The following is a 55,699-nucleotide window of genomic DNA, read 5'->3' as shown; positions in this document are numbered from 1 at the left end:
TAGGAAGTACTTGAGGTCAGATTCAAATCCAAAATTCACATTCCATATTTCAACCACTATGTTGCACAAGTTCTGGCAGATCTTATCAAGCTGAAAAGGCTTTCAGAACTGGCCAGGCAGTAGACTGTTATCTAAGAATTGACTAGCTGAGAGTAAACATCTCATCAACAAAGAGATGAACACCACATGATGAATATCAGTGGCCAAAGTAACTCATTAAATTGTCTCATGAGATATGGAAGATTCGGGATTGGAGATATCTATGTCCTAATAATATCCTCTCTCTCTCTCACATATAACTAGATCTCCGTATCTTCTATTTCTATAATCTATTTCTATTAATATTTCTACTTTTATCAGCATCATGCCCTTACCCTGTGGCCCCCAATCCTTTTTTTTTCCCATGGGGATGAGAGTAAAGTTAATATTGGTGGCAGAGGGGCGGCTAGGTGGCATTGGGGCGACTAGGTGGCACAGTGGCACTGGCCCTGGAGTCAGGAGTACCTGGGTTCAAATCCAGTTTCAGACACTTAATAATTACCTAGCTGTGTGGCCTTGGGCAAGCCACTTAACCCCATTGCCTTGCAAAATCTAAAAAAAAAAATAATGGTGGCAGAGAATCAGACCCAAAGTCACAGAATGTGTCAAATCCCTAAAAGTCAATCCTGAGAATTTGTGTAATTTTTTTTTTCTGGATGATAAATCACATGATTTGAAAATCCTACCCATTTTCTTTTTCCACTGAAGAACCTCTGGATTTCTCTTATGCTCTTTCTTATTCTATCTTGTGTTTCTTTTTTTAGTGCTGTACTCTCTCTCTTGAATTGTAAACTTCTTGTGAGATGGACTGTATCAGCTCTGATTTTTGTACCCTATGCTAGTCAGGCTGACAGTGGATAGAGCACTGGGCTGTAAGTCAGGAAGATCCTAGTTCAAATGTGGCCCCAAGTGTGACCCAGGGCAAGTCACTTAAACTGTTTACCTCAGTTTTCTAGTCTGTAGCTCCTATCTCCCAGGGTTATTGTGAGGAACAAATAAAATAATCCTTATACAGTACTTAATCCAGTACTTGATGTGTAGTAAGCACTATACAAATGCTATTATTATTAGGGCTGGTGATTTTAAGGTATCTAGACACACTAAGGTAATCTAATTGCAGGGTAAACTGAGAGCAGACAAGTTGAGTGACTGTCCTCACTCATTCACAGTCATCCCTAGGTTTCCTGTGTGACTTGGCCCTTTCACTGGGAGGTGAAGTTGCCAAGTAGGTGAACTTCAGGAGAGCAGCTCTGTCTAGGTAGCTGACTCCTAGATGACTGGCAGATCTGAGAGCCTGAATTCTAAGTGCACCAGTTTTAGGATTAGCAGCTATAACTAATCACAGTGGAAGTTCTTTTGGGAGCTAGAGGCTGCACACATGGCTATTTCCCATCACTCTGGGTACTTCTCCCTTCAGCTCCCATCTTCTTCTTCAGGCTGGAGGGACTAATCTTCTCAGTTTGCATCATATCTATAGCCTATCACTGGGCTATCCATATTATAGGTGCTTAATAAATGTGGAGTTGAATTTATGGTATTGGGGGAGATAGCAAAGGTTCTAACCAGTCCTAGGAAATAGAGGAATTTGTCAAGTTATCAACAAGAATTTTACTAAATGCCAGTGATGTGCCAGCATTATACTAAGTACACAGGGCATGGGGGAGGGAAGAAAATGCTGCCTTCTCAGCATTCATGACTTAATGGGGGAGACAACATGCAAAATATGTATAGGATCAATTGGAGATGACCTCAGGGGGAAGGCCCTAGCATTAAGGAAGACCAGGAAATGACTCTAGTTGAAGAAAATCAAGACGCAGAACAGAGGGAATTTAAGGACCCTTCTTTACTGCTGTTCGTCTAAAAGAATGCAATAGGGATTTAAATTTTTTTTAGCATTTTTGATAACTGCATTTGAATATAATTGGTTTCCTTTTTAATTTTCACTATTTTATGTATTTAAAAATATTATTCTGGGAAGAAATCAATAGGCTTCATCAGACTGACAAAGGGGTCCATGACACTTTAAGATCAGTAAGGCTAGTTTCAGTCAAATAACTGGGCAAGAATAAGTGATAAGGCAGGTATATGTTCCTTAGGTCCAGTAGCTAGTAGGAACACAAGATTTATCCTTAACATCTCTTAAACTAATTTTCTAAACATTCATTTGTATGATAAGGGATGTATTTGTGTGTGTGTGTGTGTGTGTGTGTGTGTAAGAGAGAGACCATTTTTGATATTTGTGCACACAGATGAAAAAGGGTGCTGTTTGTGTCCTAGGTAACTGTTTTGTTCTGTTTGGTAAAACTCCCAACTATTTCCAGGTCATCGAACAGCTGGCTAACCTGAACTAGAGCTCAGTGTTAGTCCCACGTAAGGGAAAGTGGAACATTTCTGAGGTGTGAGGATGCAGAGTAACAAATCTCCCTGACTAGGATGATAGAATGGCATTTCCTGACCCTGACCAAGGGCAACATCCTACTCCCATGGCCCCAGCACCCTGAAGCCAGGTCATCTTTGCCAGAGAAACAAAAATGGGGATGAATCCTGAGACTTGTCACTCCTTCCTCTGGCTCTGGAAGGGGGTCTGTAAAGGGCACTGAGGATAGCCATTATTCCCAATAATTCTCTATTTCCATGGAAGTATTATAACTAGGAGTTCTATCCCCCCTGGGGCAAATTGTTTAATGAAGGAGTATAGATGATGGGGAAGTGTGGGGAAATCCATCCTCTAAAACTTAGGATTTCTCTTGGTTAAGTAATACCACTTACCAAATCTTCATCCTCATCTAGTGCTTTATCTCAAGATACTTTCTGGCTCTGTTACTCTCTTCCTTTGTCGCTTCTGGACCTCCAGTTCTACTTTTACATTTCCTTTTATCCTAAACATCTTGATTGTATCATCTCTGATTCAGAAAACTGGCTCCTCTCAGTAAATCCCTGATCACTCTTTGCAGTACTGAATGTGACTTCTTCATATTTCTGATTTTATAGATCAGGGTGGAGAGAATATTCCTTGCCCTTCACTGCTACTTTTAGACCCTGTGTATAATACCAGCATTTAGCAACTTCTCCATGGAAGTTCACGCTTCCTCCATCTGTCATTCTATCTATATCCTGGTTGCTGTTACTTATCAGTCCTTGTGCATTTTTTCTTATGTTCGGCCCCTGGTTCAGTCTTGCACTTCAACCCATACTCTCATATATGGGAACTTTCCATTTCTGTTGTTCTTCTCAGTACCCTGCCCTTCCCCCTCTAAGGAACTGATACTCAAACTACCTTTTCTCAGGACATCTCATCTCCACCTACTATTTGTTCCTTGGATGATGGAGAGCTTTGCTGCCGTTCTCTTTGGAAAGCATTTGGCTAAGAGTAACCCTTTCATTTCTCCCCACTCCTTATCCCCCAAGGAAATCCAGCCCCTATTCCAGGAGACCCTTGGGCCCTGAAATATACCCCATGTACATCTCCAACTTGTCCTTCTCTTCTAATCTCCACTAGCCCTCTCAGGTATGCCTTCCTTCTTCCACTGATTCAAGCCAATGGAAGACCTCAATAATCTGTAACCTGCAATGCATGACCTTCCTCTCCCCCTGGATACCAGTGCATAGTTTACTTATAGCAAAAAGTATAAAATACCTTTATGAGGCCAGGTTCCATAGTGTCTTCTCCTGATGGAATGCAAGCTCCTTTAGAAAAAGGTCTGGGTGATTTTTCTGAAGAAGTGTGGGGAAGGGGAGGGTATCTTTTTTCCACTGCCAAGCAGAGTGCCACTACATAAAACTTGGAAGTATAATATAGGGGCTGGGGCATTGTGTATAAAATGTGCTTGGGGAGCTAAATTTTTATGTACCCTGGAGTTGGACATAACTGTTTATTATAGGTTCTAGGGAATCCAACGATATATTTAGCCAGTTTTACCAAAGCAATCCATTAATCTTAATGGGTATCTAAATAGTTAATTTAGTATTTGAAAGATGAGAAATGGAAAAATTCTCCAGCAACTGCAAAACTATATATTGTGTCCCAGGCAACTGTTTTATTTAGTTTGGGGAAGTGCCAGAGCCATTTCCAGGTTACCAAACAGCTAACCTGAGCCAGAGATCCCAGGGAGCTCCAGTTTAAAGCCAGTCCACCTGTGTAAGCAAAAGCCTGGGATACCTATTGGTAAAATTGTCTGGACATGCAGTATTGAATTTAGTTTAGGAAAAGCATCTGTTTAAGTGACCTATTGGACTGGTCAGAGATCTTAGTGCTATCCCCCAAAGGGTGACTAAATGTAAGAGTGTAGCCTTCATCTTCTATAGAGGCCCCAGAGAAGTAGAGCTACAGATGAATGGGGAGGTGGCAAACAAGGAAAAGACACAAGAAGGATAACAGGATGGATTCATTTTCCAAGTGGGAGAAGGCAAAAGCTCATTGTTCATACATGATGATGGAACATAATTTACTATGTCTTCTAACCCAGGGCTACCGCAAACTTATATTCAGAATATGAAACTTAAGTCCATAATATTGATGATGACTTCCGTAACAAATGAAAAAAGTCATGAATGTATAAAAAGATACTATGTCATCTCAAAATGGTGTTTGGAAGAATACATTTTGGGGGATAGTCAGAATTCTCATATTCTATATAAAGCCAATTTTATTGAAAGACCATTTTATTTTTCTGATAGGGGTTTATATAGGTAGAAGACTTATGGATTCTTGTAGTGTTGGCAGGGTCAGAAATCATAAGAATGGCCTGTTTCTTAGGATAAGAAAATATTTTTCAAAATATACTGTTAATCTCTTCTCATGCTTTTAACACAAATTTGACTCAAATCAGTGATGAATGGATGTACCTAAAACAAAAAATGTAAAAGACTGCCTTTTCTTCCAAAATGAAGACAGAGACAGAGGCTGTTTATCTGTAATTGGATTCCATTTAACAATGAAATATTCAGTTGATTAGGGAAAGGATAATAACTTTGTATAAATGTAATCATGTTGTTGTTTTTATTATCTTAATAGTTGCACCAAATTCATCCCAAATGCCACCAAATCAGTGGAAATTTCCTTTAGACTAGACCATTTCAAGTTCATTTGCTGATCCAGTGTTCTTCCAGGTTCTGATGCTTAGTGGACTGATGGATTCATGGCTGCTGCTTAGATATTAAACAGTTGTAGGCTTTTTTTAGGAAATTATCCTGCTGTACTTCATCTTATTTCTTGATTCCACATTTTTCATACTGCATTTTGAACTTTAAAGTTCCTCCCTTAAAATTCATGGTTTTAGGTCCCTGATCCAAGATCCTGGATTATCAGATCTTAACCTAGTGGGGTTATTGTTTGTTGTATTTTTAAGTATTTTGATAAATATTTTTAATATAAGTGATTTCTTCTGTATCCTATTTATTTTATGCATTTAAAAATTATTCTGATGAGTTGAAAAAAGATTAAGAACTCTCTTAGATCTGAATTATTAGTAATATTTCTTTGAGCCATCACCTGAACCCAGGACTTCTGGAAGGTCAGTTTTCTTTCTATTACAATAAATTGACTTAAAGCAGTGATGTCAGACAAATAGAAATGGATCCTTGCAAGCTGCAAATTGACTTAGAAAACCACAAATTAATGTTACTTATATTATATTTTTATTCATTTTGTCAGACATTTCCCAATTGCATTTTAATCTGATTCTGTTGGGTCTTATTGCTGCTGCCTGAATTTGACATATCTGCTTTAGAAATGTGAATTTTCATAATTGGTGAAGAGCCAGATATCCCCAGGCAGAAGTAGTGATGTATACATTCATTCAAATCACTCCAGGGTCTTAGGATAGGTAATGATTTTCAACATACAGGACTCTGGTATTCTTACATGTGCCCAAAGGTGAATTCTCAGGGACAGGAGAATACCAACTGGTCCCTAATAATGACTTGTGAATGGTTCCCTCCTCTCTCTTAAAAGAAAGAATCTTGTCAACTAAGTTTGGTTTTCTGACCGGTGAGTAAAAGATTAGGTTGTTAAAAGCCTCCAGAAGGAAACTCCATGTAGGTGGAGTCAATTTAAATGTAAGTTCTCTTGACTTTCTATGTAAGAAAGAATTCTTCTGAGAGAATGTGTGGAATAGTGGACAGACAGCTAGCCTTGGAACCAGTGAGATCTGGTTTTTAAGCCATGTTTCTTAACATGTAACAGACAATTCATTTATTCTCTCTAGGTAATTCTCTAAGATGAGGAAGAATGTATAGAGGAAAGTAGTGGTTATGCTTCTGTATGAAAGGATATAAGTTCAATTCTGGCCTTTGAAATTGTTAGTGATGTTAGACAAATCACTTAACTTCCTGGATCTCCATTTCCTTATCTGTAAAATGAGTCAAACTGAACTACATAGCCTCCCAGAGCCCTTCCAAGATCTAGGTACAACTGAACTTAAAAAATGCTCAGGGAAATGGGGGGCAGCAGTTAGGTGCAGAGTAGATAGAATAGTAGGCTTAGAATCAGGCACTTGCTAGTTGTATGACCCTGGGCAAGTCACTAAGGCCTACTTTCCCCAGTTCCTCATTTGTAAATGAGCTAGAGAAGGAATTGGTAAAACTCCAGTAACTTTGCCAAGAAAAACCTCACAAAGGGGTCCTGAAGAATTGAATATGACTGTAATAACTCAGCAACAAATGAATGGAAGGAGTTCCTACACCAAAGAAATTTCATTTCCAAACAAAAAAAAAATTCTTCATTTCCTTCTTGGTTTTGAGTTTTATCATTATAAAAAGAATAAGAAGCATATGAAGAAAGGAAATAGTCAGTTCTGTGATTTAAGATAGTCTGACCCTATTGCTAAATAAAAACTGAAAGTGGAGTTACTAAACTGAGATTTGACTTTGCTAATTCTCATTGTTTTAAGTAATGAATAAACACTTGGATACAGGTAGTACTGTTTTTTAAAGCATGGACTAGCCTCTTTTTAAATGTCTTTCAGTGAAGAATGGTGTACAGAATGCTGTTAGTAATGGAATGTTTAAGAGCCAGAAGAGACTTTTAGTTCAGTCTCCTCAGTTTAAAGATAATAAACTTGTGGTCCAGAGACACTGTTATTTGCTCAGGGTCATTGAACTAGTTGTGTGGCATTTTTAAAGTCAGACATTCAAATGGGACAGTCCCAGCTATCAGATCATTATTGAGGCAGGAATTGTAAGCAGGTGCAATGGGAAAGGCTAGAAGCCTGTTCCCTGCAGCTTCCACGGATGCCAGGGTGGTTGGACTTCATTGACCTCTTTGCTCTCTTGTTAGCAACTTGAAACACCTGTGCAGGCAGCAAGACCTGTGCCCCAATTCCTCCTTTGTGATTAAAGGCCAGGCCAATTCTTGAGAACCTGGGGGCAAAAAGCATTCATCAACTATTCCATTTCCTCTGCCCCTCTCCACTCCATTTCAGTTTTTAAATATGATATTCTAGAGACAGAAAATCTCTCTTGGTTAAAAAAAAAATCAACACCTGCACAAGGCTGTTTTTCATTGAAGTGTTTAATAGACTTTAACAATGGAAGCAATTCAAGTCTGACAAGTTGGCATCTGGGCCATTGCTGTTTTGGCTGATGTTGCAACCATAACCTCCCACAAGTCATCCATCCATGCATGGGTATGGCTATCCGAGACAAACTACAGGGCCAGTTTGGACCATGATCTGAGACAGTACAATCTTTCTTGTTCCAGGGAATAGAGAGTGGGGCATGTGTTTTGACATCTGGATTTCTCTCCTGTCATTTCCACTGTTCTTATTATAGGGAAGCATCTCGTGACAGGTGGTTTTCATTTCTGAATCATAATCGCAAACTCCTCCTTTGTTCAAAGGGCTGTTCAGTTTCATAGACCAAAAAAAAAGTGCTGTGAAACTTGGGAAGGTCAAGAATGAAGGAAAAGGATTCCTTGGCTTCATTTTCACCTATGTGTTAATTTGAACCCTTATTGGGTATAAGCCTGGGTTAGGTTGAGTTTCTTTGAATCATAGTTGATTATCCACAAACAGGATATGAGATGTGTATATGAATCTCTCAGGGGCAACTACAGAAGGGACATTATCTCTCATTAGACATGACTGAAATATGCCCAAGAAACTGTCCCCATGGAGTATACTGTAACATCTAAAATAGGAAAACTCTCTTCATGATCCTCTCCCTCCCTCCCAAGTAATGAAAGTATATTTACTTTTCATAGCAAGCCTTTGACCTATATATTATCTCATGTTGCTTAGGGGATTGGAGTGGGGGGAATATATGTTCCTGTATTGGGAAGCTATCTTTCCTTAAATGTCTAAGTTATTATTATTTTAAAAAATTTTCACACCTGGAAGACATTTAAAAGCCAATTGTGTGTATTCTGTTGCTCTTTCCCTCTTTTTCTTCTGAACTAATCACTTCTCACATACCCAGAAAAGCTGACTTGGTGATCTCCCTTAATTTTGTTGCAGTTCAGCAGAGTAGTTGCCCTGCTTGAGATATGCTATCAGCTATCCTTAACAAGTTTCTAGGATGCCATTTAAGTCAAGCACTTGCAAACAAACAGACATACATTAAAAATCCACTATCAGGGAGCTCTGGGAGTACATCTAGACTCAAAAAGAAGCTAGCATTTGCTAGATGAATGAGACAGAAAATTGATATACTTTTTGTTTCATTGTTATTGTTGCTGCTGTTTCTCATCAAAGACACTCAGTGACTGTCATTTTAAATCAAGAAAGAGGAAATGGAGAGGAAAAAAAATTCAAAGAATTTTTTCTTCCAGCAATTTGTTGACTCCATCACAGATCTTTTTGAGGTTGGGTCGGCACTCTCCATCCAGGCTGTAGAGGGCAGAGAGGAATTCCACATCTGCAAAGCTATTGAAAACATGGTTGATGCGTCCATGGGTCCTGGCAGTCAGGTGCCTCCCTACCAGCTCATGCACCAAATCTTTACACTCATTCAGGAGCTGGGAAAGCACATTCTTATCAAAAGTATACTCTACCTCATAGAAGCTCACGATGGTCATAGCTGTCTGATTTAGCTTCTTTCTGAGTTTCTCTACGATCTCCATCTCTTCTTGGTTGAACTGATTGTTTCGGTAGAGGATTCCAATTTTGATAGCCACTTTAATTAAGTCTTTCATGATCTTGTGGGCTTCTTTCTTGTTGTGAGTGTGTTCTTTGGTGACTTTGTAGAGTTCATCAAAGATCTCACTGCTGGTGTCATCAATAAGCATATTGGCCACGGTTTTACTAGCTAATTTGCTCAGTATTTTCTTTTGTGCTTGAAGGGCAAGGTTCTTTGAGCTAAATAAGTCAGGGCCTACAAAGAAAAAGAAAAAATTAAATTAGACTAAGATGTCTCTACAATAATAATAATTATTATTATAATTATAATAATAATTATTATTATATACATACACACACACTAACCCAACTTTTTGTTTCCAGCAATAATGCTACTTTGATATAGTGAAGGTTGGTGGGTTAGGATGTTTCTTAAAAAATAAAAATCCCTCCCTTTATTACTTAATACTTCCCAAGCAAATTCTAGTCTCCAGTCAATCCAGTCTTTTCACTGTCCCTCACATATGCTATCTCTCTGAGCTTCCCAAACTTTGCTCATACTGCTTTTCACTCCAATCATACTTGGAATATTCTTTCCCCTCTGCCTACCCAACTGCTAACCTTTAAGGTTCAGCTCACATCCTACCTCCTCCACCTAAACCTTTCTGGGTTTCTCCAACATATAATGAAGTTCCATGACCTTCAGTTGAGCTCACAATATTTTTGAGTTTGATACATAATTGTTCAACTATTTTATCCTTATTTCTCTACATAGATTAAACCTTTAGATGCAGGGATCATTTCTTTACTACTTTTATGTATCCAGAATCTGGATATGTGTCCAGAGCTGGATACAAACAAATATTCAGTAAATATTTGTTGACTGAATTTTAAATTTTCAATGATTTAGAATCTGGTCATTGGCCTCTAATAGTACCTGGACACAGTATGTGCTTAATAAATGCTTGAGTCCTTCCGGTGATCAGGAGTATCTAAATCACTGAAAATCACTTATGAGGATTAGGGTAATATCATGTCCTTATCATCAAGTATTATTGTTATTGAACATGAATCAATTTGTTCTTGGTAATTCAGAAGGTATTTTGGGATCTTGCAATGCTTTCAGAGTCCCTGTTTGAAAATCAATTTTCAATTTAATTGGACTCAAATATTTGCTGAGAGCCTATGAAGATAAAGAGCTGTAGAGAAGCAAAGATGAGGAAGGTACAATCCTGGTCTTTAAAGAACTTAACCTTTTTTGGGGAGAGATGATACATGTACATATAACTATTGACACAAAGTAGAAAGAAATAAGAGAAGAATGAAGTTTTGTAGTTCAGTACATTAGAGAGTAGATGTGCAGAAGTGGCAGTTAAAGGAGGAATTAATTTTACAAGTGAGGAAACTTGAGGTCCAGAGAGGTGACTGGCTCAAGGTTACACAGTGGTCATGGTGGGGAGAGAATCCAGGTCTCTTGACTCCCAGCTCTTTTGACTAAACCTTGTGGTTTCTAACTTTTACTCTTTTATTCAAATAAGATTTTTACAGTATCACCATGGTATACTGTAGTCTTTCCTTCCTATCAAAATATCAGATTAGACTTAGAAAGGGCTTTATAGGTCATCAAGTCCAACCTCCTCATTTTACAGTCAAGTCTCAGAAAAGTCAAGCAACTTGCTCAGGGTCACACAATTTTTAAGTGCCCAAGGTGGGATTAGAACTAAGATCCAACTAATGCTAAGTCCAGTATTATATCTGCTCTGCTACTCTTATTTGGCAATAAACCTGTGTTCTGGAGACAGCGTCCCATTTTTTTGTCTTTGATCACATTTCTACAATGTCAATTATGTCTATCTTTACTTGCTATTAATGTCTAAAAAGAGGAAGGTAAGTATTTTAGCTCTGCTTTTTTACTGCTTCCCACTTCTGTTCCACATGGGGGAAGACAGAAGGAGAAGAAGGGGTTTCGTTAGCTTCAGTGTGACTATTTTGTTGGCTCCATGACTACTTGCCAAATCACCACCTGACTATTTGAATGAGGGTGTTTAAAAATCTCCTGTTTGTGCTCTTTCATGATCACTTTCACTACATTTTTAAAGTTTAAAAACTGTTCTTCCACTTTAAAAACAAAACTGCTCACAGTCTGGCATCCATTTTCATTCATTCCTACATCATCAAGCAGCTGGCTTCCTATGATTCAATTTATAACACGTTCCTTTGTACCTCTGTCTCTTCCAAACATTTAGGCTCCAGAGCTCTGTCTGCATCTTAGGTCATGAGTATGAAGCTAATTAGATTTTAGGACACCACCTGAGTGACCTAGATGTTAAATTTCCTAGTGTACTGTCTCCAGAAATTTCATTTAACATTGGTCCTCCCATTATGCCCCTTGATCACGGGCTCCATCCCTCTAACCCTCACTCTGAAGTTTGCTACCTTTGTATTTAAGCAGGCAAGTCACGATGTGTCTTTTACTATCATTCAAGATCTAGCTAGCTGTCTTCCACACCTAATTATTGATTTTCTAACTTGGTTCTGTCTGCCCTTTGTGTGCCCTTCCCTTGAAGTCTGCTGGAGAAGAGACTATCTTGCATTGCCTCTAAGGTCTTCCTGTCCTACCTCAGCCACTCTTGTTTGTGGAGGGGAAAAAAATTCATTCTCCTTAGGTTATTTTGTGTAGGTGAGAGAACACAACACCTGAGGGACATATATTTATACTTGGGTACCTTAACCCAGCCTGTTCCAGTTCTATTCCTGGACTAGGTTTGTCCTTGAATTCTCAGTTTGAAGTTAATTGTGACATTTGATTGCCTAATTCTGTATATTAATTAACTCAAAATCACTAGGACATAGATTTCAGTTATACTAAATTTCTATAAAATTAATTCTCATTAACTACAGCTCTGCCTAAAAACTGATTGTTCTCTTCCTCTACCCCTCCCCTCTCTCCTCTCCACTCCACAAGTTGTTCTTTGTACCTCTGGAGCTGTCTCTGTTCAGACTACAGATCTTTCTTCCTCATTTATCCCTTCCTTAGGTCTTCTGACTCACCCAGATGAGTGCCTGTCCAGGCTTCCAGACATAGACTCAATAAACACTCAAGTACAACTCAAACACAAATCCATCAGTACCCTTATCAGTATATACTTCCTCTCAAACACTCAGAGCCACAATCCCTCCTCAGTCATGAAATCTTCTTTCTGAAGAGTTTATCAATTTTGCTGTTCTGAAATCTCTGGAATGGGGATGCAATTGACTCCCACAATGACTTTTCTAAGTATTAGAAAATACAAGAAAACTGCATTGATAAATGAGAACCAGCTTCAGGAATTATTCATTATCCTTGATGCTTTTGGAGTGGGCAAGGAAGGTGGAGGGAGAAGTAGACAGCATGATATATGGATAAAGTATTAGAGGAGGCTAGGTGGTGCAATGGATAGAGCACTGGCCCTGGAGTCAGAAGTACCTGAGTTCAAATCTGGCCTCAGACACTTAGTCTGACACTCAGACACCTAGCTGTGTGGCCTTGGGCAAGTCATTCTAACCCCATTGTCTTGCAAAAAAAAAAACTTAAAATTTTTTTTTTTTTTAAGTATCAGATGAGGAGCCAGGAGATCTAGCTTCCATTCCTGGCTGACTAGCAATTTGACCTGGGGAATATAGCAAATAATAATAGCTCACATTTATACTTTGTTAATTTTGTAGTACTTTCCTCACAATGACTCTGTAAGGAAGTTAGAACAAATACTGTCTCCATTTTATTTTATAGTTGGGAAAATTGAGGCTTAGGGAGACTAAGTTGTTTTTCCATGTTTACTGAATTTGTCCAGGCAGTTATGTGGCACAGTGAATCGAGCACTGATCTTGGAGTCAGAAGGATGGGAATTCAAATCTGGTCTCAGACACTTGACATTTACTAGATGTGTGACCTTGGGCAAGTCACTTAACCCTGACTGTCTTATATCCATGGCCATCTCCAGTCATCTTGATTCATATCTGGCCTCTGGACCCAGATGGCTCTGGAGGAGAAAGTTAAGCTGGTGACTTAGCACAGCACTCCTTCCCTAACTCAAATCCAATTCATATGCTTGTCATGGCATCACCTCCCTGATGTTGTGATCTTCTTCAAGAATGAAGGACAGGGGCGGCTAGGTGGTGCAGTGGATAGAACACCGGCCCTGGAGTCAGGAGTACCTGGGTTCAAATCCAGCCTCAGACATTTAATAATTACCTAGCTGTGTGGCTTTGAGCAAGTCACTTAACCCCATTTGCCTTGCAAAAAACCTAAAAAAAAAAGAGTGAAGGACAAACATCACTAAATTTGCCATCTAGCTATGAAAACTGGATTTGAGATAATATCAATATATATTGAACCAGCATTGTTCAGTAACTAATAAATTGGAGGGCAGAAAGCAAATGGTTTACTTGGTTAAGATTGGACAAGGAGTGAATAAGGATAAGATGGCAAAGACAGAAAACAATATATTGGTGAATTAGATATAGGATCTGGGCTCAGTTGGGAAGAAAGAGAAGATTTAGAGTAGAGATAATAAAGCATGCTTGGGGCCTGTGAACTTGTTTTTTTTTTAATTTGATAACTGCATTTCAGTATACCTGGTTTTTAAAAACATTATCAGATAAGGGATTCATAGACTTCACTAAAATGTCAAAGGGTTCCATGACACAAAAAAATAAAAGTAAGAACCCTTTCTCTAAAGGTTTTCTGTGAAGTCAAAGTATAGTTTTTTTGAAGACTAGAAGAAGGGGGGGGAGAGAGAGAGAGAGAGAGAGAGAGAGAGAGAGAGAGAGAGAGAGAGAGAGAGAACCAAACAGAGACATAGACAGAGAGACAGAGAGTGTGTTACGAAGTTATAATGAGAGAAAGGATTTTCAGAGTTCTGGGTCACAGAGGTATAAGAGTAATGAATGAATGATGAATGAGTGATTGAATCTAGAGTAAGACCATCTCATTGGGTGATTATAGGGGAGTGAATAGGTCTGACTGAAGAGGCTGGTGAAGTATGAAGGTAAAGTGTTCAAGGGGACATCCATTTATATACTGAAGCCCCCAAGTATAAATGTGGGGGGTAGAGATGGAGAGGATCATTACAAGATAAGTGCTGAACTCTATGAGGAAGGAATGAAAAGAACCTAAGAGTAGGTAGATAACACTTTGCACTTATTAGCTATGTGACCTTGGGCAAGTCATTTAACTCTGATTGTCCCCCCCCACCCCCATCTCCAGTAGTCCTGATTCACATCTAGTCACTGGGCCCAGATGCCTCCAGAGGAGAAAATGAGGCTGGTGACTTAGCACAGCATCCCCACACTCAAATCCAATTCACATGCTTGTCACATCACTTCCTTGATGGCATGTCATCTTCAAAAATGAAGGACAAATTATCTTTAACAAGGAACTAGCCAGGGTGACATATATATATATATAACTCTTAAAGGAGGAGAGATAGATGAATCATGGTTGCAGATAATCTAGAAGTAGCAGAGTGGAATAATGTATTAAGTAATACCCTGTATTGGAGAAAGTTAGCCAGGGGATGAAGTGTCCTAGGGAAATTTGGTTTCTCTCTGAGAAACAAAAAATGAAAAATCTGCAAGAAAAAGAGGGTCTAGAATCAAAGGAAATTTATTAATGCTAAAATAAGGGTATTTCTCAGGGTAAGATAGAAGTAAAAGGAGGGCTGATGAGAACTAAAACAAGAATGTGGAGAGTGGTAACAGGGAAGACGGAGACTTTTCCATTGCAGTTGGTGACTAAATTATAAGACTCAAGAAAGGAAGAATTGGGAGGTTGCTAGCAATAGCACAGGGCAAGGACCAGTTGAATGGACCCCCACACTTAAGTTTCTGTGATGGAGTATAAAGTGTCTGTTCTTTCTCTAAGCACCGGAGAAGAAGAGACTGTATCAATAGGGAGATCAAGTCAGACATCAAACAATTAATCAACAGCATTTATTAAGCACAAATGCCAGGTGATGCATGAGAATATAAATACAACGAATGAACCAATTTCTACATACAATGAACTTATATTATGAGTGAGACAACAAGGAAATATAAATATATAATTAAAATAAAGAAAATAATTTACCTCAAGGTAACTTGGGAAAAGAAGGCATTAGCAAATGAAGTGAGGAGGGGGGTTAAGCAAAGACTTTCAGTAGAAAGTGATACTTGAGCTGCATCTTAAAGGAGAAAAGAGATTCTATGAGGTAATGGAAAGTGAAAGTGAGGAGTGCATTCCTGTCATGTAGGATAGCCAGTGCAAAGCAACCTTTATTGCTCCAGTTCTGCTTTTAGACTGGACTTGTGCTTAACACTGAGAATACAAACAAAAACATAAGATAGTCCTTGTGTTAACTATATTCTAAAGATCAATGAGAATAACTGGCAAAGAAATTTTTAAATTACCCATGGGAACAAATGAAGTCATCGAGAGAACACATTTAGAGAGATTAGTGACCCTGGATAGACCCTTAGGGAACACCTACAGATTTGGGGCTGGGTGTGGGAGGGGGTGATATGATGATAAATTATCACAACACACTGAGGAGGAGGGTCATAAGAATGTCATGAAAGCCCAGAGAAGAGAGTGGTTGGTCAATAGTGTCAAGTGCAGCAGGAAGGTTGAGGATAAGAACTGAGAAAACATTAGATTTGGCAAATTGAAAGATCATTGGTAATTTTGAAGAGAGCAATTTCAGTTAAGTGGTGAGGCCAGAAGCCAGATTGTACTGGGTTGAAAAGGTAGTGAGAAGAGAGGAAATGAAGACAGTTGTAATACCTAGTGATCCAAAAAGTGTAGCCTCACAGTCCTTAAGCTAACAGGTGGGCATGATACACACTCAAATCAGTCTTTGGATAGTCTGAAGTTCCAGTGGTATAGGAGCTCTACATCTTTGGCTTAGGACCTATGGTGATTCAGTTCAGTACAAGGAAGGACGAACCTAGTAATTAGAGCTGCCTTGAGCAGGCATGCTCTTTGTAATTGGAGGTCACCAAATGATGGTTAGATGATCACTTTCTTGGAATATTATACAGGAGATCTGTATTCCAAGTGGAGCCCTAGCATACTGAGACTCAGGATCAGAGAGATGTTGTCTTTTGATATTATACCTTTAAAAGGATCACAAAGATTATAAAGGCTTTCCTGAAGACAGGGAATCTTTAGAACTTTAATAGACATTCTGGGGATGTAGTTTCAGTTTATTCAGGAGAAATAATTTTGTTTGGTATTTCTGATGTTGAGTAAAATGTGAATTCTAAAGAATCAAAGGGAAAAATCATTCAAAGAGGGAATGTAGACATCCAAGAAAACCTATTACCTTCTGAATGCATCCTGGCCAAGGGGAAGTAAAGTATCCTAACCTGTAGGGAGAGAAGCTTACTTAACCAGAGCCCTTCCCAGTGGATGGCAGAATAAGAGGTGTCCTCACACCCTATACCAAGATAAGATCCAAATGGATACAGGATTTAGACATAAAAAACAATATTATAAGCAAATTAGAAGATCAAGGAGTAGTTTACCTGTTGGATCTATGGAAAGGGAAGCAGTTTATAACCAAGGAAGAGATGGAGAACATCACTAAAAACAAACTAGATGATTTTGATTACATTAAATTAAAAAGCTTTTGCACAGACAAAACCACTGTAACCAAGATCAAAAGAAATGTAGTAAACTGGGAAACAATCTTTACAACTAGTATTTCTGACAAAGGACTCATTTCTAAAATATACAGAGAACTGAGTCAAATTTTTTTTTTAAAAAACAAGCCATTCCCCAATTGACAAATGGGCAAAGGATATGCAAAGGCAATTTACCGATGAGGAGAACAAAGCAATCCATAGTCATATGAAAAATTGCTCTAAATCATTACTTATTAGAGAAATGCGAATTAAAGCTTCTCTGAGGTACCACCTCACACCTTTCAGACTGGCCAATATGACCAGAAAGGACAATGATCAATGTTGGAAGGATTGTGGGAAATCTGGGACACTAATACATTGTTGGTGAAGCTGTGAACTCATCCAACCTTTCTGGAGAGAAATCTGGAATTACACCCAAAGGGCAACAAAAATGTGCATCCCCTTTGATCCAGCAATACCATTACTGCATCTGTATCCTGAAGTGATGATGAAAAAGGGTAAAAACATCATTTGTACAAAAATATTCATAGCAGCCCTGTTTGTGGTGGCAAAGAAATGGAAATCAAGTAAATGTCCTTCAATTGGGGAATGGTTTAACAAACTGGTATATGTATGCCATGTAACACTATTGTTTCATTAGAAACCAGGTGGGATGGGAATTCAGGGAAGCCTGGAGGGATTTGCATGAACTGATGCTGAGTGAGATGAGCAGAACCAGAAAAACACTGTACACCCTAACAGCAACATGGGGGTGATGATCAACCTTGATGGACTTGCTCATTCCATCAGTGCAGCAGTCAGGGACAATTTGGGGTTGTCTGCAATGGAGAATACCATCTGTATACAGAGAAAGAATTGTGGGGTTTGAACAAAGACCAAAGACTATTACCTTTAATTTAGAAAAAAAATTGTATCTTATTATGTAATCTTGCTATCTCTTATACTTTATTTTTCTTCCTTAAGGATATGATTTCTCTCTTATCACACTTAATTTAGATCAATGTATACCATGGAAACAACGTAAAGACTGGCAAATTGCCTTCTGTGGGGGGTTGGGGGGAGGGAAGCAAGATTAGGGGAAAAATTGTAAAACTCAAAATAAATAAAATCTTTCAAAGGAAAAAGAAATAAGAAGTGCCCTTGAAGACAGAACCTCAGTTGAAGGATACAAGTAGGGCTTAGTAAGTCCTTAATAAGGCAGGAAGTACTTTATCCCTTTTCTACAAGGAGGGGCTTACTAACTACAGCATTTCCCAGAAAGGAAGAGATTGAAGCAGAGAGAACCCGAGGGGATAATAGCACGATGATTGTCACCAGAAGATATTACAGTTCTGCATCAGAAGCATGAGTTGCCATATGTATGCTCCATATGGTGCATGTTCTATGAATGATCCCTATTTACAACTGCTCTTCCCATTAAGGGGGATATATAGATGATATAGATATAGATAGATAGATGATATAGATATAGATAGATATAGATATAGATATTATATATATGGGAAAATAAGTTCCAAGTTATTTAGAAGTTCTATAATCATTTTAATTTTTTGATGCTATTTCTTTAATTGCTTTTAACCATGTCTTATGGCTGATTAGGAAAAATAAATACTTGAATTGGGGGGGGCTCATAAATTAAGATTTTGAAAGGATTCTTGATGATTGATGGGTTAGAAGATCCTGGAAATTATAATTCTAGTTTCTTCAATTAAATCTCATATGGTATGATTATGAGGTCCTTTATCATCCTAGTTACCTTCTTTCTGATCTATCAATTTCAAACCTAAAAAGTTACACTAAAAAATGATCATAATACTGCAGATATGGTTTGAACAAGGAGAATGACTACTGCAAGACCACTACCTTTCTCATTCTTGATGTTTTGCTTCTCTCTCTCTCTCTCTTTTTTTTTTTAAGGTTTTTTTTGCAAGGCAAATGGGGTTAAGTGGCTTGCCCAAGGCCACACAGCTCGGTAATTATTAAGTGTCTGAGACCAGATTTGAACCCAGATACTCCTAACTCCAGGGCCAGTGCTTTATCCACTACGCCACCTAGCCGCCCCTGTTTTGCTTTTCTTAATGTAGCCTAAGATTGCTCTGACTTTGCAGGCCACTATATCACACACCTTTAACTCATATTAAGTTTGTAGTCCACTAAATTCCCCACAATTTCAGGTGAATTACTATGTAGCCAAGCTTCCACCATCTTGTACTTGTCAAGTTGATCTTTTTACATTTAGCTTACTAAATTTCATCATAAATCTGGAAAGTATAATTTTATATTGGTTATGTGGACCATGGGAATTTTCTATGATCATTTTCTATGACTATAAGATTGGGCTGATCTATTGATCTGAATTGGGGGGGGAGGAATTTCTGCTCAGAGACTTCCCCACAATAATGAAGTCACAGGTCTGCATCCTCCTCTGCTCCTCAGTACCTCCCTCTCCTATCAACCAAATCATCTCATTAGTTTTGGCTGAATGAGTAAGCTGGGGACAAGTAGATAGAGTCCTGAACTCAGAGTTAAGAAGATCTGAGTTCAAGCCAGCCTCAGACACTCAAAAAGTCTATGACCCTGGGCAAATTATTTCATCTCTGTTTGCCTCAGTTTCCTCAACTGTAAAATGGGGATAGTAACAATGCCTATTTCACAGGGTTGTTGTGAGGAGTTTAGCACAGTTTATCCTTCCTCCCTCTCTCCTTCTTTCCCTCCCTTCCTTCCTTCCTCCCTCCCTCCCTTCTTTACTTCCTTCCTTCCTCCTGATAATCCAATGTGTTATCTATCCCTCTCTGTGTTGCATCATCTGCAAATTTGATAAACATTCCATGCATTTATCCAAGTCACTGACAAAAATGTTAATAGCATAGGATGAGGCATTCTACTAGAAACCTTCTTCCAAGGTAACTTGGAACAACCATTAATGACTATTTCTTTAGGTCTAGATTTCCACACTCAGAGATCCTGGGATGAAATCACAGATGAGGATCCTTCTCCCCACAAAACAACAATAACAACAAAATAAATTAACCTCTCATTTGGTTGGTGGATCCAACCAAATCCACCCATATATAATGCTCTAGACTAGAAGTGTCAATATGCAAGCATCAATGGGCCTGAACCAGATTAAAATGCAATTGGGAAATAATTAACAAAATAAAAAATATAACAGTTTTATAATTTAAACCTAAGTTAACTTGTAGCCCGTGTGCATTAGTATAACACCACATCTCTTCATCTTTTTACACAAAGATGAAAGACTTTGTCAAATGCTTCCTTAAAAATCCAGGCAAAACAGAGTTATAATATTCCTTTTATCTACTAGTTTAGTAACTTTGTCAGAAAGAAAATAAAGTTGGCCTGGCATAACTGTTTGTGATCACAATTCCCTTTTCTGAATGTTCACAAACTAAATCTTTTATAATCTAGAATTTTTCCTGGAAAGAAAGTCAAGTTCATTAGTTTATGGTTAAATCTTTCCTTTTTTGCAAGTCAGGAATGTACAGTTTTTTTAATCCTTCAGCACTTCTTGTAACCTTAATGATCTTCCAAAATCAATGATGGTAGCTCAAAAATCACATCTGCCAGTTATTTTAGTAATCAAGTTTCAGAGACCAGTGTTTCTTCTCCTTGTCATATAAGTTTAGTCTTTTCTAGAAGGTAAAAAAGATGTCTCCAAAACCTGGTTGACTGGGGGGGGGGGGGGCTAAAGCCCACATCCCTAGCTGTTAAGGCCAATAGAAATAGCTTTCTGTTCACAAGTGCAAGGCAGTAAGAATATAAAAAGAGCTGATGGTCATTTGGACTTGAACTAGTCCAATAAGTCACCACCTCCTGTTCTGTTGACTCATTTCAGATGGAGGCAGAGAGGGTCTACCTGAGTTGAATGCTATACTATATCTTCATGAGGTACCTTTTCTATGTCTTGGCTAAGAAAATTTCCTTTTGTTTCTTGTTGAATGACCCACAATGACTCTACACTTCAAGGGAGCAGGCTGAGTTAGGGTCTACACCAAAAAAATAGAGTTTATATTGCTTCCTCTGCCTCCCTTCTCTTCCAACTAAATTATCCTGATTTGGCCTAATGATGCAGGTGGCACAATGGCTAGAGGTGATTGATTTGGAATAAGGAAGACCTTAATGCAAACCTTGCCTTAGACTCATTATTATTATTATTATTATTATTATTATTATTATTATTATTATTATTATTAGACTTAACTCTGTCTGCCTCAGGTTGCTCATAACACGTACCTTCCAGGGTTGTTGTGAGGAAAGAATGAGATAGTATTTATAAAATTCTTTGCAACCCTTAAAGTGAAATACATATATATATATATATATATATATATAGTTTATTATTATTATATTCTGCAACTATCTTCAGTATTAATCTCTTCTTAATTTTTATTCTATTCACTACTAAGATCATTCTTAGCAGAAAAAAGAAGCAAAATAGAGTTTAACAGCTCAGATCTTTGTCATGAGTTATCATTCCATCTACTTAAGCAGTAATCCTATCCCTTCCTTAATATACTCTTGTTCCCTCCAACATAAATTATGAAACCCTTTTTGTTATTCTCCTGTCTCATCTCATTTTTTTAGAACTTTTGACACATTTCTCAAAGAACTATGTCAAACTTTTGTACCTTTACTCATCCTTTTTTTATCTTTTGTTTATATGTATATATATATATATATATATGTCTATCTGTGTGTGTGTGTGTGTGTGTGTATGTATACACACACACACACACACACACACACATCCCTTATACTGACTTCTCCTTTCCTTTCTCTTTGAAATAGTTTTTTCCCTGCGGTTTCATAATTTGATTCTTGAGCTGACTTCCTCAGTGAAATTTTAGTTCAGGAGAGTTTACCTATTCTTTTTTTTTTTTTGGTGATAGAAAAGCTTAGGATTTTTAATTTCACAAACCTGCACAATATCCCTGGAGGGATATTAAGCTTCTAGAGAACAGGCTGAATAACAAAGGTCTAGGCAGAGTGCCTGAGGGAAAGAGAGAAAGGAAAACAGCCATAAGAGATGGCTAGGCTTAGACTTGAGTGAGTCTGGCCACATGGAGCAGAGGTCCTAGTTCTCCAGCTTCAGAGGCTGGGGAGCACTTTTACCTATTCTTTAAACATTGAAATCTGTTCTCCCGAAATCTAGTGGGAGACTATTCCCAATTCCCTTTCAAGTACATATGTTTCCTTCAACATTTGGTTCAAATATATTTTTCTCCTGAAGGATAGAAGTAGCATCCTGTGTCTCCTCCCTGTCCCCCCCCCCCAAAAAAAAATCAAAATCCCCTTCTCTTGTAATGGAATTCAATGCAAATTAACCTTAATAAAAGAATAAAAAAAAATCAAACACTTGATCAGGGCTTTCTGGTCTACCATTAAATCTTCCTTAAAAGCGAAGACTGGGGCGGCTAGGTGGTGCAGTAGATAGAGCACCGGCCCTGGAGTCAGGAGTACCTGAGTTGAAATCCCACCTCAGACACTTAATAATTACCAAGCTGTGTGGCCTTGGGCAAGCCGCTTAACCCTGTTTGCCTTGCAAAAAACATTAAAAAAAAAAAAAGCAAAGACTGTATCCTACCTTTCTCCTCTTTTGAAGTTCACACTCCAACTGTCTAGTGCATATAAACATCTCTCTAAGGACAAAATCTTTTCTTCTCAGAAATTTTACCAAGCACTCAAACAATCAAGAGAAAGCTCTTTTTTCCTGACTCTGAACTCTTTCTCCTTTGCCCCAAACTGATGGTGCTTGTTCGAGTATGATCACCTAGTATGCTTATCAACCCACATTACAAACCGCTAATTCCAAATGCAATTCAGCAGTGGCTCACCTCTATAGCCTGTCCATTCATTTGCCTTCCCACTCTTATGACATTTCAGGACCCAGAGAGGCAGTCAAAACATTTTTGATTCTTTGAAGTGTCCTACCTCCTTTGTGATAACTCCTATAGGATTCCTTACTTTAGTACTGTCTAAAAATCCTGTCTCAGTTGATTGTCAACAAATTCTAGATATTGTATTAGTAGTAGGAATAGAAATTTGTTAATGCACCACTTTGGTAAATGGATTAATTCAACAAAAATGCCAAAGTAGTTTGCTTTTAAAAGTCTCTTACATATGGATTCTGGATATGAAATTTTAAACAGTAAACTGGAACAATGCCTGTCTAATACAAAAGAGAAACAAAACATCTTTCAAAATACAATATATACTTGTAGACACAGAAGACTTATTGATACTGAAAGACTATATTATTTTCTAATTTTAGACCATTACATAAGTGGAGAGGTAATGATGGCAAAGTCAGTAAATAGCCTTCCTTTGACTAAGAAAAATCTGAATTCCAGATCTTCCAGTGTTACACACTATCTATACTATGACCACAGATAAATCATTTAATTCTTGAAGGCAGGAAACTACTTCCCAAGACAAGTCACAGAATAGTTACCCAATTTGAATCAGTGTAGATGTTTCCACACTCAGAGGTCCTGGGATGAAATCACAGGTGAGGATCCTTCTCCTCACAAAACAACAACAAAATAAATTAACCTCTCATTTTAGTTAATTTTACTAGAAGAAAGGATAAATTATTAGCTATTGCCATTTTCCTGAGCTGAACAAATGAAGAGGAAGCCAGAAGGTGCTTCTGGATGAGAGACAATTGAGCAGACGGCATTATGTATTACTGGATGTTCCATTTAATGCTTCTTATTGAAATTTGGAATTTATGATGACATTTTTGGATCTCAATCAATCTGAATTCCAAAGAGCAGGAAAGGGATGAATGTGTAATATGTTGTTTATAGCACCTATTACGTATCCTCTAGTAATTCATTTTCTTCATTGACAGGAAATACAAATTACAGTTTTGAAGGGGCAAAGTCATAATCTGAATGCCCATGGATTTCTCATTCATATTGTCCAGCATGGTGGAGGGACAAGTGATAAGGGCCTTTGCCTGTGACCTGTGTCTGTGAAATGGGAAGCAGAAAATTTGAAGTAGAAGCCGTCGGCTATTTGTATTACCAGAGTAATTATAGAATCCCTTCAATTTAGTTTCTAGACCTTGCTGGGAGCCCTACACCATAGGCACAATGAAGGAAGCTTAAAGAAGAGAGATAGTGGGCTCAGGCCTAAGGCTTTTCAAATTTCTCAGGAAATAAATCTCGGTCTCTGATTTATTCTAATTGTATACATCAATCATGTAGAATTCACAAGGTGTTAATACTGGAAGAGCTCCTAGAAACGACCCAGCACAACTGTCTCATTTTACAAATGAGACCACTGAGGTTAGGAGAGATCAGTGGCAGAACTGGAACTAGAAGTTTTCCTATTCTTAAAGATTAGGATCACTTGAAGGGTTCTAAGCCGAAGAGAGTGAGTAGATTTGTTTTGCTTGGCCCCAGAGGGCAGAACCAGGCATAGAGAGCTGCAAAGATGCAGATTTGAGATCAAAGAGCAAAGGTTCTTATCCTGGATCCAGACCTCCAGGGGATCTAGGGATAGATTTCAGAGGAGGGAAGTAGATCAATGAAGGGAGAGGGGGGAAAAACCACATATTTATTTCAAAATAATTGGTTTCCTTTGTAATCCTATGTAATTTTTTTTGTCTTTAAAAAATATTATTCTGAGAAGGGGCCCACCCATTGACTTTACCAGAGTGCCAAAGTGGTCTATGACATAAAAAATTTTTTTAAGACTTCTGGATTAGGTATAGCTAAAAAACTGAATGGCCTGCTCTGGCTCATTGTGAGTTCACTCTGATTAGAGATCATCTCATATATTTGGAACTAAAAGGGTCTTCAGAGCTCATCTAGACCAGTGTTTTCAAACTCAAATAGAAACTGCGGACCATACTAATCTATACATAAGGATCCTTGCAGTCACATACTGATTTAGTTTTAAAAAGTAATATCATCTATGCTTTATTATATTTTATTTTTTATATTGAATATTTCCCAGTTATATTTTAATCTGGGTCTGAACAAACTTAGGAATGTTGTGGGCTGCATGTTTCTCACCTCTGATTTAGACCACTTCTCTTCTTCTACAACAAGGAAATTAAGACCTAAGGAGGTTCAACCGACTTGCCCAAGAAAATGCAAATCATCAGTATCAGAGGCTCTGGCCCCTAGAGCCTCCTCTAGACTGGGAGTTCCGTCCAAAACCGTACTTGGCTGCCACAGTTGTAGGGACCCAAGCCAGGCCTGCCACTCCCTCCAATACCCTGTCTACCTCTTCTACTTGCCTGGCTAACCCCTCCAGCTCTGCTGGTGTTGGTATTGCTGACTACAGAAATGCATCTGAACCCAGGTCTTCTCACTTTTTCCACTATATCACTCTGCCTGCCTTTCCTTCCTTATGGCAACAGAAATAGGAAAATAGAGACTGAACGTAAAAGATTATAGACCTAAACTCTAAAGCTAACTCTAACTCTAAAGCTAATGTTGAGGTTTGTCTAAAGTCACCCGGTTGCTTAACAGTAAAGCCAAGACAAGTTTTGCTGCTTCCCTGGCCTTCCCATTTCCATTCTGTCTTATCCTGCCTACTCTTCTGCTCCAGCTTCCTAAGTTTTGACAACCCACCCCTTGCCTCTGGTCCCAGACCTCCTTATTTCTGTCTAAGCAGAAAGGGAACCAGGACAAGATAAGGATGGGTGTCAAGAATTAGCAGAGCAAGAGCAGAATCCAGTTGCTTGACTCTCATCGGTTCGGGGAACCCAATCTGCTTCCTTCTTTCTATTAAAAATACGTTTCCCTTGTACTTATAGGCACAGACTTCGAGAACCAGAGATTCAAGTATATAGATTCCCTAGGGCTGTACTTTAGAAAGCCACAGGTATCAATTTGACTCTCCTAGTCTGTAAATACAAGCTGTTACCATTGCTGGCAAATTCTTACAAGAGAAACTCACTACACTGTTTTCCTGGAGGGGCTAAAAAAGAATTTGGTAGAACAAGCATATTTTACTGATGAAAATATAACCCAGAAGCTAGGGGCTGTCTCCGTGGCTTTTCAGCAACTGTTAAAAATTTGGATACAATTGAAATATGGATTTTTTTTTTCCTTGAGTGAGAACTGAGTTACAAAATGCTGGTTTGTATTAGGGTGTGTCTAGCACTTTTTGTGCTGCCAAGCTGGTCCTTTTTTTTTTTTTAAACAGTCCACACACTAGTAGATTTTCCATTAACAGGCTCAAATTTATTCTCAGACTATGATGCTGGAGAAACCCAAGAAGTGCTTTACATTTTCCTAAAGAGGCCTCAGGATTTATACCATGCAGCTGCCTAAAAAGAGCATTTCATGTACAGTTTTTTAAAAGGTATTTTAATTTAGCATACTTCAATATATGTGTGGAAAGGACTTTAATTTGCCTTAAGAAGTCTCTTTAATTGGGTTGTTGAGGGAAACATGTTTTCTAGGATCTTCATCATTTTCACTTCTATCCTGGTACAGAAAACAGACCAAACACCCACCTACACAAGTATTTTTACATAAAGGGGAAGAGAAGGCAAAAGACTGAAAAATCAAATAACATCAGTGAAGTGGTGCCTTTACAGAGATTTGCAAGGAAATTCAAATAGGAGCTAATAGACTCTACAAAAAATAATTAATGATTGAATGGGCAAAGAGTATGTGAAAAGTAATGACAATGGTTTTCCTAATGCATCAGTGAGCAGGTGCTAGGCTTTTTCATTTTTTTAATGGGAATGAAAAGTACAAGGAGAAAAAATACAACATATAAAGCAAATCACAGTGAGATCTATATGGGGGAGAGGTATCAGTTATGATCAAAATGGTTGTAGTGCAGTAGAAAGAACATTGGCTTTGGAATTAAATGACTCTGGGTTCAAATCCTACCTGTGCCATTTACTAAGCTACTTCCATCAGGTCTCAGTTTCATCATATGTAAAATGAGGGTGTTGGCCTAGATGGCCTCTGAGGTACTTTCTAGTTCTATACCAGGGGTTTCCTAACCTAAGGTTTGTGAAACTTTTTTCATTTAAAAATTTTTTTGATAGCTACATTCAGAAGTGTGCTGGAGTCAGCTGTGTCATCTAGGAGCCTATTATTAAATTTTCAGTTGACAATTTACACATCAGAAATCAGTGACTACTACAAATCAAGGTTGATCATAGCTCCACTAGACTGCCAAAGGGTTAATGACACAAAAAAGGTTAAGAATCATTGTTCTAGATCTATGCTTTTATCTGCTTTTTGATTGTGCTCACCCTCACCTTCCACTTACCTTCAATGCTAATCCTTCACTACTCCAGGTAAGTCACCCTCTTCACTAGCCTTACATGTGCCAATTTCATCCTTCTGTCCATCCATCCATTGTCTACGTAAATAAAATACTATGCTTGAGTTGAAGAATGTATGAAACTTAGAAACTCTGCCACTGCCTTGAAGGAATGTATAGTTTAGTAGGGGAGAGAACATAGTAGAATGGAAAGAACATTCTGAATTAGTTTAGTTGGGAAACCATCCTTTTGGAACAATCAAATAGAGAAAATGAATTTGCTACAAGAAAGAATGTATAGAAAGAGGGTCAATGATAAAATGGCAGAGAATACAAATTATTAAGGATTGAAGAAAGGATGAGAAGGTATAGTTAAGAGAACCAAGAGATATATTATTTCTGATGACAAGAGACTATCCAGCAGTCCCTGCCAGTTCTAAATCCTAAAACCTCAAGACATAAAGATAACTAAGATATAAAATATCACATGAGGCATATACACAACAAAGTGTAATTGAGATCTGAAAGGAAAAGTCATTATTATCCTGGGATCAAGGAAGGCTTCAAGGAGATAGTGTGTGGGTTGAGCTTTAAAGAATGGGTAAGAATTCAACAGGTGAAGAGGGGGAGGAGAACATTTCAGGCATAAGAGTGAACAAAAGCATTAAGGTAGCAGGGCATAGAACATCACTGAAGATGAATCATACCACCTACATCTCTTACCAAATTGGTGATGGACTTAAAAATTCAGAGTAAGCTATAAATTTGGGGGCATGGCCAATGTGGGAATTTGTTTTATGGACCAGGTGTGTTTGTTGTGAGGGGTCTTTTTGTTTGTTTGGCTTTGTGTTTGTTTTTATTGTTGCAGTGGGAGGGAGAGATAAAGAGAGGAAGCTATCCTTTATACCACCACTATCTTGAAAGGAGGAAAAGAGGGCAAGAAGCTATTTTAAGTGCAGGCAAGTGGTAATGAGAGAGGGTCAGTAGTGAGAGTACGGAGATGGGAGAGATGCTATGGAGGTAGAATCCCCTTTTGACTATGAGAAGGAAGAGTTAAAGGTAACTTCAAAGTTTCTAAAAGGGAGAAAGTGCCTTTGACAAAGAGTAAAGTTAGAAGAGGTTAAAGAGGAAAGAGTTTTGTTTTGGATATGTTGAGGTCGAATTGCTAATGGCATATCCAGGTAGCAATAAACTGAAGATGGTTCAGAGTTTGGAGCTCTGAAGGGAGGCCAAGGTTAGAGATTGAGATATTTAGCTCAATTAAAATTAAACTCTTTGAAGGTCAGGATTCTTTTGTATTTGTCTCTATGTCTAGTACCTAGCACTGTACCTTGCACTTAATATGCAGACATGTAATAAATGTCTGTGGTTTTGAAAATTTAATTTGGAAGACATCATTACAGAAACAATTGAATGAGAGTAAATGAGTTTACCATGGTGGAGAATATAGTGAAAGGTCAAAGACAGAATGATAAAGATACATACTTTGAAGAAGGAATGATAAGAGGTTTAAAAACAACCAAGAAAAATATGGTTTCTGATGACAGTAGAATATGGACAGAAAAATGGTGGGTTAAATTCCACAAAGTCAAGGAAGATTATGTTCAAATCCTGGATCTGACACAAGCTAACTGATTGACTTTTCTCTAATTCTCAGTTTTCTCATCCTCCAAAATGAATAGATTTGATTATTATGGCTTCTAAGGTACCTCCTGCTTCCAAACCCACGACTTCAGCTGACAACAGACAATAATCAATTAATGATTTAAAGATGATGGTATAGTTAGATTGTACAAAAAAGAGACAGAGGTTTGGAGCTGGCCTAGGAAGTTAAGGGAAGACACTGATTTAGTTTGACTTAACTATATTATCTGCAAACAGACATGGTATTCCAGAAAGTTTTCCTTGATTGAGCATCAATGTTTCTTTTCTCTACCTATCACAACATTGTCTTATACCATTAGGTAGTTTCGTATGTGTTTGCTTTCTCTCCCCTTTGTTTGCAAGCTTAGTGGGGGCAAGAATCATATTTTTCCTTCTGTAATTTCCACAGTGATATGCACATAGGAAATTTTCAAGGGATGCAAGCTGAATGAATTGAAAACTCCTTTTGCCTTGCTCTCCCCTTTGAATTTGCCTTTGAAAATCAAGATTTACATATTTAAGCAAATATATAATGTAGAAAGAAAAAAATGACCTAATTCTAGCTTTATTTTTCTCCCTGGAAAACATCCATCAAAGTTGTTGTTTAAAAAATACTAACATGGTGTTAAAAGTCTTCCTAGATTGTCTTCCTAGCCCCCAAAATTCTGTGGGAAATTTTGATGCAGACAAAGAACTCTTCTACCTGCCTAATCAGATCATCCATTCACAGGATGACTGCTGAGCCTTACATCAGAGTAGAAAAGTTGCTCCAAACCCTGGCCTCTTCAGGATCATTTAATTAGCTAGATGGAACCAAGCATTCTTTATATCAAAATGAGCTATCTAAACTCTAAGAGAAATAGAGCTGGGAGTGGTGGGTGGAGGAAAATCAACACAGGGTTGGAAAAAGTGGTTAAGGCTTTAGGGAAGAGACAGAACTAATCATAGAATCATAAATCTAGACATGGAAGGGCTTTTTAGAAGATAACTGGTCTAACACTCTCATTTTATGGATGAGAAAAATGAGGCTCAGAGAGACTGCAACTTGCCTGAGGTCACACAGCCAGCGAACCTGGATTTGATCTCAGGTCCTCTGACTCTTAAATGCAGCAAAGTTTTTACTATGCCACAAAGACTTGGTTTAGACTTTGAATAATGGGGAGGAGGGAGAAAAGGAGAGCATATAGGCTAGGGGCAAAAATTAACAAAAGTAGAAAAGATGATGGCATACTTAAGGATGAGACAAACTTGGCTAGAACTAGGCCATTAATATCTCAGGTTAGGATTTTGGAGAGACACAGAGTAAGGAAGAAAATATCCAGACTGGAGAAAAGCATGAACAAGGCAATAAAGGTGTTTATTCTCTATCTAAATCACAAATCTAAATGATTCACCAGCAATCACCACAACTCTCCCACCTTCTCTAGGCTAGGATTTCTTAATGCAGGGTCTCAAAAACAGTCTAAAGATTTTGATATCTATATCTCCATATAATACCTATATCAATATAATAATCTATATCAATATTTTATTTTATGCACTTTAAAACATTATTCTGAGAAGAGATCAAAGGGGTCCATGTCATAAGAAAGGTTAAAATCCCTGCCTTAGACTTGGTCAACTTTACTTAACTTTGTATATGTCCCCTCTACCAAAACCTCCCTACCTGCTCTCTCACGCACATTTTTGCTTAATATCCACCCAATTTCTTCACTTAGATTTTCAGTCCATCACTCAGTATCTCCCATCATTCCTCACTCATTCACCACACTAAAACTAGACCCCAACTAAGATTCTTTGGTCAATTATGTGAATGAACATTGCCTTCTCAGAAATTCTAAATTCTCTTACCTTCCTAACTTTTTAGGGAATAATGATGCCCCATCATCTCCACTGATTGCTTTTCTTTTCTTCATAACATTCCAGAAGGAAAAGGTAGAGCTAGTCATAGTCCATCACAGATTCAAGGTCTCTAGTTTCTATTTGATCCAAACTGTTCTCAGTCTTCTTTGTATTTTCAATCAGTTGACCAATTTTATTTTTATTAAGCCACTATCCACTTGGTATCATGATACAGAGGCAAAAAAATCCCCTCCCACTATGGAGTATTCATTCTATTAGGGAAATATATATATATATATAAAAAACATATGCTTGAAAAATCAAAATAACTTAAAACAGCATTAAGTCTTTGGGAAATCCTGTATTTAGAAATTATGTCAAAGTTCTCAAGAATGGGGAGGCACTAGCATCTGGCAAGATTAGGAAAGAATTCCAGTAAGAGGTATCACTTGGATTGAGCTTGGAAGGATATGATGGATTCTAAGGAGCAGAGGTGAAGAGAAATATGGGAGTCAGTCTGTGCAAAGGAATGGAGATAATCAAAAGCACATACTGTTACTAAACCCCTATGACATTTTATTGAGCACCAATTCTTTATGTGGTGAGTGTTGGGGATACAAAACCAAAAGGGAAACAATACCTGCTGACAAGCTGAGTGATATGTGAAGAATTCTAATTAGATGGTCTTTGAGCATGTAAGTTGGAGTAATGTATGGAAAAGACTGGAAAGTAAGCTGATCTTGAGTGTGAAGAATTTTCTGTCCCTAATGGTATTCACCATGAAGGTTATTCTAGACTTTTTCTCTCATTAAATTTCCCATTTCTCTCTCTCTCTTTCTCTCTCTCTCTGTAAATTTTATGTCTCTGGGCTTCAGTTTCTCCACTTTAGAAACGGGAAAACAATGCCCTCCTTCTGGGATTGTTGTGGAGAGAATGCTTTGTAAACCTTAGGGTGTTATGGAAGTATGTGGGCTGATCACCCCCCACCTCCAAGTCTCAGAGATGGCTTTACCTCCTACCAGAATTGAGATCATCTGGCCAGACATCTCAGCTGTACTTCATATTTTTTCCTAACTGCCTACAAGACACCTCCACCTCAGATGTTTTGCTATCACAAGAAGCCTAACACAACTGAGATGGATTTTTATCATTCCCCGTGGCTGTCAGAAGTACTGTCATCCTCTCAGGCTTGAAATCTTCAAATTCACCTTTGGCTCTTCCATTTCCTTCATGCCCTGCATTCAATTTGTCACTGTAGCCTGTCATCTAGTCCTTTGAAATCTGCCTTTTTTTTCCCCATCCTACTGCTATCTCTGTGGCTCAGGCCCTCATCATCTCATGCTTGGATTATTGCAACAGTTTCCCAGCTGAGCTTGTCTTCCGTCTGTCCTCCACTCCTCTGCACTACTGCCAAACTAGTTTTCCTTAAACACTTCCACTGTGGTCCTTCCCTGCTCAGGAACACCAAGTGGATTCTTTGTTTCTGGCACATCAAATCCAAAGTCCTCTACCAGGGTTTCAATTTCCTAGCTTTATTATACATGACTCCTCTTTTCTGGTACAGTTAAACTGCCCTTCTTGCTCATTCAATTTCCTTCCTTTGGACCTTTGTACAAAGGCTGTCCATTTGCCTAGAATGGGGTAGCTACATAGCACTGTGGATTAAACACTGGACCAGAGTTCAAGAAGTCAAATCCATCCTCAGATACTTACTAGTTGTGTGACCTTGAGGAAGGCACTTGACTCTCCTACCTCAGTTTCCTCATCTGTAAAATGATCTGGAGAAAGAACTGGCAAACCAGTCCAGTATCTTTGACAAGAAAACCCCAAACGGGAACACAGAGTTGGACACAACTGAAAAATGACTGAAAAAGGCTGTTATCTCAGATGTGTTAGTTTTTCTCCCCAAAAGAAGATTTAAAAAACAACATTTAATTGATGCATTTGTCTTTACCACAGTTATTTCTAGGAAGAAGAAAAAAACCTTCCTCTCTTCTCCAGAAAAGAGAAAATATGACAATTAAGCAAAGCCAACTGATATTGTTACTGCATCTGACATTCTGCCCTAGCAGTCTCTCTCCTTACCACCATAGTGAGATATGCACATTTCATTTTCTATTTTTGGTAATTTCATTGGTTTTCCATTTACTCAGTTTGACTTTCACAAGTTATTTCTTCACCTTCATTCTTGTAGTCATTGAACATATTTAGTGTTTTCTGGGATCTGAATCAGTTTATAAAAATGTCCCATGTTTCTCTGGTTACTTTCACAACTAGCTCTAAAGTGTCTTCATCACATCCCTGAAAAAATTATTTGCTGAATAATATTTCTTTTGAATAAAATTTAGTACAGCTTCAGTGGAAGAGACATTTACTAAATATTTCCTAAAATGAATGAGTTGAGAGCTGAAAAGGCTCTTAAAAATATGCTGATTAAACTGCCTCATTTCACATCAAATAAAATTGAGGCCTAGAGCTTAGTAATGTGTCTGAGGTCACAGAGGCAGTTAAATAGAAGAGCCAGAATTCAAACCCAGGTTCTATGATTCCAAATCTACATGATATTGCCTTCAGTTCACTGATCACGTCACTTTTTTGGGGGTTCTGTGACCTAACAGCCATTACAAATTCATTGTGAAGTAGTTCTATACAGATGAGCAACAGTTCTGCAACCTATAATTTTAGATTATTTCTGAAGGCATAATGGACTTGCCTAAGGTCACAAAATTATGAAGTGACTAAGGTAGGTAGGATTTGAAACCTGGTCTCCTTGACTAAATATAGCTTACAATCCTCTAAGTCAATCCTATACCCTCTAATAAACACGGACAAAGATGTGGAGCTTTTCCTTATTTTTAGTGGGTCACATGGCCAAATTTAGAGTAATAGCCTGAGGTGGAGTGGGGGTAGGAATAGCAGTCATTGCTATATCAATTCTGCTCCCTAACTTGGCCAAAGACAGAGCCTCAGCATTAAAGTTTTCTATGCACTGATTTTCAGTGTATAAAAATGCTCATCTCAGCCACTGCACAGCAGGAAAGAGGACAGTGCCAATGGGTCATACATTTGACTGCCTGAAAAATCTTGGAGGGAGAGTTTGAGGGGACACTCTTCTTCCCTTAGATAGGGGTGGGGTACATTAAGGCATCCTTCTGAGCCAGAAAAGGAGCATTGAAATCATTAATATTGATTCCCCAGTATCTGCTCTGGAAAAATTCTCAATCACCTCAAAGCTAAAAATCTCTAGCATGTCTGAGAGGTTAATGGTGGGTTTGCTGGTGGAAAGACTGCCAAGTTGGGTCTCTGGAAGGAATCCAGTGTTCCATAAACGTTGGCTTTTTCCTAATCATGGAAGCTATAAAACTTCAGGAATATACTAAAGTGCTCTAAAAGAAGCAGAATAACAGACACAGGGAAACAGAGCTCTGCATTTGAAGATTTGAGCTCTAATCACTTCACCTCTGAGCCTCAGTTTCCACATCTGTACAATGAAGGGGTTGGACTTGATGGCCTCTTATATTCCCTTTAGCTTGAATGTTACAACCTTGGGGAAAATCATGTTTCCTGAAGGCTTAATGACATTTAAGAAAAATGAAAATTTAAGTCTCTCCTCCTTCCCAAAGTTGCAGGGTTTTCCAGGACATAAAATTTGTATGAAAGATATTGGGGATAGAAGATGCTCAGAGAAGAGGGACCTAGGAACTGAGTTAGGGAACTAGAGATGCATTGATTCACCTTTGCCAATATTCAGAGAAGAGTCAAAGAATGCTCCCCCTCCTTTTTCTGCAGAGGTGGTTACTATAGTTGTGCACACTTCGTTGCACACTTTTTCTTCTCTTACCCACCCCACCCCCTTGTTACAAGGTCTGATAGTTGGAGGAATTGAGGGAGGGTTGTAATCAGAAATGAAGGTGATGTTCAAACAAGATAGCTCTTCCCCTCAAAATAGACTAATAAGGAAGCTAGCTAACAATAATTAACATGGTCCCGAAAGGGATGGATTATGGATTATGGATTCAAGTAAGATGGTTTTAACAGTCAAATCTTAAAGCTAAGTCTATGTGCTGGGCACTGAGCTACCCAGTGAGGATGCAAAGAGGCAAAGGAAAGTTCCTGCCCTCAAGGAATGAGATTTACAATCAAGTTTTACAAGATAACTTGAAATTTTGTTACAAAATGCTCTATTGCAAGTACCGGGGATATTTAAGCCAAAGAAGAGACAGCTTGGAAGAGGATATGATTACTATCTTCACAAATAAGTGAGGGATTATCATGTGAAAAAAGAATTAGATTATTTTTTAACAGCTCCAGAAGACCAGTTGGCAGAAGTTGTTTTTACTTAATATATACAAAAAATTTTTAAATGCCATTAGAGTTGTTCAAAAGTAGAACAGAATACTTTAGGAGGGTTTTTAGTTCCTTGTCACAGTCTTCCAGCTCTCAGATTCTATACCTTTGTTTCACTTGTGAGATAAAGTATGTTCTCAATGACTGTGGACAATTCAAGCAAATAATTAATATGATTGACAGAAGAAATGTAACTCCAGTCCTCAAAAATGAGTTTGCTAATTAAAGACTGGTAGTTTTTCAGGGACTTCTTGACAGAATCATTATTCATAGATATTGCTGCTTTAGTGAGAAGGAAGTGAGGGTGGGGACTAGAGGCAGAGGACAGTGGATACTTGAAATCTGCTTCTTTCCCTCATCTAGTATATAAATTATTCTAGACTACTCTTCCTCTTTCCCTTTCCAGTTCCTTCATCTTGTTTCTCTCCCCTCCTGTTTGATTTTCTGACACATCCCACTTTCTTCTTCTCCTCCAACCTGTTCTACCAAAAGGCCACAGTATTACATGGACTGGGGAATACAGGAATGCTTAGGGTTTGTTGATGTAGTCACAGGATTGTAGAGCTGGGTGGAGCCTTAGGCACTACCTGATCCACTCTCTCTCTTCACCTTTTTCATAGAAGAAGAAGAAGAAACAAATTTGCCCAAGTTCATACAAATAGTAAGAATAGCTACAATTCAAGCCCAGGTTCTGAGCCTGGTGCTTTTTTCCACTTTTCCTTTGACTGAAAGAACACCTCCTTCTACCTTCTCCCAGATCCATATACATCCCTATTGTATAGATCCACACATAGATATACCATAGAATAAGGTGTGACTATGAAAGTAATGAGATAGATTCCTGAAGTTAAATACGAGGATGGGTCTCAATTTATGGTCATGCCTCATTCAGAGATGTATAAATAAATACACACAGGAATACAAATATAGATCAAACACATAGGCAAGTAGCAGGGAAGTCTCCTGTTCCATTCCACCTGTCACATGTCGGGGTTCAGAGTCACACTAGGCGGTTGTTATTAGCACCCTCTCTCTCCTGTTTTATACCTCTGGATGCTAGTGTAACTTTAGTTTGAACCAGTCAAGGGCAGTTTGTAACAGGAGCTGGGACCTCAAGACACCTGCTACAGTAGCACCTTCTATCAGAGTGAGAGTTCGAGGTTTGGTGTTGGGAGCGATCTTTGGCTACCCCGGGTCCACTGGTGTGGGTTCTCTGGTTGCCAGCGGTTCCTTCCTGTCCACATCGATCAATGACCCCTGGAGGGGGTCCCTATCTCCCAGTCCCCAGGGCCGGAAGATCTTTACAAATAACCTTACAGATTCCTCACCCTCAAAAGAATACGTGGGAAGACCAGGTGAGAGAGAGCACGATTTAGTGAGTTCGAGCGGGGGTGAATGGTCATGGAGATGGGAAGAAGAGCGAACTGATTTAAAAGACTGAGTTGGTGTTTGGATATGGACTGTGGACAGGTCAGCAGATCACCGGGCAGATGCTCTTTACCTCCTAATTCACCCCGTTCAGAACCTTGGCAGGGGGGAATGGCTAACAATCCATCCTCAACCTTTCCGTGGTTCAGTCAATGTTAAAAAAGAAGAAGCCGCCGGAGTTCCCCTCCTCCCCTCCTGCGCCCCCCACAGCGTCCACTTCTCTCTCCACATCTTCCTCTTCCCCCGAGAGTGCTCACTTATTCCTTCTGGGGCAGAAGCTTTGGGAACTAGAGGGGAAATTTTCTCTAATGTCTAAAAACCCAGAATCCTCCCGACATTGGGTTTCTCGTCTTGTGGGTTTCCAGAGAATTGGGAAAACTCCACCTTTCCTCTTTCCTGGCTTCGGCCCTGGGTCACCTGCTCGGCTCGTCCCCAGCCCTTCTGCCCGGGGGCTCTTGAAGGCAGCACCTGGGCACAGAATTCAAAGGGCAGGCAGGATCCCCGATGCGCCGGAGCACGACGAGTATTTTCCGACCCACCCCCCACCCGCTTCCAAGGGGAAGAGAGTCCGGTAGGGGACCTGGGCACACCTCTCCGCGCCGGCACCCGCACAGCCCGCAACTAAAGAAGTTGGTTGGGAGCCAAGGAGGACGAAAGCCCGCACACGCGCACGCACACACACGCAACCAGCCGGTTAGGAGGGTCTCTCTTGCACAACTAATCCCGCCTTCCTCCCGCAGGAGGATCCCCGCTCCCCGCCTGCTCCCCGCCGCGCCGGGCTTACCTGCCGCCGAGACCGGCTCGCCCTCGCTCAGCTCCCCGGAGTCCGAGTCCATGCTGCGGCGGCTCGGCGCCCTCCCGCTCCGCCCGGCCGACCGCGGGCTGGCTGCGGGCGTCCCGGGCTGCGCAGCTCCCGAGGAGGAGGAGGAGGAGGAGGAGGAGGAGCGGCGGGCGGGGGCGGCAGCGTCTGCGGCTTGGGCGGGGAGCGGCTCCGGCAGCGCGGCTCCGGCAGCGCGGGCCCCGGCAGCGCGGACCCCGGCGCCCCGCACCCAGGGCCGGAGCGGGCTGAGCGGAGAGCGCGGGCGGGGGCCGGGACGCAGCCTCGGGAGAGGGAGAGGGGGCCGGGGCTCAGGGCATGGGGGCGGGGAGGCGGCTGCGTCCTTGGAAGCCTGTTGCCAGACTCACATTCAGTACCCCGGCCGCGCTGCCCTCCCCTGCCCCTCCCCCGGGGCCCCCCCTCCTGGCCCCTCCCCCGGCCCCCCGGGGCCCCTCCTCGCGCCTGCCCGCGGACACGGAGCTGAAGTGGCTGCCTGGGGGGGCTGCGGGGGCTTCTGCCCAAACCGCTGTTCCCGGGGTCCGAGCCGGGTCGGGAAGAGGCTGTGATGGGGAGTACCCCCTCCCCTCCCCGGCAGGGGCACAGCGGCGGGGCCGGCCGGCCTCACTTCCCCAAGTGGAAGGCGAGGGAGCGATGGGCAGCCGGCCCGGGCCGAGCCGGAGCGCCAGCTCCCGAGGAAAGGCAGGTTCCCTCCACCTGGGGACCGAAGTTGGCCCAGACCGCACCCGGCTGGGGCTGGATAGGACGGCTGCCTTTGAATATGAAATGAGATGATTAATGCGGTCCATTCTGCTGTATTCGAAGAGCCCCCCCACCCCCACCCCCACCCCCTGCTCAGCCTCAAAAGAAAAACCCGACGAGAGGCAGGGGGTGGGAGGGAAGAGCAAGGATGCAGGCATTATTCTTAAATGAATACAACTATTAAACGCCTGCTGTGTGCCCGACGTTGCGCTAGGCCCCGGAGATACCAAGGCGCCCATCTGTCCAAAAACAAGCTTACTTCTATTCAACAAGATCATTGAGAACCGGATGGTCATGTTAGGAATGAGTATAGTGAAGTGACTTCTCCAGGGCCACACTGCCACTTAGAACGGGCGGTTCTCCAGTGTCTTATCTGCTATGTATGCCGTTAAGAAAACAAAACAAGGGGCAGCTAGGTGGTGCAGTGGATAGAGCACTAGTCTTGGGGTCAGGAGGATTTGAAATCCGGCCTCAGACACTTAACTAATGACCTAGTTGTGTGACCTTGGGCAAGCCGCTTAACCCCTTTGCCTTGCAAAAAAAAAATCTAAAAAACTAAACAAAATAAAAAACCAACTGTGCATGCAAAGACAAGAGGAAAAAGGTCCCTCCTCTCAGGGGACTTCCCTACAGAATTATTCAGTTTAATTCAATTCAACAAATATTTGTTAATGAAAAGTAGATCATCTTTGCCGCTAGGTTCAGTATTTACATAAATTCTGGTCTGTTTTCTCCCACCATCTAAACAGAATCATGTACACTCTTTTTCTTGGTTTCTCTTAGTAGACAGGTTTGCTTTTTGAAAGATTCTTCTTAGAGGATATATTCCCATACATGTGCACCCATCCTGGTTCTTTAACAGAAACACATTTATTTTGCAAGAGAGTTGATGTCAGCATCGTAAAAAAAATTGTTTGCTGATTGCTTAGGGTCTGAAAATTGCTAATGGCTATCAGTGTGCTTAGGGATCCAAACTAAATTGTTTATTGACCTTAGCAAAAAAAGTAATTAGAAAATGGAAACATATAATGCACCCCAAAGCCAAACAAATGACTTTTGCATTTCCCTCTTTCGAATTATCTGCATCATTTCTTCCCAATTGGTGGGGATAAAATCCTGCTAAAGACACTTGAAAAGTTGTGTGATGCTGGACATATCCTTTAATCCCTTTCAGCCTCGGTTTTCTCATCCATAAAATAATCCCAGCACCTGCCTCACAGGATAGTTGTGAAGATGCAAGAAGGTAACTGGCAAAGTTAGCCTAGTTGGAATTTAGCTTCTGGTATTTTCTAACTATATGAGCTGGGTCAAGTCACTTAGCCTCTATTTTCTCAACTATAAAATGGAGATAACAGCACATACTTCACATGATTTGTAGTGAAGATCAAATGAGATAACAGTTGTAAAGCACTTATAATAGTGCCTGCCACATGTTAGGTGCTTAATAGATTCTTATTCCCTTCCCTTCCCCTGTAAATATTTTGCAAAGTTAGAGCACTACAGAAATTCAAGTTCATCATCATCATTGGATTATGAAATCAAAAGTAATTTTATAAATTTAATCTACCGTCTTATACTGAAATCCCCACTAAAACATCCCTAATTCTGACTCATACTGTATTTGAACACAAAAATGGCAGGGGACTCATTACCTCACCAGGCACCACAGTCCATCCTTGAACAGTTCCAATTATGAGAAAGTTCTTCCTTAATTTAAGGAAGTCAGCCTCCCTGAAAATTCCACAAGGTCTTTCCTGCTCCTCTTCCCCTCATTATAACTCACTTGACCTCTAGATCTTGTTGTGAAACTTCCTAGGTGATTTAATAAACAAATCCTCAATATGGTGATACTGGATGGTGAAGACATAACTGCCAGGACAGATAAAAGAAGTATAATTTAACAAGTCCTTAATGCTTTAAGCCAAAAATATTTCAATCACTGTGACAGTTTGGAAAGGAAGCTTTTAGGCATCCCTCAAATTTCATCACACTGCTTGGCCTTTTCAGAAGTGACTGAATCTGAAAAGAATTAGGAAAGGTAAAGTGGGGAACTAAGGTGGGGTATCAGAGTCTTGCCCAGGGCTCTGAAATTTCAGGGTGCTCATAGCCCTCTGATATGGTAGAATATACAGAATGTAGGATTTAATTTGTTTGAATAATTGCTTTATCTCATTCCCCATTCCCACATTGATCTTTCCAGTCTTCTTGTTTCACTGGGTCACTCCCTTAGGACATGGCATTCTGAAGTCTTATCTTCCAACGACTAAGTTTATTCATCTGAGGACATGTTTTATTTTGCTTGCTGAGGCTGTCAAAAATTGCTAGTTAATAGGGCAGCTAGGTGGCGTAGTGGATAAAGCACCAACCCTGGAGTCAGGAGTACCTGGGTTCAAATCTGTTCTCAGACACTTAATAATTACTTAGCTGTGTGGCCTTGGGCAAGTACTTAACCCCGTTTGCCTTGCAAAAACCTAAAAAAAAAACCCTAAAAAATATTGCTAGTTAAAGTCTCTTTTAAGTGAACTTTCAAATAATTGAAATTTTTTTCCATACACACACACACACACACACACACACACACACACACACACACACACACAAATCAACCACCATATATTAGGAATTATATTAAGTGCTAGGGACAAAAAGAGAGGCAATAGACAGGCCCGACTCAAATAATAATTATGGCTGTCATTTAATATGGCATTTTAAAGTTGATAGAGCACTTTACAAACATCTCATTTGTGCCTCAGTTGCACAGTAAAGTAGATATATATATATATATGCTCCTGGAAAGTATATTGTACCAATTTGGTCCTACAAATATCCCCTTATTTTCTACCCACCGTTGGTGAATACCATTATTGTTTGTCAGCCCCCCCAGGCTTCACTCTATGCTTGTTCTCCCCACCCATCTCCATGCCTAGGAGATTGTCTGGCCCTTTGTATCCCAGAATACTGTTAATACTACTCTGGAAAGGGTGTGTCATTCTATTTTTTAGTGACTTCATTCATCATCTTTCTAAAGCAGAGCAGCCCTCTCAGATTACCATTGCTAAAAAGTGTGACCTTCCCCGTTAGAAGGTCACGTACTTTTTGGGTTTATCACTGTGCATTGTGTATAATAATATGCAAATATGAAAGTTGCATATAATAACTTAAATACTCTTTCATAATCCAAAATAGGATTTGAACCCAGATTGTTTTGATTATGGCCTTCTGAATAGCTTGACAGGGCATAGGACTTTTAGCTTTAATAACTAACTACACATATATAGAGGACATTAGTTAGTTAACAAGCATTTATGAAACCCTTACATGTGTTAGGTACATAGTGCTAAGTAAGCACTGAAATAAAACAGAAATACTTTACAATTTGCAAAGCCCTTTCCACTAGTGTTTTCTCAAACATTTAATCATCAGCACACAAAACTTTCTTTCATTGTAGAAATCCTTTTTTCTAATCTTTTATGGTTCTTGTTTTTCAGAAAGGGACAGGTTAATCAGAGCTGAAGGGTATAGGAGATTCAGAAATACCACAGATAGACATTAATTCACAATGTAGCAGTGAATGAGTCAACAGGGAACAACATTTACAGGAACACATTCCAAGGTAAAGACAATAATAAGAGAGCACATTTACTGAAACAACAATCAATGATCATATATTTACTGAGCACCTATTATGGTATTAGGCACTGTGTTAGGCACTGTGGGACATGGATAAGAGACCTTGAAAAATCTATTAGCTAATTTATGTCAATTCCGCCCCTCCCATTTGTAAATGCCATGTTAAATAATTTTAGAGTAACTGAGTAGACACATAATGGCAACCAGAATATAGAGCTGAACAAAAAAAGAACTCAAATGTTAGCCAATTACAACTGTTTTTTGGAGTTTTCTTTATATGACATTCACAGTCTGTTGTCATGAGTGAATTGGGCAAAAAGGAAATAGTTATAGGCATGGGAATGTGTGTTTCAATTATGCAGAGGGTTGGGGAACATTAGGGGGAAATACCTTATTAGTGTCCTCACCATGGAAAAATCTGTGCAAGAAGGAAGTCCCTAAAAAAGTATCCAAGACTCACTGGTTGAGATAATAGTCAACATCCTACTGAAAACTGTTCAAGTCCAGGTGGTAAGGTCTCTAAGCTTAGATCCTTACGAACCAATCCTAGGAGTTTATTTTTAATTTAAAAAATATTTTTATTTATTTCTTAAATATTTCTCAATTACATTTAAATTTTTTAGCATTTACTTTTAAAAATTTTGTTTCAAATTCTCTCCTTTCTATCTATCCCTTACCCCTTGAGCAGGCAAGCAATATGATATCGATTAGATATGTGAAATTATGCAAAAGACATGTTGCAAAAGAAACATGCCCACACAAAAAAGAAAAATAGGTGACAAAAGCATGTTTCAATCTGTACTCAAGAGTGCATCAGTTCTCTCTGGAAGTGGATAGCATTTTTTATCATGAGTCGTTTGGAATTGTCTTGGATCATTGTATTTATCATTCTTTCACATGTGGTCATCATTACATCGTTACTGTTATCTTGTAAAATGTTCTACTGATTCTGCTCACCTCATTTTGCATCAGTTCATATAAGTCTTCCCAGGTTTTTCTGAAACCATCCCCCTTATCATCTTATATAGCACAGTAGTAAGTCACAACTATTACCAATGGAGGGGGATCCTCTCCATTTCCCATTTCTTTATCATCCCCACAAAGAACTGCTATAGGTATTTTTGAATGCAAAGGTCCCTTTTTCTTTGTTCTCTTTGGGATATAGACCTAGCAAGGGTATTGTTGAGTCATATATATAGCACTTGAAGCATAGTTCTAAATTATTCTCTAGGATGGTTGCATCAATTCACAATTCCACCAAGAGAAGCATATAGATTTCTAAATATTACTGTTGGTTTGGTTTTTTTGTTTTGAGTTTATTTTCTTTTGCCTTGACTAAATGATATTTTAAAGGAAAATAACAGGAAAATATATCTTTTTATTTTTAAGTATCTTTTGTGAGTTTATCTGTGTTTATAAACATGAAAAATAAATAAGAGCCATTCTTCCTAACATAGTAATGTTTAGTTCATTCAAACCATTTGTTTTTCACTTGTCCTATTTCTCTCACTTGTTGGATAGAAAGATGGTTGTTACAAGTCATCAGCAGTTTCAGAAGGTTTATGTTTTAAAGTGGGAGGTTTCTTTTCTCTAATTACAATTGCTTGGTTCCTAGGGACAGACCTCAAGCTTTAGAGAGATGGTTTGTACACCTGAAAGAGGGAATCTCATTAAACATAGTGACAGAATATGGGCTTTTGAGTCAGAAGACTTGGTTTATGATCAATGAGTCTCTTTTGCTTACTTCAGATGCAACATTGGGCAAGTTATCTGACATCCCTAAATCTCAGTTACTTCAGTTGTTAAAGGAGGGGATTAGGTAAGATACACTAAAGTCCTTTCCAGTTTCAGATCTATGACCCTATGCTTTGTTCTGTGAAGATATTGCTAGGAACTTTACAAATATTATCTTTTTGGATCCTCACAATAACCCTAGGTGCTATTATTGACTTCCTTTTATAGATAAAGAAACAGAGGCAGAAAGAAGTTGAGTGACTTGCTCAAAGACACATAGGTAGTAAGTGTCTGAAGGCAGATTGGAACTCAGGTTTTCCTAATCTGATGTCTAGCATAATGTAAAGTGGCAGTCCAAGAAGGAACCAGTCTAGCTGAGACAGTTCCCATTTTTGACAACCTGGTAATGGGTAGCTTTCCTTGTTTCTACCTTGACAAAAACCATCTCTGAAAGAAGAAAAACTGGGAAGCCCTATTTTTTGCATAGTTACAACATTCCTCATTTTAATTGGTTAAATGTTGATTTCAAAGGGATAATAGTATCCAGGAGACAGTCTTGGAGACAGGGCAAAGAGATGGGTCCTCCCTCCCTCTTATGGAACATGTTGCTTAATGTGAAAGAAAAAAATCCAACTCATTCTTTCTTCTCCAGAGAAAGCCAAGAAAAAGATTAGTATCCAACAAGGTCATTGTTACATAAGCGAAGACATTTATATTAATGATAGACTTTTCAAGAACAAGTCCTATTTTCTGACCTACTAGTCAGTGAGGGGGCTAACATAAATGAACAGAGAAGAATATATATATCTGTATATATGGCCCTTTTGAAAACCCTGTGTTCCAACCAAACTGAATTTCCTGATAACTGTTCCTCATACGCTTAACACTCTATTTCTTCCCTTTGGATTCACACAGATTTACTTCCTTGTTTATGGTACATACCCTTCTTAACTCTACCTCTCAGAGTCATTTGTTCTTTTGCTTCAAGCTGGAGCTGAACAGTTCCCTCCCCTGTCAAACCTCTCCAGATTCTCCTATTGTTAGTGATTTCTAACTTCAATTCTCCATCTACCAAGACTTCAGAGTAGGATATAAATTTAAATGCCCCTTTTGAGAATCCTATATTTTAAGACCACTGTACTGTCTTTATATGTACATATACTGTATCTGCCTCCAATTGAATGGGAGCTTCTTGAGGACAGGTACTGCTTCATTTTTTGTCTTTGTACTTTCCATGCTTAGGATATTGCTTTGCAGACAACAGATGCTGAACAGATGTTTGCTGAATTGAATGGATGGAAACCTCCCAACATACTTCCTGACATCGTGTTTAATATCATCATATTTTGTAGGATAGGAAGAGATAGGATTGCTTCTCTCCCAAAAGCCAGAATATTCTTCTTGAGAGTCTGACCACTTTCTAAGTGGATGATACAATTAAATTACCTCAAAAATAGTGGGGCTAAGATGCTGCCTAGTCCATGTTCCACCCTGGTTAGTCTTGCTAAAGGGTTATATCTTATTTCAGAAGCACTCATGTTGGTTCAAAAGTCATATAAAGAACTGTTGTTAGAGGGCTCAGTGCAATTGCATTGAGAGAGTAGTGACTGTGTTTTCTGGTCTGACTCTAAACTTTTTGACTGCTGAAAACTGTTTATGCATAATTTAAGCAGTGCTCAAAGAGACACACTTTATTACTCTGTGGGCAGTACAATATTCCTCTTTTGTATCAAGGCTGTTCAAGATGTCTTCAGGGGAGGGGAGGAGAGGAGAGGAGAAGAGAGCCCATGATAAACCCTTGCTTAGGGGATACCTTTAGTTAGTGATCAAACCTGAAAGAAGATCCAGAAAAGGAGGCTGTCAGGAGTAGTCAGGTAGACAGGTAGAAGGACAAGGACAAAAGTTTCACAAAAGCCTTAAGAAGAGAGAGTGTCCAGGAGTAGAGGGTGATTGACAGTGTCAGGGGCAACAGAGAAGTCTATGTGTGTTTACATGTATATTTATAGTATTCTATAAATATTAGCATTATTAATTTTATTCCTAATCCTATTAAAAAAGTCTGGTTAGGTTATTATAATATTCAACAATTTATACCTGCCTTGAATGAAAAATTTTGATAGTATTGTTACCAAATGCCTTGGAAAACAACAACAGTCTGCTGCCTGAATCTGGATTGCATTCTGAGCATCCAAGATCAAAATCTTGAATAAGGAAATTACAAGGCCCTATAGAAGTGAAGGTTTGAGGAACTAGAGATGATGGTTGGAAAGCATGAGGATGATGAAAGGAGCACTAAAGGCACACTTAGTTCTTTTTGTCTCACTTGAGCCCCTACAACAATGCTGTGAGATAGGTACTAAAAGCACTACACTAGATTACCTATATCAGTGAATAATATCATCTCTCTCAGGAGTTCTAATCTTGTGGTCTCTGAACTTTTTAAAAAAAAATTTTGATAACTGCATTTCACTGTAATTGATTTCCCTTTTTAATTCATGTGTTTTATTTTGTGAATTTAAAAACCTTATTTTGAGAAGGGGACCATATAGGCTTCAACAAACTGCTAAAGGGATTTATGAATTAACAAGGTTAAGACTCCTGGCCTAAGGACATACATGTTCAAAATATTTAGAGTAGCTCTTCTTATGGTGGCAAAGTACTGGAAATTGAGGGAATGCCCATCAAATGGGGCATGTTTAAACAAGTTGAAGCATATGAATGCAATGAAATATTATTGTGCTATAAGAAATGATGAGCAGAAGCATTTCAGATAAACCTGGACTTACATGAACTGATGCTGAGTCTTCAACTCAGCATTCTATTCTTGAACAGAATGAGGAGAACATGTACACAGTAAGAGCAAAATTGTACAAAGATAAAACTATGATAGGCTTAGTTCTTCTCAGCAATGCAATGATTCAAGACAATTCCAAAAGATTCATTATGGAAAATGCCATCCACATCTAGAGAAAGAACTATGGAGTCTGAATGCAGATCAAAATACAAAAAATTTTTCCTTTATTGGAGATTTTTTCCATCATTTTTACTTTTTGTTCTGTTTCTTCTTTCATAATATGACTAATGTGGAAATATGTCAAATATGATTGCCTATGTTGCTCAAATCTTTATTTCTATAGGGTCTCATAACTTCCTTAAGCAGGACTTTGGATGCTCAGAATGCTATCCAGGTTCAGGCAGCAGTCTACTATTGTTTTCCATAGCTTCAACATGAACAAGTTATATAAATATGAATACACATACTTGCTATCTTGGGAAGGGCAGTGGATGGGAGGGAAGGAAAAAAATTTGGAACTCAAAAATCTTATTTAAAAAAAGAGTATTGAACACCATCTTTACATGTAATTCAAAAAATAAGATTCTATTTATAAAAATAAGACTCCTGGCCTATCTTGAATTCAGCAATGTATATGACAAAGTCATTCATGACGTTATTATTGAAGATGGCAAAATGTGGACTGCACTGTATGATCATACTTTTTAGGTGAATTATACCTGTATAAACAACCAGTTAGTGTTAATGGATATTAATTGAGGGGTGGGGAAAGAAAAGATACCAAGCATTTATTGAGACCTATTATGTGCCAAGATACATGATATAACTTTTACATCCTTTTTATATCCTTTATATCCTTATATTATCCTTTCAAATATTTCATTCATTAGTGGTCAGTTAACCTGGAGGCCAAATCTTTTGGATTATTACAAGGTTTTGGTCTTCAGCTCTATTAATATTCAACATTTTATACCTGCCTTGAATGAAAATTTTGATGGTATTGTTACCAAATTTGCCAAAATTTGACACAAATCAGGAATAAGAGCTAACAACTTTTAGAGCTCTTAAGGAATCCAAATTCATTTTTTGTGTGGTGTTCAGCTATCTTGAGATGTAAGAAATGATGCCTTAAAGTTTGCAAAACAATTTACATGTATCATCACAACAGACCTATGAGGTAGTATCATACCCAGTTAATAGACACCAAATTTGAGATGGATCAGAACCCTTACCGGGCAGCATGCAACAAGTAAGCATCCAAGGCAGGATTCAAACATAGAACTTTCTGACTGAGTGCTTCAGCTCCTACATCACCTAGCACCTAATCTAAAACTCCAAGATACAAAATTATCTTGATAGACTACTGAAATGAACAAGATGAAATTTGTCAAGGAAAAATGCAGTTCCGATTTTGATGATAAATGAATTACACAAATGTTGGGTCTGGACAAAATGACTTAGCAGCAGTTCACGTGAGAAAATCTTGGGAATTTTAGCTAAATAAAATATTTAATATGGGCTAACAGGTTGATTTAGTTGCTAAAAAGAACTAATACATTGAAGTAAATATGGCAACAAGTAACAATCCCAACTGTGATGTCAGACAATGTTTAAGATAATGAAGCTATTGGTACAGAATATTTTATTTGGAGTCAAAAAGATCTGAGACTTGGTTGACCCTGGACAATTCACTTTACCACTCTTTTTTTTTAGTTTCTTTTTTTTTTGCAAGGCAAACGGAGTTAAGTGGCTTGCCCAAGGCCACACAGCTAGGTAGTTATTAAGTGTCTGAGATTGGATTTGAACCCAGGTACTCCTGATTCCAGGGCCGGTGCTTTATCCACTATGCCACCTAGCCGCCCCAACTTCACCACTCTTAAACTCAGTTTCTCCATCTATAAACTGATGATAATAGCACCTTCCTATCTCCCAGAGCTGTAGTGAGGATCAAATGAAATAGTTATAAAGCACTTTGTAAACTTTAAAACACTATATACATGCTAGCAATTATTGTTATTGAAGTTATATTTTATGATGTTCATTAAGGGAATGAGAATTACAAACTAGAATTTATCTTGGGATAGCAATCAGGATGATGAAATATTAGGAAACCAATTCATGAGAGAAATTGGGCAAATTCACTTTGGCTAGGAAAAGATTAAGGAGAGGTATGAGAAGCAAATTCACATATTTAAAATTATATTAAATACATTATATATTATATGGTATGATGTTATATATCACATTACAAATATGTACTATTTATTATTTTATGATATATTATATAAAGTGATAATTGTGAGGAATCAATCAATTAGTAAGCAATTATTAAATACCTATTATCTACCAGTCACTTTCTAGGCACTAGAGATGCAAAGGCAAATATGAAACAGTTCCTGACTGCAAGGAACTTTATATTCCATGGGATTAGACGAGTAAAAAAAAGTATATGCAAAATAAATTCAAGATAATTTTTGGAAGGAGGTACTGGTAGTTAGTGAGATCAGGAAAGGATCCATGCAGGGGTGGTATTTGAGCTGAATTCTGAATGTAATGAAATATGATTGTTTTATGAGAAATGAATAAGTTAAATACTAAGAAGAATGAAATATATATTTACAGACTTGCTTTTTAAGCTCAATTTTGATTTTATAATCTAAACTTAACAAATGCCAAATGAAACTAGTATTTCCATATTCAAAGTAGAACAGAAAAACAGTTTAATTACAGATTTATATTATACCATCTCTCTCACTTTGTAGAAGTAGAAAACTATGGATGTAGATACTACCCATAATGTCAGACTTTTCCAGAGTATCATTTAGTTTTACTGAATTATTCCCCTCATTTCATCTTTTAAAAATTATTTTGTAGTTAGATCTACCCCCCCACATGTAGCATGGGAGAGTTATATGACTCAAAGGGAGGTATAATGGTCATTTCTAGGTTCTTTCCTTTCTCCCTCATCTCCCTGCTTCTTTTAGGAAGACTTTAATTCCTGCCAGGGAGGGAAGGAGGCCACTCCTCTCCCCTCAAAGAGAGGGTTATGGAGCTAAAATTATATATCTCTCTGTTCCCTTAAATATTATTAGTCTGGGAGATGTAGTTTTCAAGTTCATACTAAACTTCTGATTGCAAAGGTTTCATTATTTGGGGGAAAGATAACTGAAGCTTTATATATAAAGTCTGATTCCCCTTCCACTAGTTAGTAGTTCCACAATGTTCACACTTAGGAAGCAGTAAAGAGATCAATTAAAAAAGGAAAGAAATCAATTTATCTAAGTCATAACAAAACAGAAATCCCAAAAAGTGTACATGAAAGAATAAATACCAGATAATGTGGAGTATAGCAGCTCTTTCATTGGGAGTAAAGTAACTCAACCAAGAGACTGTTAAAGGACATGATGGAGAGTGTTAGCTCCTCTCATGTTCCCTCCCCTCAGTCTTCTTTCTCAGCAACCTGGAGAGGACTTGGCATTTTCCATCTTCTCTCTCAAAATTAGAAGTAAGAAGTGCCCAAAATGATTGTAGAACCCGGAGACTCAAGTGATTGACAGAAAACTGATGAGCTCTCCCTTTCCAGCCCTAGCCAATTCTCTGCTCTCACACAGGTGCAGGGCATTGATCTCCAAATGATCTCCATCATCCCAATAGGCTTTGGGACTTGAGTTATACTTTATTATAAGAGATGACTCTTTGGAGGGGAAGGAGGGATATATTTGGTAATGTAGGTGATGTAAAAATAAAGTATTTTTAAGGTTATTTTTGTCTTGTTTTTGCTAAAAAGAGATGATTGGTGACTTTGGAGAGTAGTTTCAATTGAGTGCTGAGGTGAGAAGCCAGATTATAAAATGAAAAGTGAGAGATAAAAAAATAGATGTAATGAGTGTGGACAGATTTTTCCAAGAGTAAGACAAATAAAGGAGAGATATACAGTGATAGTCTAAAATGATGGTAGGGTCAAATGAGGGTTTAAAAAATTGATTTTAAAGAATGAGAAGATGCAGACACATTTGTAGATGGCAGAAAATATCTAGTGGTTGGATGGAAAAATGAGAGAGGGTATGATTGTAGGAAAAACCTACTAAAAGAGAAGAAAAGGGAAGGGATCAAAGGTACAAGTAGAGCAGCTGGTCTTAGTGGGGTGAAGGGAATAGGAAATGATTCCAATAGGTTTTGAGATGCAGAGAAAGAGGTGAGTGGGCTCTATTTTATTAGAAAAGTATGAGGTGATCCACCATGATGAACTTAATTCTTCTCAGCAATACAGTGATCAAAGACAATTTTAAAAGACTTCTGTTGGAAAATGTCATCCACACCCAGAGAAAGAACTATGGAGTCTAAATACAGATCAAAATGTGCTATTTTAATTTTTTTCCAAATTTGTTTTTTTGCTTTTTTCTTCCTGGTGGTTTTCCCCTTTTGTTGTGTACATACAATGTATATCAGATTATTTGCTGTCTTGGGTAGAGAAAGGAGGGAAGGAAAAAAATTGAAACTCAAAATATTGGAAAAATAAAGGTTGAAAATTGTCTTTACATGTAATTGGAAAAAAATAAAATAATATTGAGATAAAAAAGGAATTCAAAAAATGGAAAAGTATGAGGTGAAGTCCTCTGAGAAGGTGGAAGGAAAGGGTAGCAGGCGAGATTTGAGAAGAGACGATTTGGATCAGAAATGTAGAAAAATCTACATGGAATAATGTGAAGTGGAGGAAAAAAATCAAGATGGTATACATTACAACTATATATAAGTTAATATATGTACATATATACATATATACATATGTATACTTAGGTAGGTATGAATGGACAAAATATAGCTAAATGAGATAAGAGAGAAACTAACAAGTTTTTATGTATATTTTATGTATATATGTATACAATTAATATATTTAAATATATCATTGCAAATTGGTTTTGTTGATGTTGAAGTTCACAATAAATCATAAAAGAGAAAACTGTTTCTTATGAAGAACCCTATTTGAGCATATCATACCCTCTAGGAAAACTGTTTTCTCATATAGGAGTTTATCCACAGATTTGCCTGGCCTGAACAATTCTTGTAGAACAGAGTATCTTAGTTCAGAGCCTTGGATTTCCTTGGAACATTGGTTATGAAAATGAGTATCAAAGTATCCTGACCTAACCTTTCAAATCCCAATAATTCTTAAACATAAAAGACTTGCTCAAGGCCCCAGACTTCAAATTTATTTCAGGTAACACTATAATTTTGATATTATTTCAGAGGGGAATTTCTACTCATACTATTGACTTCCAATCAAATTTGTAACTGATATTCAAACTTTGTCCATTCCATTATATCTAGATACTCCTGATCCTTGACTTTATTTAAGTCCATTTTTGGTATTTTCATTGCAAAATCATGTTTAAATCTCAGGGAGCCTGATAAGATGATCTCTTGGCTTTTCCAAGAGAACACACATTGTCATCATATTTCCTTTTAGCAGAATTACTTTTATTCTTCCAAGTTCTTAGTTGCTCTCTTCCAATTTGGATTGTTGTTACTCCATAATTATCAAGAATGCCAGTCGCCTATACATTTTTAATAGTTTAATTTTCCTTAGTAACTTTCCAGCCCATGGGTCAAATTGCTCTCATTACAATTATTTTGGAATTCTTGTCTTATTATTGAAGTGTGGAGGCATCTAACTTGTACCCCATTACAGATGTTATTGTTGAGTTCAGGAAAGTAGAAAGGTACTGCCAGGGAAAGAGAGTGGCCTTAGAATCAGAAACACCTTTCCTATTGTCATCATACCTGCCCACTAGCCCACTAGGTATTGAAATGGTGAATGAGTTCTACATCATATCTCCCTCCAGGCCTGGAGATCTGACCTTTTATTTTGGATCTGTGAGTTCATGACTAATGGGATCTCATAGCTGAGGAAATCTTCTTTCTCTGTACCTTATAGTCCTAGATCACTGAGAAGTTAAGTGACTTGGCTAAGACCACACAGTCAGCATGTTTCAGAGTTAGGACTTGAACCTGAGACTTCCTATGTCTGAGATTGATACTCATTCATTATCTTGAATCTAGATTATTGCCACAAGTTCTGCTGAGCTTGTCATTCTACCACAAAACTCTTTCCAATTCCAGTCCATGATATTATTTCTCCTGGAAACCCACAGTGACTTTCCATAACTTATCATAGTAATGATAAACACAAAAGGTATATGATATTGTGGAGAATCACTGGACTGGGAGTCAGGAGATCTAGCTTCTAGTATTAGCTTTGCCATGCATTTGTTATGTAATCTTGGGCCAATTGCCCCCCTCATTTTATAAAATGAGAGGGTTGAAGTAAATGATCCCTAAGGTATCTTCCAACTCAAAAATAGTCTGTTTCCAAATTCTTTGGCCTGTCTCTACTCCCAGTTTTCTAATTACATTTCATAATAGCCAATATGGATCCTTTTACAGATTCAGGTTAAGAACCTTTTCTTATATATCTGGATTACTCTTTTTTTTTCTGAAGTATTTTTGTTCTCATTCCTTCTTCCAGAACTGTCTTCCTCTCTCCTTTATGGAAATCTTTGTCTTTTAAGTCTGACTTAAAATTTGTCTCTTCCTTTAAAAAGTTATCCATATCAACATGTATCTATATGTATGTATATGTGTGTTCATGTATTTGTTGTGTGGTAGTAGTAGTAGTACCTCATATATATAAAAGGTATACCTTTTATTTGTGTGTGGGACCTCCAGATAAGGTTACTTCAGGTTCAAGTATTCTGTGAACCCACATCCACTCCAAACCATGGCTCATAAGCCCCCACTCATGTGTTTGTGTTTTAGACCAAAAACACAAGTCATTATCTGCCAGATATGAAGTCTCCATGAAGCACTGCTGTCTTCTGATCTTGTATGATGGTATCTTACCAAGATGGGTATTTAACAGTTTGAACTCAGCAGTAGAATCTCTCCATCAAAAGACCCACTTAGCTGGATCTGGAGAGTCTCATTAACAATGATAAACTTTTTTGGTCTCAGCTGTTGTCAAAGACTGTCTATCACAAAGTTGTCAGGGGCATATATATATATATATATATATATATATATATATATATATATGCACACACATATGCATAACTAATGTAGGTAGGTACATGTATAAACACATGACTTAGCAGGGAGTATATACCACAAAATCATGGAACTATAAAGCCTTAAAAATATAAACTTAATATGCATCAATAAAAATAAAATAAGGAAAAACATACATCACAAACATAAAATGACTTATTGTTTGCTAAAAACAAAAAATTATGTATATAAGCTTTAACAAAATAACAGCATTTCTTTTACTTATGTGTTCCTTTTGATCATGTTTTTATATATTCATAATCAATTTATATAGCATCACTTTCTGATTTCTTTGTTTTGTATCACCACTCTATTTTTCTCTGCATTTTTCATATTTGTCATTTAATGGCACAATGATATTTTATTATAATTACTCTGCCACAATTTGTGCAGTCATTTCTCAATCACTTTACATAGAGATTGTTCCTAATTTTTTCATTTTTACAAGAAAGTCACTATCAATTTGGTTTAATTTGATTCAATCCAATAAGCATTTATTCAGTCCTTACTATGTGCAAGACACTATCTTAGGTGCCAGGGATATAAATACAAAATGAAATAACACCTATGAATATTTTTTGCTCCATTTGCTTCCTCCTTCCCCCATCAAACAACACCTTTAGAATGTATTCTTGATAGTTGGGTCAAAGGCTGCGAGAAGTTTTATAGCTCTTATTGTATATTGCCAGGTTGCTTTGCAAAATGTTTGCACCAATTAACAACTCCATCAACAGTGTAGTTTTTTTCACAATCACATCCAACACTGAATTTCACTGTTTTTAATTATCTTTGCCAATTTTTTTGTGTAAGGTGAAACTTCAAAGTTCTTTTAGCTTGCATCTTTCTTAGTATTAATGAGTTAGAACAATTTTTTGAAATGATTATTAGGTTTTTTCCTTTGTTACTTTCTCAGTTTATATGCTCTGATCCTTCATCCAATGAAGGAATAATATTACTCAAGAATTCAAATGATTCTGTGATTTTGTGGATGTGAAATGAATCAGTGGCCATCATAGATTGCTATTGACTTCACAAGGATATTTATTGTTGGGGCACATGGAGAAGCATCCCTCATTCTCACCCATGACCAACATACTTTTGGGTGGGGTGGAGATTATGCATTTTTTCGATAATGTCTTTTACTCCTGTTCTCCTTTGTCATTCATTGTTATTTTTTATGATATTCCCACACCTACCATATAGCTTTTCATTGCTCTGTGACTGACATTCATTTTAAGTTCTTCAGAAATTGTTATGTTCCATGACTCATAGCCGTAGAATAACTCCTGCAGAAAATATATATTTTAAAAATGAGTCTTCAGGGAGAAGTTTGGCATCATTAAAGGAGCTTTTACAATTTTCCAAAGGGAACTCATTCAGCTTGTTTTCCTCCTCATTAATTCTTCCTCATTGTCCATTTGTTATGTCTATGTATGTATGTATGTATGTACATATATATTTAGTAATGATGATGATGAAAATGTTTATATAGTGCAAATATCATCTCATTCAGTCTCAAAACAACCATAGGAAGTAGGTGATTTTAATATTCCCATTTTTACAGATGAGGAAACTGACGCAGAGAGAGGTTAAGTGACTTGTTCAGGGTTACAATAACTAGGAAGTGTCCTTGACTGTATATGAACTGAAATCTTCCTGACTCCATGCTCAGTGGGCTATCCACTGAATCACTTAAACACCTGTAATATAGTATTTATTCTTGCTGTCACCCATTATTATGCTACCTCTATGATCTTGAACATTAACATTCCCCTCCATTATAATGATCTCCTACTTGTACGCAACTTACTTTGTCTCATTCTTCCAAAACTTATTTTTTTAATTCTTGAAAAAATTTCTTTTATTTTCCGCTCTACTAAATCTAAAAAAATAGTTCCATGTATAAAATAAAATTCCTTCTGTTCTCTTCTCTTCTGCTCATTTTCCTTTATATGCTCCAACAATCCCTTTTCTTTTCTGGCAACATTACCTCTCCTCCAGATTCACCCTGCTTGAATTGAAAAAAAGAAAAAGAAAACCCTTGTAATGAATATGCATAGTCAAGCAAAAATGAATCTACACTTTGGCCCAGGCTTCTCCTTTCCTCTGGAGTTTGATTAGTAATTGAATCAGAGTTTTTTAAGTCTTTCAAAATTATTTTTCTTTGCAATATTGTTGTTATATTATAGTTTCCCTCCTTTTACAGTTCATTTCACACTCTATCATTTCATGAGCATTTTCTGATATCATTTCTCTCAAAATTTCTTATAGCACTTATGTGCCAAAATATTCCATTTTATTTATATGCCATGATTTGTTTAGCCATCTTTAACTGATGTTATCTCCTTTGTTTACAGTTCTTTACTTTCTATTTCTCTTGACTCTTGTGTAAACATATTTCTATTCATCTCTGATTTTTTTTTTTTTTTTAGATTTTTCAAGGCAGTGGGGTTAAGTGGCTTGCCCAAGGCTACACGGCTAGGTAATTATTAAGTGCCTGAAGTCGGATTTGAACCCAGGTACTCATGACTCCAAGGCCAGTGCTCTATCCACTGCGCCACCTAGCCACCCCTCATC

The 55,699-nt window shown here is 38.2% G+C and overlaps 1 protein-coding gene across 1 annotated transcript; it reads right to left on the bottom strand.

Moving 5' to 3' along the window:
• Positions 1–2,243: 2,243 nt before the first annotated feature.
• Positions 2,244–37,141, bottom strand: TNFAIP8L3 (TNF alpha induced protein 8 like 3). Its single transcript, XM_074234681.1, has 2 exons — positions 37,069–37,141; positions 2,244–9,348 (listed from the first exon to the last, which is right to left on the bottom strand). Exons 1-2 carry the CDS (start codon positions 37,118–37,120, stop codon positions 8,786–8,788), a joined length of 615 nt encoding a protein of 204 aa, XP_074090782.1. The 5' UTR covers positions 37,121–37,141; the 3' UTR covers positions 2,244–8,785.
• Positions 37,142–55,699: the final 18,558 nt, after the last annotated feature.

Source organism: Macrotis lagotis, chromosome 4 (genome assembly GCF_037893015.1).
Source record: "Macrotis lagotis isolate mMagLag1 chromosome 4, bilby.v1.9.chrom.fasta, whole genome shotgun sequence".
Lineage (NCBI taxonomy): Eukaryota > Metazoa > Chordata > Mammalia > Peramelemorphia > Peramelidae > Macrotis > Macrotis lagotis.
The sequence above is the reverse complement of the archived record's forward strand: the minus strand, read 5'-3'. Positions and strand labels throughout refer to the sequence as shown.

What these genes read in the sequence shown, in the direction of transcription:
- TNFAIP8L3 (XM_074234681.1), bottom strand. Translation starts at nt 37,120, where the DNA reads ATGGACTCGGACTCCGGGGAGCTGAGCGAGGGCGAGCCGGTCTCGGCG. An exon ending in CGAGCCGGTCTCGGCGGCAG is followed by an intron (nt 9,349 to 37,068) that starts GTAAGCCCGGCG and finishes TTTTCTTTGTAG; the next exon opens with GCCCTGACTTATTTAGCTCA.